Below are 72,089 nucleotides of genomic sequence, written 5' to 3' on the forward strand. Positions count from 1 at the left end.
ATCATTGCCATTATAGCCGATCAACATCGATCAACCGTTTGAGCAATGGGGACTAGATATAATAGGTGAGATCGTTCCTCACTCTTCTAAACAACATAAATACATCCTTACAGCTACCGACTACTTTACCAAGTGGGTAGAAGCAGTTTCGCTCAAGATAGCCAACTCTGAGACTATCATTGAATTTATAGATCAATTCATAATCACCAGGTTTGGCTTACCTTCTACTTTAATGTTTGATAATGCATCATATTTCTCAGGTAATGCTATGACTGAATTTTTGCTCAAAAGAGGTTTTAAGCTTAAATATTCTACTAATTATTATCCACAAGGAAATGGGTTGGCTGAATCAACAAACAAAAACCTTATTAGAATCATTAAACCGACTATTGATCAATATCATAGAAATTGGCATAAGTCTTTAATGTACACTCATTGGGTGGATCGAATAACTCAGAAAACTTCTATTGGCACTTCTCCTTTTAATTTAGTTTATGGGAGAGAAGTGGTCCTACCAACAAATCTAGTTATTCCTTCTTTAGCCTTAGTTCAGTTCATTGAAGAAACCCCTTCCTCATCCTTTCAATTAAGACAAATGCAGATCCTAAAGCTTGAAGAGGAACGAGAAAAGGCTAGAATTACCCACGCGCATCATCAACAATTAGTAAAATCTTCTTTTGATTCAAACCTAGTGTCTAGAAAAGATTTTCAACTTGGAGACTTAGTATTAAAATGGGATAAAACCCATGAAGAGAAAGGAAAGCATACTAAATTCCAACAGATGTGGTTTGGACTATTCCAGATTCTCGAACTCATCGGTCCATCAAATTTCATGTTACAAGATTTAGCAGGGAAAAGAGAGTCTTTACCTATTAATGGATAGATCCTAAAGAAATATTTCCCATAGAAGATGATCTCTTCTGTTGTCTATAGGTTATAGTTTTTAGTTAAGTTTTCTTTTAATAAAACAGGGTGAGAACATTTACTTTTGGTTTTCATGAAAAGAATAGTGTCTCATGTCAATTTTGTCTTTTTTTTTTTTTTTTGCTTGTATAAGTGGGAGTGGTTAGGAAAATTAATCTCCATTTTTGAAACATAGGTTCAAGTGCTATCATTCTAAAAATTTTACTTGTTCTTGTGTTTCAACTATACAAGTTTTGGTTAGAATCAACTTTAGGAAGAAGTTTTCCTCATATCAGTCATAAAAGGTACCAATAAAAAAATAAAGATTCTCTACAGAAAAAGCTATTTTTAAACTCTACAATTGTCGTCTAGAAGAATTCTTAAGGAACCAATGACTTCCTCCCCACTTTAGGGAATTATGAGATTCAAAGAGTAATCCAACTATGCACTTGAAACTTAAAGAATAAGAGGTCTCATCAAGAGCCGGCTTATCATGATCATAAAGATTATAACTAACTGACATTGCCATACTGCATATCAAAACAAGGTAATGGCTCGAGATTGTTTCAATCAGAAGACAAGGGCTCTCATCATGAGACAACTTTTTCAGTTAAGTTATAAATCAAGTGAATGGCACTGTCAATTTTGGCCACCAAACCAAGACATTGTTCTTTAAGAATTGAAAGAGAAATAAGAAAAAGTAATAAGTGTATATGAGGATTTATCTTTGAAAATTGCATGCTTCCCGAGTGGGACACTGGATCATTACTGGGTAACAGGTAACCCTGTCGAGGCTATGAATGCCTGCTGGCAGCGAAGGCTCTACCTACGAAAAATGAGTACACTTAAACTGATCCAAAGAGATGTCTTTTTTTTATCCTTACAACCAAGTAATGAATTATGTGAGTAAAATGACTAACTCTGGGAAGAAGATAATCAGAATAAAGATAGTTAGAACAAGATGTTTCTATTAATAAATAACATTATTTACCTTATATTTCTATAATGAAGTTTCATTTTCAAAATCATTTCTATTTTGGAAGTTTTAGAAAATTCAAAAAAATACATCAGAAATAACTGGTTCTTCCAAGTGAATTGCCAATTGTTGTGACTATCAACAACCCCCCTTTTTATTAGTGTTAGTAATAACATTAATAAATGGGGACCCTTCCAAAAAATCAAACCTTAGCATTTAATGTTTCCTTTTTTGTTTTTAGAATAAAACAAGATGTCAAAGTGGAACTTGCTAAAACATGGAAATTTACCTTTTCATATTCCAAGCGCATAAAACATCACAAACTATGAGTTTTCTTATAAAAAAAAGCTACATGACCATAAGACCTAAGAAAAAACTTTATAACGGAAAGTCTCGAACATTAAGGAAAACTTGAAAAACCCGCTTTAAAATGATTATTCTCGCATCGCTAAAGGTTATAGCGGGCATACCTTAGAAAAAGTCACTCCTTGAAAATGCGATCCATGAGAATGCAAGATCACAAAGCTTATAACCTTATCGCATCGCAAATTCCAATACCGCGGTGCCTCTTTATGTAACATAACCAAATATCGCGAAATACGATAGCGTCTCACAAATCGCATATCGCAACAACTCAACATAACGATGGTTTTTAACGAGAATAGGTTTTGTGATATAGCAATCTGCGATATTGTGAAGCAAATCGCAAAATCACTTTTATCGCAATTCGAAAGGCTCAGAGTTCTAGGACAATACTTTCTGGCGTTCAATACAAAGTTATGAAAATTAAAGTTTAGCATAATGGTCCATTAGTGGTCATTTATTAAAAATGATTTGGATCACGGTAAAGGACCATTTGACACAAGTTGATATCTTTTGATATGATTTAGAATTAAATATCTCTTGTCAACTTATTTTCTTCTTTCTATTGACTATTCCTGTATTCACTATCATGTTATCATATTTTTTCTCTCTGCTTGCAACTTTCAGGAAGAGCACACAGAGTGTAATACACAAAGAAACGAGGAAGAAAGGCAAGGTTCCTACGTCTGAGAAGACAGAAATGGCCCCATTATTCACAGACACTACCTGTAGTCGAGACGCAAGGATATCTACGTGGGAAGTTATGTATCAGTTGTTCGAGGATGAATGGCCAAGAATTATGGAAGTTAGAGTTACAATAGATGGACCCGGCTCTTCTAAGGCATCCCTAACTGAACTTGCATGCTCGTTTCTACACCGCATTGCTACAAGGCCGAAGACACTCCCCTACACTGACATGGTGAAATGGATTATATATCACACAGACATATCTGACAGACAGTTCAAGACAAAAAGCCCGAAAGTCATGAGGTCATTCACTCCAAACAATTTGAGGCATATGTACTACTTACTAGAACCCCAGGCTAGCTACAACAAGCAATTTGTAGAAAAATTTGCCAAGGAGAATGAATACTTGGCGGAATGCATAAAGCACTGGTCAAGCAATGAAGCAAGATTGAAGAAGGATAAAAACAGTATGTACGCCACTAGCTCTCTCTGTTCTCCTTACTGTTTTGCCGCTGCAATGTTATGTATACTGTTTGGGAAACCAGACATCAACGAGTTTTCATCAGAATGGTTACCTCTAGTGGATGCGGCCACCAATGCCACAATAATGGATTGGGCCTAAATTCTGTCAGACAATTTAGCCACTGCAATTTTAGGATACAGAACTAAAAGAAGCTTTGCTTCAAGGGTTTACCCCCCACTCTTTTTGAGCACCTATGTCATGGATGCTTTTTGTTTTGTTTCTGATTTTCCTATTATGGGATGGAAGTGGATGGTACAAAATCCACTTCCCATTCAGGTTTATCATAAAGTATTGAGGGAATCCAATTTCATCCCACATTTCTTCAAAATTTGTCATGGAGTTATGCTCTTGATTTATAAGATGTACTATAACCGAGATGCCCCAAGGTTTTCCCTAGAGGCTGAAGTGGATATTCTCACCGTGGAAAGGTGGTTTGGGGAAGATTTGTTCACGTATATCAGAGTGTTTGGTAGCATTGCTTCACCCCATGTGCTACCTATTTATGTCTCCGACAAACTAATGGCCAGGGAAATAGCCTATCAGACCTATGCTATGGGGGAAATGAGCAAGGTACTGAAAGACTCCAAGAAGGTCATTTGGCCCCAATTTCTTGTAGTATGCGAAGAATTTTCATTGCATGACTTAGGTCATGCTTTCAAAGAAGTTGATAATATGTTATGTTTACAACTACCAAAGTTCTCGGAGAGGCAATATGATCCCTTTGGTGTTGTAAGTAATTTTACTAAAATGGTTAAAATAAAAGTGTTTTCTAATGAAGAAGATCCATTTGACGATGTTTTTCTGTAGAAGAACACTTTCATAGAGGTTCGGCATATGGCACTAATTGTTTTTGACCAAGAAGATCTCCAAACGTTTGAAAATTACAAAAAATAGAGGTTATCAAAGGTCCCATTGGACCATTTGCTCATCGAACCAATAAGGGAGCTGACTCCCAGTGTTAGCATAAGTGAAGGATCAAAAGACAAGTCTAAAACAAGTTCTAAAAAGGAATCAACTAAAAAGTCTGGTGATCAATCCAAGAGTGAACACAACAGAAGTGAGGAATCAATAAAAGACATGGCTCAGTCTACATCGAGGTCTGATTAGCAGGTTTTGTCCCTAAAACAAGCTGAAGTTCCCACTCCTCTTACAAAGCCAACAAAGCCACTTGTAGTTGATCTCGAAGGCGAATGGGAGAATTTTCTTAAGTTAATTAACATAGAAGAACAGAGCGCAGAGCCACTGAAAAATCCAAAAGAGACAACCACAGAAATGGCGATAGAAAATGTTGTCAATACTCAGGAAACAGAACACATTCTTATTGCTCCCTCGTATGAAATTGTACTAAGGATAGAGGAAATTCCTCCTCTCGACACATTTTATAGCCCTCGACATAAGGTTGTCATCATAAGGCAAAAAGAAAATAAATTTGGATGCCATGCTCGCTCCCGAAGATGAACCTCTGGATGTTCTTTGGAAAGACCCCACTACAGACCCATCGGAAAATCTAACTAGGCTTTCTTAAATGGCAGGTGCGTACGCTTCGAAAACTATTGATATGGCAATAGAGGTTCAATCTCTACTTAAAGAGAAAGAGGATAGGTTTTTGTTTTTGGAACAACATTTATAGCAAGTCAGCATCAAGCAAAAAGCAGAAATACAATTGGCAAAACTCCAGCAAGACTTCCAACAAATGCAATTGGAACATCAAAGTAGTTTGGCTAATAAATAATAACAATTACAAGGTATGATAGAACTGCATAAAGATGTCCCAAAATTGGGGAGTTTATCATAGAAGCACTTGCTCTTAATTCCCAACTCTTGCAACAAAAAGAACTACTCTGCCAGAAGATATCACAATGGAATTCCCATTGCTAAATGAGCGATAATATTACAAATCAAGTCATAGATTTATGACTTGAATATGACTCAAATTTTAAGAAGGTCTCAGACTTCTTGAACTGGCAGAGATCTGAAGAGGGCAAAAAAGTAGACATGCCTAGAATTGACGAATCACACAAAGATATTTTATTTGCAAAATGGGATTCCCAGCATAAGGAAGTAGAACAGGCGATGGAAGAGGCAGCGGCAACAACGAACAGTGTCATTGAGTGCATAAATGAAAATCTTCACAAGGCCAATTAAATAGCAGAGACCACCCCGGGCTTCCTTCCAAAGGCACAACAACTTCAAATAGAGTGATAACAAACAGTAGAGAAAAGGGCAGAGGCGGTTAAATAGGTAAACAAGCTAAACTAGGAAACATACTCGCAGTACTTGGTAAAGCCACATAGCCAATGGACGACCTTGAAATGCCTCATAACCTCTACCAAGAAGATAGAGCTAGCTATTGCCAACGCCACATTTGCAGGACAGTTAAAAGCTGAAGTCAGCCAACCGACGCTCTTGAAATCGATGTTGAACATTTGTGATCTAAAAGAACAGATGCAAGATTTATCATAGATACAATTTGTTTTTGTTTTAGTTTATTTTTGCTTAAAATGAGGTAGGTCATTTAAATCTCCTCATCTATTTTTGTAATATTTATTTTTAGATTTCAAAGAGTAGTATTTAAACCCCTCTCATGCATTTAGAGAGGGGTCCAGAGTTTTATCAAAAACAATTCTTCAGAACGTGCATTTTGCCCCCCACTGAGGAGGTTTTGATACAATGAATGGAACGAGATTTATTTTCCATATGAGTTTAATATCTGCTACTGAAATGCACTTTTCTACTCTTAGTGGATGTTAAGTGATTTGAAGATAGATCTATAATGCTGCAACTCATGAGTAGAACTTATTACCAATGGTATTTTTATCTCCTAATACTTTTTACTTATGTGTTAAGCAATAAATCATTTTCAGTTATTTATATATGAAAGTTTGAATGTTTAGTTATCATTATTGCACTTCTGTATGGTGATAACTATTGAGATTTTCAAAGAAAGCCATCATGGAAACTAACCTGGAAGATAAAATAAAAAAGAAGCTGATTCCCTCTAGTGAGGTTATTCCTAGAATCTATGGATTACCAAAAATCCATAAGGAAGGGGTCCCTCTTAGACCAATTGTTAACACCATTGGTTACCCTACCTATGAATTAGCTAAGTATGTAGCTAAGATCCTAAAACCTCTAGTTGGTAACACGAACTCTTTCATAAAAGACTCAAATGATTTTGTAAGGCTTATTAAGAATAAAAGGGTGGATAAAGATGATATTCTAGTAAGTTTCGATGTGGTTTCTTTGTTTACAAAGATTCCTCTAGATGACGCGGTTCATGTTATAAAGATGGCCACCGATCCTGAAACAGCAAGGCTTGTAGAAATTTGTTTATGGTCCACCTTTTTCAGTTTTCAAGATCACTATTATGAACAAACATCTGGAGTCACCATGGGTTCCCCACTCTCACCTATTGTCACCAACTTATACATGGAGTACTTTGAAAGAAAAGCCCTTGAATCATACCCCTTGAAGCCAACTTGGTGGAAAATATTTGTTGATGACACTAACCTGAATTGGACTCATGGTAAGGCAGAACTGGAGAAGTTTTTCAATCATCTTAACTCTATATCTTCCGAAATCAAATTTACCATGGAGCTTGAAGAGAATGGTAAGATCCCCTTTCTAGATGTTCTGATCAGTAGAAAAGAGGATGGTACTTTGGGACACCAGGTCTATAGAAAGAAAACTCATACTGATAGCTATCTTCATGCTGACTCTTACCATCATCCTTCCCAAAAATATGGCGTCTTAAACACTCTAGTTGTTAGGGCTTTCAGGATCTCTGATCCTGATCACCTAAAACAAGAGATTAAACACTTAACCTCTGTCTTCAAAAACCTTGGATACAAAGGGTGGAGTATCAAGAAAGCTATAAGAAGAGCTCAGGATAAGGTCCTCTCTAACCGTCCTCCTGAAGACAAGAGAGAGAATTATGGAAAATTTTACCTTCCATTCATCTAAGGGATTACAGATAAGATTGCAAAATTTTTAAGGAAGAATAACATAAACACTCAATTTACAACATGTGGAACTATAAGGCAAATGATGAAGTCAGTAAAGGATAACATTGATCGTCAATAGGTAAAGGGTGTGTACAAGATTGATTGCTCTTGTGGCAAGAGTTATATTGGAGAAACAGGTCGATCTCTGAAAATAAGACTAAAAGAGCACACGGCTGATATAAAGAATGAGAGATCCCGTACATCAGCCCTTGTAGAACACTCGTCCAAAACCAAACATCATGTGTGTTTGGAGGACGCTAAGATAATTGCAAGAGAGGATAATTATCATAAAAGAAAAATCAGAGAGGCCATCGAAATTATGAAATTTCCTCAGAACCTCAACAGGGACAATGGGAGTGAAATCAGTGGAAAGTGGCTTCCCCTAATCAGACAAATAAACCCCTCCAGGCCTTTGGAAGCATAGTAGCAAGGGTTTTCATAATAATATTAATAAAATTTTAATAAAATTTTTTAAGCAAAAATGAATTTTTTAATTAAATTTAATTAGATTAATTAAATCAAAATTAATTAATTTAATTTAATTTAATTCAATTTAATTTTAATTTAATTAATTATATTAACTAAATTAATTTTAATTAATTCTTAATAAAAAATATAAAAATAAAATTACTCAAATAATTAATAATAACCAAAATTAACATTTCATTAATAAATAAAATAAATATTATAAATTAATTAATTAATTAATTGATTGATTAATTAGACAATTAGGGCTTAATAGGTTATTCAATGAAAAATGATAAATAACTATAATAAATTAAATAAAAGGAAAAGGAAAAGTTCCCAGTAAACCAACATCTTTAACTAGTCCTACTCCAACATCCTTATACGGGATAGTCGTTTTGCCGACATGCTGAATACTTTCAGAAGAGGCTGGGTCGGATGAAAAGTAAGTCAGATGGTCTATAGTTACGATCTTTCCATTATGAGGGAACTTTATAAGCTGAAAGACCGATGAAACGATAGCTGTCATAGCATAAGACCAACTACAACCCAAGAGAAGGTTGTAATCTAGAGGGGCATCAACCACCTCCACATCTAGATTAACAGTTTTGCCTTCTACCCGTATAGGTAAATCCTGTAGAATGCTAAAAGGATGAAACCCACGGCCATCAAAGGCCTTTAGAATTGTCGGGGATTTTTTTAGCGAAGGAGAACCAAACGATCTCCAACACTGTATCGACATAATACACGTTGAGGATCCCTCATCAATCATAGTCCTATAAATAGGTATGTTTTTTACTAACACTGGGATCTGGAAATCCATTTGATGAGGTAAGTGTGCTGTACTATTTTCTAGATCGAAAATTATAAGGTTTGAGTCCTGAACATCAACAACTCCTATAGCTGACAATAGTAATTTACGTTGTGCTCGACATGATTGTAGTACTTCCAAAGCCGACATTGCTGAAGGTGAAACAGCCAAATCTTCAACAATGTTATAGTTCTGAGCCGCTCTCGCATGTGGATTAAAAGCTGACTTTCGAAGTATACCCTTGGCGGGTGGTTTGATTACTAAATCTAGATTAGGTTTCTCGATCTGTAGCGGATTGGAACCGAGAGCTGAGGTTGATGGGTTAGAATGAGAAGATTCTGCTTCTTTACCATCAAAAGGACTTTTAATTCCATAATCATGCGATCGGGTCACAATCCTAACATGGGACATCATCAGTGTGGGTTCTTCGTTGGCATTTGAGGAAGAAACTATCATCTTACTATCTTGACTTGGAAAAGGATCCTTCAAAACAACAGGCATTTGGGAACCTTTGACAATTTTCGCAACCTCTGCACGATGAGGGCAATCTCTTGTAAAATGATCTTTGTCACAAATGATACAAGGATAACGAGGTTTGCGTTTCTCATCATTTGATTCCGCTTTTTCTGGTTTCTCTTTCGAATTTTTATCTGTTTTATTTTTCTTCTTCCCTTTCTTCTTACCACTGAATTTTGATTTGGCTGTAGATGACTCTACAACATGAATATCGGCGGAAATTTCCACGGAAGAATCTCCTCTCGGGGAATCTGGTAAGGTTATGATAGGAGAAGAATTCTTGGAAGAATTCTTACTTTTGGTATTAACTGTACCAATCATACCATCAACGGCATGAGACCTTGAAGGAGCTGCAGTGACTTGATTTTGCTTGGGAAGATTGGGGATTTTCTCGTGTAACGTACCTGACTGTGTATAAACTAAGTCAAGGTATTGTGCTTGAGCAATTACTTGCTCCTCAGTAATGACTCTGGCCTTAGCTACATCCTCGGTGATCTTTGGCAATAAATATTTTACAAAGCATTCGGCTAAGATCTGATCCGGAATAAAAACTTTCACTAAACGCTATCGACGTCTCCATTCATGAATGTGATTTGAAATGTAAGTGGACGTTGACTGCTTTAATGAAGTTAGTAATTCCGTGTCATTGTCATATCTGACAGGCAACTGAAAATGAGTTAAAAACAAAGTAGCTAGCTGACTGAAATTATAAAAAGTGGCTCGCGGTAACTCAATGTACCACTTGGCTGCAAGACCAATTAGAGTGCACTGGAAAAGCATTAAACAGATTGAATCATCTGAAATGGAATTAGAGGCACACAAGAGGTGATAAGTCATCACATGGTTCGACGGGTCCTCTGCTGATTTTCCTTCAAACTTAGGAATATCACTAGGCAACTTATTCGGCATTGGCGGCCAAAACGGAAGATAGTTAATGGGATCGTTCGTAAGGCGTGACAAGTCAGCCAAGTCCAAAGTTGCGATAAATGGTAAATGACGATTAGGGTCCCTAAAACTCTGGGTCATGAGACCAGCCCCAGGAGGAGGATATCCAGGACAACTAGGAATTGGAATTGCATTTGGGATATTGTATCCTCCCAGAAAACCAGGATTAACCGGACCATACTGGGGTTGTTGAGGCTGTTGATATGTATACCCAGGGTACGGATGATACTGATAGACTAGCTGTTGCACAACAGAACCGAATTGGTACTGTCCCTAGTACGGTTGATAAGTAAATTGAGGCTGACTTGTGACAACCGTACTTGAACCAGGTTGTCCTACAAGCATCTGAACCGAAGTTTGGATTGTGGATCCAGACTGAGGTAAAGATGTCTGAGGAGTTGATACAGGAACAGTAGAAACCGGAGCTGTCGATACTCCAGAAGTAGGTGGGGTAGATTGAACAGATGTTGCAGTAGTTGCAACAGCCATTTGAGGCAGAGTACGAGGTGTACTAGGCCCAGGCTGCTAAACTACAGAAGGGGCAGAAGTTCGAATAGTAGACTGGACAGGTTGCTGGGGTGAACCAGAAACCAAGGGTTGTCCAGTTTGAGATGACAACTGTACATTCAGTTGCAAGACCTGTTGAGTTTGAGATTGATCCCACACTAAGTTCATTCCGGGGTACAGACCCATAATAGGTTGAGAATATTGAGGACCATAACCGGGTTGAGGGTAGGGTTGATAATTCAAAGGTACATTTCCAGTTCCTTGGACATATGATTGACCGGAAGGTGGTTGGAAACCTTGGTTCGAGTACTGACCTTGAGGTTGATAACCTTGCGGCACATACTGATATTGGGGTTGACCTTGAGGTACATATTGATACTGGGGTTGACCTTGAGGTACATATTGAGTCTGGGGTTGACCTTTAGGAACGTACTGTTCCGTAGGTATGTACTGTCCTTGAGGTTGCCCCCCGGGCGCAACTTGGGTACCTTGACGTTGCCCCCCAGGCGATAATTGAGGACTTTGAGGCTGCACCCCAGGCGGTAACTGGCCACCTTGAGGTTGAGGATTAGGAATAGTACCTGACATCATGAGAATATCTTCTACACTCAACGACTTAGTTCCATTATTTCCAGTTAATAACCCTTGTTCAGTGGGTTGAGGAGATGCTCCCGAAAAAATACTAGTAAGTGACTGATACCTAGAGGGAACAGAAGGACCGCCGTACAAAAAGGTTTCTGGAGATTGAGAAAACATGGGCGACTGTCTTGACATATTTAACGGAGGATAGTAACCCCTAGGTGTTGGGTGATAAGGAATACGAGGTGGTGAAAAACTTGGTCCCGGGTTTTCCAAAAAAATGGTCAATGAAAGATACCAAGCACTGCTCCTACGTGGACTGTAAAAGATTGATTGATGCTCCCTAAGTTCTATAACCGCTTGATTTTCAGGGATAGGGATGCCTTCTTCTTCTTCCAGAGTAGCAAGTTCTTCAATAGCTATAAGTCCAGAAGGAAGATTTTGGGTAATTATTCTTTCTACCCTGGGTGAACCAGGACCACTAGAAGTTGGAGAGGTAAATCCCGATGTTGGCGTAGCAGCAAATTCAGTTTCAGGTTCAGATATTTCAGGTTCCTCACCTAAATCACTAGTAGATGAAAAACTACCAATAACTTCAGAAACAGACACAGACTATGGATTATAATATGCTACTAGAGCTTGATAATCAGGATGTACCACTAAAGAAGACTCTCCTTCTTCAGGTGACCCAACTCTACTGTCTCTAGGAGTTACAAGGGCTCGTAGCCCTTTAGGCTGGCTCGGTGAAAACTCAGGAGGTTGGCCCCGAAGTCTACGGGACTTCCTCGGTAATTCAGCCACGATTAAATATTTTAACTACTTCACACGAAAACAAAGTAAAATCTCAATGAAAACCACCTAAAGCCTCTAAAGAACCAAACAAATTTGAATCACACGCCTAAAGAATCTAGGAGATCAAACCACACACAAACATTAACTTTCCATAATGAAAACACTAGTTGGTGATGAAATCCAACGACACAGAGTTCAATGCAGAAATGGTGGTTGGAACAGTTACCCCGGCAACCTGCTTAATGAATAGACTGGCACAAGTTCCTCCACTAGACCATCTCGAGTGAAGAGAACCCCCTAGAAAATCCAAGTGAGTCTAGCTGACGTCTGCTCCAAGTATAGTGGGATCTTCCCGACACCATCACCTTAGGAAGAATCCTATAGAATATGGTCACTATGGTTACCAACGGAAACAAATATACTTGGGGGAACAGTCTACGATCCGATACGCACGCAAGGGCAGAGTAATCAGCTCAATCTCCTTGAAGGCTCCTTGACATAATCCAAGGTTTACCAAAAAGTGACCCCAGGCTCCTTGACAATGGTTAATCCAAGGTTTACCATTTTTAATACGTGAATATCTAGCGTCGTTCCCAATGAGGAAGGATTGATTCCCACACTGGTTCAGACACGATCTCATGCTTCTCCTTTAAGAGGAGCTTTCCCAGAGCATAGATGTAACAATTGGATTTTTCTCCTACCGCAAATACAACTACTTGTTGTTTTACTGTCTTGGAGAGTTAATTACTCCCTACTCCAAGACACTAGCCTAAGCCATGTTGGCGTAATAGAGCCCTAGAAATAAAAATATTACTAGATAGATTTTACTTTAAGCGTTATTTTTATTAGTTTTTGTTTAAGTCAAGAGGTGCCGAGATGAAACTTGTGGTGTGAAGACTCGACTCGAAATCACAAAAAAATGCACTTAAGATGATATGCAATCTTTTCCCTTCAATGAATTTCTAGCTAGGAAAGAGTTTGAGAATGCAAATGCTTGTAAACACAAATCTTTCTTAACAAACAAATCAAAGAAGAGCTTTTTGTCTTTTCCAATGCACTCAAAACGAGACAACTAGTTATGTTCAAAAAAATTTCCCTTTTCTTTCAAACACTCAAATACTACAAAAACAAACTTTTTCAAAAAGAGATTTTTTATTTTTTATAAAACACTCAAAACTATGGAAAATTCTAATCTTGAGATCTATAAACTATAAAAAACTATTTGAAGTAAAATCTTACAAGATGTCTTTTCAAGGATGTTTTACTTAGCTATAAGCAAACTAAGGACTAATTTGTCCAGAATCACAAATCAGTCAAAAAACAACCAAATTTTGTTTTCTTTTCTAAAAATGAAATCCAAATATTTAACACAAGACTTTTCGAAGTTTCGTAAAGAGAAAACACAAGATGGATTCCTCAACAAAGGTAGATTTTGCAAATGGTCAGACTCATAAGAAGGCCAGTAAAAACCAAGGTGATCTGAGGCTTCTAAGGCTTCTAAGCTCTGAGCTACTACAAGACCAAAATGAAAACCAAGCCCGACAACCAAAACTTCTAGGAGTTTCACCTAAAACCCTAACACCAATGGAATTAACCTAAGAAAAGTTCCTGACAAGTCACATGCAGGTCTGGGCAGGGGAAATGAACATCTAAAAAAAAACTAAGCTGACTAAAAGAGAAAATCTTAAGTTTTCCAAAATTTTGACAGGGTCTGTAGGCCTGCAGTTCACACAGGTGTGGTACTGCTCTGTGTGAAAAACAAAAGTGCAGATAGGTCCGCACTGTGTTGCAAGCCAAGGGTGCGATCCTCTCCCAAAGTTACGAAAAACAAAAAATAATCCAAGATCTACTAATTCTACCCAATTCCACACACAACAAGCCAAAAACAGAAACAAAAACACAGTTTCTCAAGTCAAAGTAAAGCAAATCAAGAAATCAAGTCCCCAGCAGAGTCGCCATTTTGTCACAGGGAATGAGTCGATCTTGCGGACAAGATTGACCTCCCTAGTATCTAACGATATCTAGTGATAAGCAAACCAATAAAAAACTATCTTTCTCTAAATATGCAATTTATAAACAAAGGCAAACAAGTGTTTTAGGCCTACCTTGGGTCCAATGCAAATTTGTGGAAGCCTCACTCCTTTGATCCAAATGAGCTCCCTTGTAGTGAATCTACAAACACAAACAAGCAAACAAATTAAATAGCACCTGAAAAGCCAATATCATAAAGCATACTTATCATGATGATCAAGGAATTCATGAAACAAATGACATAAGACAATTTGTTGAGAAAAATGAATCTGATTGTATTAATTCAAATCAAAGAAGAACTTTACAACCTATGCCTTGATGATGTACAAGCTCCTCCAAGGGTCCAACAAGAAGTCTCCTCTACTTTGACAAGTTTCACTCTCTTCCCAATGAAGCCAAAATGTATGTGATCTCTCCTTTCAAGCTTAACTAGGAAGTCTCAATTCCACCAGCATTTACCCTAAAAAATGTTCAGCTTCTAACCTCCCTAGCAACCAGCCCAATGCCTTAATTTATAGTGAAATGGAGGGAAGTTACTAGGTCCCCCTTCAAAGGGATAAAGCCCTCCTTCAAAGGGATAGCTCCTCTCATCAAGGGATTAGCTCCTTCTCTTTTGGGATGCATGAACCACCTAAGAGCGAACAATCCATGTCAAAATTCCTTCTAGAATCATCTAGAATTAACCCAAAGTGAGTTTTTTAGAATAAACTTGTGCCTTTTTGACTTTCACAGGGGTCCGCACCCACTCCTTTAGAGACAGAGTGGGCGGGTCCGCAGGTAATGTGAACAGGGGGTGCGGGACCGCAGGCAACAACGAGAGAAAGTGCAGAACCAGAGCTTTGTTGATTTTTAATGTCTTTCTCTCATTTTCAAAGCTTGACATGAAGAGCTGAGGTTTGAGACTTGCTTAGGAGGACTGTATAAGTGATGATAGACCCATACTGACTGCAAATAGTCATGGTGATGATATTTTTGTGTAACAACGGTAAAGGACAATTTGACGCAAGTTGATATCTTTTGATATGATTTAGAATTAAAGATCTCCTGTCACCTTATTTTCTTCTTTCTATTAACTATTCCTATATTCGCTATCATCTTATCATATTTTTGCTCTCTGCTTGCAAATTTCAGGAAGAGTACACAGATTATAATACATGAAGAAATGGGGAAGAAAGGCAAGCCTCCTACGTCTGAGAAGACAAAAATGGCCCCATTATTTATGGACACTACTTGTAGTCGAGACGCAGAGATATCTACATGGAATGCTATGTATCAGTTTTTTGAGGGCGAACGACCAAGAATTATGGAAGTTACAGTTATAGTAGATGGACGTGGTTTTTCTAAGGCATCCCTAACTGAATTTGCATGCTCGTTTCTACATCGCATTGCTGCAAGGCCGAAGATACTCCCCTACATTGACATGGTGAAATGGATTATAGATCACGCAGACATATCTGACAGAGAGTTCAAGATGAAAAGCCAGGAAGTCATGGGGTCATTCACTCCAAACAATTTGAGGTGTATGTACCACTTACCAAAACCCCAAGCTAGCTACAACAAGCAATTTGTAGAAAAATTCGCAAAGGAGAATGAAGACTTGGCGGAATGCACCAAGCACTGGTCAAGCAATGAAGAAAGATTGAAGAAGGATAAAAATGATATGTACGCCACTGGCTCTCTCTATTCTCCTTACTGTGTTTCTACTGCAATGTTATGTAGACTATTTGGGAAACCAAACATCAAAAACTTTTCATCTGAATGGTTACCTCTAGTGGATGTGGCCACCAATTCCACAATAATGGATTGGGCCCAAATTCTGTTGGACAATTTAGCCACTTCAATTTTGGGATATAGAACTAAAAGAAGCTTTGCTTCGAGGGTTTACCCCCCATTCTTTTTGAGTGCCTATGTCATGGATGCTATTTGTTTTTTTTTTCCGATTTTCCTATTATGGGATGGAAGTGGAGGGCACAAAATCCACTTCCCATTCAGGTTTATCATAAATTATTGTGGGAATGCAATTTCATGCCACATTTCTTCAAAATTTGTCATGTAGTTATGTTTCTGATTTATAAAATGCTCTATCACCGAGATGCCCCAAGGTTTTCCCTAGAGGTTGAAGTGGATATTCTCACAGTGGCAAGTTGGTTTGGGGAAGAGTTCTTCACGTATATCAGAGTGTTTGGTAGCATTGCTTTACCCCATGTGCTACCTCTTTATGTCCTGGACAAACTAATGGCCAGGGAAATAGCCTATCAAACCTGTGGTGTGGGGGGAATGAGCAAGGTACTGAAAGACTCCAAGAAGGTCATTTGGCCCCAATTTCCTGTAGTATACAAAACATTTGCATTGCATGACTTAGGTCATGCTTTCAAAGAAGTTGATAATATGTTATGTTTACAACTACCAAAGTTCCTGGGGAGGCAATATGATCCCTTTGGTGTTGTAAGTAATTTTACTACAATGGTTAAAATAAAAGTGTTTTCCAATGAATAAGATCTCTTTGACAATGTTTTTCTGCAGAAGAACACTTTCAGAGAGGTTCAACATATGGCACGAATTGTTTTTTACCAAGAATATCTCCAAACGTTTGATAATTATAGAAAACAAAGGTTATCAAAGGTCACATTGGACAAATTGCTCATCAAACCAATAAGGGAGCCGACTCCCAGTGTTAGCATAAGTGAAGGATCAAAAGACAAGTCTAAAACAAGTTCTGAAAAGGAATCAGCTGAAAATTCTGGTGATCAATCCAAGAGTGAACACAGCAAAAGTGAGGAATCAATAAACGACACAACTTAGTCTACAGCAAGGTTTGATTAGAAGGCTTTGTCCCCAAAACAAGCTGAAGTTCCCACTCCTCTTACAAAGCCAACAAAGCCACTTGTATTTGATCTAGAAGGGGAATGGGAGAATTTTAATAAGTTAATTAACACAGAAGAACAGAGCGCAAAGCCACTGACAAATCCAAAAGAGAAAACCACATAAATGGTGATAGAAAAGGCTATTAATACTCAGGAAATGGAGCACATTCCCGTTGCTCCCTCATCTGAAATTGTACTAAGGATACAGGAAATTCCTCCTCTAGACGTATTTTATAGCCCTCAACATAAGGTTGTTGTCAGAAAGCAAAGAAAGAAAAGAAAGCTGGATGTTGTGCTCACTCCCGAGGATGAACCTCTGGATGTTCTTTGGAAAGACCCCACTACAGACCCATTGGAAAATCTAACCAGGCTTTCTCAGATCACAGGTGTGTACGCTTCGGAAACTATTGATAAGGCAACAAAGGTTTAATCGCTACTTAAAGTGAAATAGGATAGGATTTTGTTTTTGGAACAATAATTACAACAAGTCAGCATCAATCAAGAAGCATAAATACAGTTGGCAAAACTCCAGCAAAACTTTCAGCAAATGCAATTGGAACATCAAAGCAGTTTTGGTAATAAAGAAGAACAATTACAAGGTATGATAGAACTGCATAAAGATGATCCCAAAATTGGGGGGTTTATCAGAAAAGCACTTGCTCTTAATTCCCAACTCTTGCAACAGAAAGAACTACTCTGCTAGAAGATATCGCAATGGAATTCCCATTGTGAAATGAACGATAATATTACAAATCAAGTCGTAGATTTACAAATTGAATATGACTCAAATTTTAAGAAGGTATCAAACTTCTTGAACTGGCAGAGATTTGAAGAGGGGAAAAGAGCAGACATGCCAAGAATTGACGAATCACACAAAGAGATTTTATTTGTGAAATGGGATTCCCGGCTTAAGGAAGCAGAACAGGCGATGGAAGAGGAAGTGGAAGCAACGAACAGTGTCAATGAGTGCATAAATAAAAATATGCACAAGGCAAATTTAATAGTAGAGACCACCCCAGGCTTCCTTCCAAAGGCACAACAGCTTCAAATAGAGTGGAAACAAACAATAGAGGAAAGGGCAGTGGCGATTAAACAGGTAAACAAGGTAAACTGGCAAACATACTGGTAGTATCTAGTAAAGCCACATAGCCAATGGATGACCCTGAAATGCCTCATAACCTCTACTGAGAAGATAGTGCCAGCTCTTTCCAACACTGTATTTGCAGGACAATTAAAATTTGAAGTCGGCTAACAGATGCTCTTGAAACCGATGCTGAACATTTGCGATCTAAAAGATCAGATGCATGATTTATCATAGATATAGTTTTAGTTTATTTTTGCTTAAAATGAGGGAGGTCATTTAAACCTCCTCATCTATTTTTGTAATATTTATTTTTAGATTTCATAGAGCAGTATTTAAACCCCTCTCATGCATTTAGAGAGGGGTCCAGAGTTTTATCAAAAACAATTCTTCAGAACGTTCATTTTGCCCCCCACTGAGGAGGTTTTGATAAAATGAATGGAACAAGATTTATTTTCCATATGATTTTAATATCTGCTACTGAAATGCACTTTTGTACTCTTAGTGGATGTTAAGTGATTTGAAGATAGATCTATATTGCTACAGCTCATGAGTAGAACTTATTACCAACGGTATTTTTATCTCCTACTACTTTTTACTTATGTGTTAAGCAATAAATCATTTTCAGTTATTTATATATGAAAGTTTGAATGTTTAGTTATCATTATTGCACTTCTGTATGGTGATAACTATTGAGATTTTCTGTTTAATTAATTTTGGAAAAAATCTCATGTATGTGACAACAATAGGATTAGGTGCTATATTAGCTCCAGTATTTTTTGAGGAGGAGTTAATGCATCCTATATTTGTTGTGAGGGAATTTATGATTCAGTTTTATACTCCAGCTATAAGAAATGTAATCCCGTAGAGGATTGTAAGAGTGTGTGTAGAGAAAATAGGGTGAGCTGAGAGTATTTGTGAAGAACTAAAATTGTTGTAATCTCCTGTTGAATAATAAGATTGCCAATGCCTCTATTCTGGTGGACGTAGCCCAGATTGGTTCGGTGACCACGTTAAAATCTTTGTGTTATGGTTTTTCAATTTGGTATGTGCTGTGTATATATGTTTATTTTTATTTCCGCTGCACATTGTTTGTTATAACAATTGGTATCAGAGTGGCGCAGTGGAAGCGTGGAGGGCCCATAACCTACAGGACTCTAGTTGTGGAGCTGGTACATGTGACAGAGACGCAGAAAGTGAAGCCTCGACAATGGTACAAGAAATTTGATTCTTTCATGTTGAGTCAAGATTATATAAGAAGTGAATATGATCATTGTGTTTACTTTAAGAAATTAACTAATGGCATGTTCATTATCTTAGTGTTATATGTTGACGATATGATTTTAGCAAGAAAAAGCATAATAGAGATCAACAGGTTAAAGGCTCAGATGGCTAGGACATTTGATATGAAAGATCTAGGAGCAGCAAGACAAATTTTGGGCATGGAGATTTTCAGAGACAGGAGCAATGGTAAGCTATGGCTATCACAATAGAAGTATATTGAGAAAATACTCTTGATGTTTGGTATGAACAATGTGAAGCCTGTTTCAATCCCTTTAGCTTCCCATTTTAAGCTTTCTTCAAGTTTATGTCCTAATACAAATGAAGAAAAGGAATATATGTCTCGAATTCCATATGCCAATGTAATAGGTTGTTTAATGTATGCGATGGTTTGTACTCGACCAGATATTTCACATGCAGTTGGGGTTGTCAGCAGGTATATGGAAAATCCAGGAAAAGAACACTGGTTAGCAGTGAAATGGGTGCTTCGGTATTTGATAGGCACAAGTGATTATTGTATCACTTATAATAGAAGTAGTGAATTTGTTTACAGATATGTTGATTCAGATTTTGCAGGTGATTTGGATAAGAGAAGGTCAACTTCAGGGTATGTCTTTACTCTTGCAGGTGGAGCTATTAGCTGGATGTCAAAGCTATAGAATATTGTTGCTTTATCCACTACTGAAGCAGAATACATAGCTGCTTCGCATGCTTGCAAAGAAGCGGTTTGGTTGAAAGGTTTGATTGGTGAGTTTGGTAGGTTACAGGACAACATCAAGTTATTTTGTGATAGTCAAAGTGCAATTCATTTGGCTAAGAATCCGGCCTATCATAGTAAATCTAAGCATATACCTATCAAGTACCATTTTGTAAGACAGGTTATCACTGAAAGGGGTGTTTCTCTTGAAAAAGTGCATACGAAGGAAAACTGTGCAGACATGTTAACGAAACCAGTTTTTTTATAGAAGCTACATTGGTGTCTGGCTTCTCTTGGCTTGTAGAAAAGATAAAAATAATAAATGAACGGGATATCAGGCTAATTGTTGTCAAGGTGGAGATTGTTGAGATTTTCTGTTTAATTAATTTTGGAAAAATCTCATGTATGTGACAACAATGGGATTAGTTGCTATATTAGCTCCAGTATTTTTTGAGGAGTTAATGCATCCTATATTTGTTGTGAGGGAATTTATGATTCATTTTTATACTCCAGCTATAAGAAAGTAATCCTGTAGAGGATTGTAAGAGTGTGTGTAGAGAAAATACGGTGAGCTGAGAGTATGTCTGAAGAATTAAAATTGTTGTAATCTCGTGTTGAATAATAAGATTGCAGATGCCTCTGTTCTGGTGGATGTAGCCCAGATTGGTTGGGTGAAACACATTAAAATCTTTGTGTTATGGTTTTGCAATTCGGTATGTGCTGTGTATATATGTTTATTTTTATTTCCGCTGCGAATTGTTTGGTCTAACAATAACTTACTTTTTATGCTGAATATGTGAATGACTCTTATGCGATATATTTCTCATAATTGTTTCGGCTAACTTTTTATACGAAACAATCATTTTTAAATGGATTCTATTCTCATTATGATTGAATGATTTTCATTATCAATTGCTTTTATAAATTATTTTAGATCACATAAGTGAATGTTACTCCCCGGATAGTTTAAAGTTAGATGTTTTCTTTGATTACAGTAGACTACATATAATAGTTTGAATATAGGTTAGATTTAGAATAAGCATTCACCCCATAAAACCCCAAAAAAGAAAAACGTCATCCCGCTAGCATACACATCATAAACAGATTTGGAAACTGGTCCCATCATCCCAAATCGGAGCCACTATTCCAAACGAAAAAGGAGTTGCATTAAGGTCCACACCGGGTGGTTATCCCCCTTGTTGGAGACCTGATTTTTCGAGCCTTCAAAATATTTGGCGCTAGAAGGAGGACCTGACTATGAATGGCAAGCAAATCGACATATTTACGCCATTCTAAGAGTAAAACTCCCACACCATCACCCTCAACTTCTCTTTCACATTCTAGATCTTCCATCTCTGAACCAGAAGTTGAAAAGAAAAATACAGAGCACATTATTGAAATCCCAAACAAGCTAGATCATTCTTCTTCAGATCCCCCTGAGTTACAAACTTTAATACATAAGTTATAAGGAATTTCTTTATCTCAAGAAGAATCTGAGTTTTCCCAAGGCAGTGTCACTTCTCATCTGACCCCGTCTCAACAACTGACTAGAGCACAAAGCGAAAAGCTAGGAATCCCACCAGTTGAGTTTCCTCTACCGAGTCATAAGAAAGCTAGGAAAGCACCAGTAGAATCTCAGAGTGAGGTTCGATCATCATCTTCATCTACCATCCCATCCATAGCATCACAAGTTTATTCATCCATCCCTCAACTTCAGATCGTGGTTCACACAAGTACATGAGCAACATCCTCCTTTACCCAACCACCTTCAACTACTGCCACACCTCCTCCTATTCATACCCCAATGATGGCAGAAAATCCTCCACCAAAGCCAATCCATGGACTGTGAGAATGCTTGCACCCTTATCGCAATTAGCAGCCCACCCTGAGAAATGGCTCGCCAATTTTAATCCTAATAGTGGCCTATCAGCCGAAGAGCACATAAATAATTTCATGTTGTCTATTAATTTAAATGGAGTAACAGAAGAGGATGCATTTGTACGATTATCCCCCTATACTTTACAAGGAGCAGTAGGATCATGGTATTTTTTGTTGCCATTAGGCTCCATTCATAATGGGGATACATTTCAACATCAGTTTTTAACAAAATTTGGAGATGATCAATCTACAACAACCTTAATAAATGACCTCTCCAATTTAAAAGCTAAACCATGAGAACCAATTAAGGATTTCAATTCTCGCTTCAATAAATTATTAAACAAAATACCAGCAATGTTGAAGCCTAACAACGAAGTCCAAAATGAATGGTATATTTCCACTTTGCCTTCAAATTCAACCATCTTTGTAGATAGAGCTGCCAAGCCAACGTTAGCTCAAAGCGTGAAAGAGATGATAGCTATAGAAAAACATATCCTAGCCGTAGAAAATAAAAATGCTGTAGATGAAAGAAAGTCGAAAAAAGTGTCTTTTAGAGATGATCCTAAGAAAAAACAGCCAAAGTACCCGTTTGACTTGGAAGGGTTACATAAATTCTTAAAGACCATGTCAAACAAAATGGTTGATTTAAAGAAGAAAGTAACATAAACCTCTTCCAAGAAACCTTTTAAACCATTTAGAAGAAATCCTTCAACTGATCCGAAACCTCCAAATGCTATAACAAACAGAGAATCAGAAGGAGAAGAGGAAGAAGTTTCAAATGAGGAGAAAACCGATGATGATGAAGTCATAGAACTGCAGGGAATGTGGGATTTTATTCTTCCAGATGAGGAAGATCAGGATATATTACTTGTTGCTACAAGAAGTAGAAATCAACTTGATCCTCCACAATCTAGTGTGAAATAGAAAAATCCAAGCCTGACTTCCAAGGATAAAATCGCAGGTAAGAAATCCTCACCAAAGTCTACTCAGACAAACCCAATCCCGTATGATTCAACAACTCCATCTAAAATGCTTATCATTTCTGATGAAATGGAGTATAACATTGTTGAAGATATGAAGAAAACTAGCGCAAATATCACTTTTCATGAGCTCAACAAATTAAAGCATCAACAGAAATTTCTCTTGAAAGAGCTGAACGTAGTACCTATTATGCCTCTCCCTGCCGCTGTGATTTCACAAGCCACTCATGAATTGGGAAGGCCTCTGACTGGCATGCCAAATAAAGTCAATCCAATTGACATTGCTTTGATTGGAGAAAGGTCAAAATCCCATACTCCGCCATTTCTCCTTACCTTTGAAGTGATCAATAAAAATTTGCATAAATGTCTGGTAGATTCTGGTGCCTCATCTAACATTTTTCCTAAGAAAGTTTGCGCAAAGCTAAATGTCCAACCTTAGAAATTTTTAGTACGAATAGTACAGTTGGATCGGTCTCAAGTCGAGGTCATCGATGAACTTAATCAAGTGACCACCAGGCTGTCATCAAACTTGAAAGTATGTCAAGTCAGTGATATACTTGTCACAGACTTTCTTGAATTTTATGAACTAATCCTTAGCAGGGATTGCTCAGAAAAGCTTCACGGTTACTTTGCGACTGACTGGTCTCATATGTGGCTCCCTTACAAGGGCAAACCAAATCAGATCAAGGTTGAACAAGAAAGACACCAAAAGTATATAGTGACAGATTTAGAAGGAGAAAACGAGCCTGTAGCATACAACAACAACATAATTAGAAACTATTCTGTTGATTCTTTCTTAGGGAATTTCAACGCTCATACTTCACCTTTTTTGGAGAATTCTATTTTATATCACATAGAAAATTTCTCTCAAATGGACACTTCTAGATGCATTAATTTTGTAGATAATCTTGTAAATAAAAATTTGTTTTGGAAATTATTTTTTGATGGTTCTAAGTCTAATGATGGAGCGGGAGTAGGTTGTGTATTAGTTAGTCCAAAAGGATAAAAGACCATGTTAACATGTAGACTCGAGTTCGATTGCACAAACAATAATGCTGAATATGAAGTGTTAGTTCAAGGGTTATATAAGACAATCAGGCTTAATATCAAATACCTGCAAGTATTTAGAGACTCTCATATTGTTATTAAACAGGTAAGAAATACTATACATTGTCTGTCAGGACACTTGAATCACTATTAATCATTAGTACAAGACCTGACCTCACACTTTATAGCATTTAACATTTCATCCATTCCCAGACTCCAAAATGCTAGTGCTGATCTCCTTCCTAATGTAGCTTCCAAGCTCATTCCATCAGAGGACTATAGCCCAGACAACTTTTTGATTGAATTAATATTTAGACCCTCTATTCCTGATAACATTACCAACTGGAGAGTTTTCAACAATGAACCTGATATTGTGAGTTTTTTGACTTCAGAAGGCTCTTACACTAATTAGATAATTGATGAGGACCAACATGACAAGTAGTTGGGAGAAGGAAATGGCAACAACGATATTCCCAAATCCATAGTCAAGTTGGAGGACCTATATGAATTAAAGGACAGATTCAAATAGTCCACCAATTCAAAACTTTAGAGTTCAACTCTGAGATATGAATTAGTGAATCTGGGGACTCATATAAAACCATAGAATATCAACTTTGCTCTTGGACTAACATCTAAGGAAAAATTAGCTTTCATTCGATTTTTGTAACTATTATCACTTAAGAAACAATTTCCAAATTGTTCACATCAGTTTGATTGTAAAGGTTAGGTGCTAGTCTAGGTTTAATTTTTTGTTTGCTTTAGTGTCTAAGTCCTAGGAGTCTTGGTGGGATGGTTAAATAAATGTCAACTATCCATTCTCATTCATCATTGGTCTCATAACTCACATAGTTTCCATGTATCAGCTTTGTTCGAAGGTTCTTATGTGTTATGAAACTGTTTAGGAGTTTTCGTAGCGCATAAACTCTATTTAGGCATTTTCGTAGCGCAAAACCTAGATTCTACATTGGTTGTGCTACGAAATCAGGGATTCGCTAGGATTCATAGCAAATCTCACCCAACTGTCATATCTATCAAAATTCGTTATGTTTACATCATCAGTTGTCAGCTTATACACTTCGTTGATCATATCCAACCACTTATCCTCATCATTAGGTCGTTAGGTGTCTTAGTATTGGCACATGTTTGTAGTTTTACTTTGCTCTACGGTTTTGGTCGTTCAACTAGGCTTTTCAAAATGGTATCAGAGCAATCAGGGAAATGTCCTTCTGGGTTTTGCATGTGTTCTTTGGATTTTGGGTAGTCTGAAACTATTCCTTGTAAACAATATTGAGCTCAGTTTTTAGGGATATTTTAATTATACTAGATATTCTGTTTTCTGATATTTTTCACCCAGCTAAAGGACACACTGGAGATCCGCGATTTTTATAAGAACAACCTCAAAATTACAGATTTGGAAATGCAAACTATCTCCTGGTCATCTGTGTTGGAAAAGACCGTTCAATTTCAAAGCATTCAGCGACTCTGTGTTGTCAAATATCTTTTAGCTCGTGATGTTGTAATGCGTAACATGCGCAAAGACAATTTCTTAATCGGGATGTTGAATAAGGGTGTGCTTGCCATGCCTATTCCTCGGTGGATTCCTAGTGCAGGCCCTGTGGTTCATAAAGCCAATGGCACTGAGAATCGCTTGATGTTGATAAAGACTCTAGAATGGACCCTAAATTGGTGTATATTGCAAAATATGTTTGACAGGAATTTTTCTATCCGAATGGATTTCATCTTAGTTTTCCAGTGGTCTTGATCTAGTGCATTTTCACGAGTATCTTGTATCGTGTTCCATTCTGCATACACATATTCTCAAGAGCGCCTGGTATGGGAATGCAAATTTTTGCAATCTTGGCAAAAGGTAGAAATAGTGAAGCGCCTTTTCTTCTTCCGTTACTTTTCATTGGTCACACAGTTGGGATTTTTATTGATTTGTTTTAGACCGAGAATGTGGATATAGCTTGTTCAATTCACTGTCCCAACTGCTCCTGAATGACGTAACTCAAAGAGGTCCAAATCTCATAAACATCTTATCAGAGCTCTTGGTGGTTTCGCTGGTGGATTTTGTGGTGTTTCTGGCCTGAAATCAAATCGGCCTCCTGTTATAAAAAAACACCACCAACAATTCGTCCAGAAAAATTGGATTCTCAGATAATTCATTTGCTGACTCTTGGCCATATAGTTTACTCATCCATTGCAAGCAAGGTAGTGACATAGATTGAGACGGTGCAGACTTCTTTAATATTCACGTTGCAGGAATTCCATGGAGGGGTGTACCGAAAGAAAGGGAAGGGTCAGGTCAAAGAAGGAATACGGGAAAAATCCACAGGAGAAGCAGTCCAAAGAAGAGTAACCAAACCAGCATGAAGAACATCTGTAGCTAAAAGATATCACACAAGCAAGTAAGGCTCAGTCCAAAGTTTTGATGAATTACCTCTTAAAGATTACCTTTGAATAATGGTGTTCATATATTAAGTTTGGACAGCTTCATAACAGTTGAAAAAGCCATTGCAGAAAAATGAAAGACTCAAGAAAGTAAAATTTTGATCCTAAGTTGTGTTTTTGAAATTACACAGCAGTTTCGTAGCGCGCTACGAAACTGCTGTAGCTGCACGTTATAATTCGGTTGATCAATTGCGAGTGACAAAGGGAAAATCTTTTTGAAAAGAGATTTATAAAGAGTTTCATTAACAAAGTATGAGCATCCAGCAAAGGCAGAACAAGCAGAGGAAGGACATATACGAGTTCTAAGGCTATGGGCTATAAAATGGTCATTATCCATAGCTAGATTGGTTCATGATGCTTCAGGAAGCATTAGACAAGTTTTGTATTAACACGTGTACATGAGCCAGGTCTATAGCACATCAAGAACGTGGCACTCCAATACACTTTTGTGTAATCAAAGAATAACAACATGGTTAATTGGTTTCAAATATCCTCAAGGAAACCAAAAGCGAAAAAACAGGGGCAACTTCCTACTTTTCAGGAGTAGTAAAGGAGATGAGACATTAAGGGCCAGCAAGGAGTTTTAAATATCCACCAAGCTAAACTGAAGGGAACCACTTGTCAAAGAACGAGTTTTTATTGTAATAAATGCTATTGTCAGCATGATGTGGGGTTAGACTCCTAATTGTCTTAGGTTTCTAAAACTTCCAGTTAGTAGTTATTGTATTTAATAGTTAGTTAAAGTTTGAATAGGTGTCATAACAAGCAGAATTCGTGTTCGCCTCATGTTGGAGGAGGAATCACAGCTTTGTAAAGAATTCTATATATAGGAGAAAGAGCAATGTACTTGGGGTTGGAAATTTATTGAAAGAAAGCTCTGATATTTGGCTTTATGTAAAAGACTATGTTTTCAGTAATACAGTACTGGCTTTGCCTCTCAAGGATCATGAAGAATTAAATGTGATGAATGTTCTGTGTTGTCTTTTCCTATTATCTACAGTGTTATGAATATGTGATTACTTAGAAATCACTAATAGTGCTCTAATTTCCTTCATATATTGTAAACTCTATTGGCCTTCTATGTGTTTGGTGTGTTCTACATATGTTGGATTCTGAATGCCTTGACTTCTATGCAGAGCTAATCTTACTTTTAATACTGAAGCATATTGGACTCCATAAGCCCAATGGATGCTTTCTAATTGTGTTTCCACCACTCTCATTTTTCTATCTTTGTTTCACAAAGAGTTAGCCATCTTAATCATAATCAAAAATCATTAATCCTTTGAGAGAGCCCTCTCAGGTTGGGGAGGCTAAGCCTCAGCCTAAAGTAGGTTTGAAATAGTTACTTAAGGTCTTCCTGGTCAGCAGCCTTCCAGGGTCTGATTTTGAGATAACATTTTGGTGCGTCTACCGGGAACCTGAAGATTATTCATTCCCAAAAACAAGAGACTGAACTTCTGAAGGTAGCAGGAGCTTAGAAGACTTTTAGAGGCTGCAAAACTACCTTGCCGACTCCATTGTTGAAGAATTTGAAATTCATAGATTCATGGTGATCCCACTGGAGTTATGAAGAACCCAAATGGTACCATTCTTATTTCAAGGTATGCATGCATAAATTTTTCAGGAATTCATGGTTTCCCAAATCATTTTCCCAAGGATACATATTTTCTAAGGAATCTCAGCTTTGTAAAGAATTCTATATATAGGAGAAAGAACAATGTACTTGGGGTTGGAAATTTATTGAAAAAAAGCTCTGATATTTGGCTTTATGTAAAATACTCTGTTTTCAGTAATATAGTACTGGCTTTGCCTCTCAAGGATCATGAAGAATTAAATGTGATGAATTTTCTGTGTTGTCTTTTCCTATTATCTACAGTGTTATGAATATGTGATTACTTAGAAATCACTAACAGTGCTCTAATTTCCTTCATATATTGTAAACCCTACTGGCCTTCTATGTGTTTGGTGTATTCTACATATGCTGGATTCTGAATGCCTTGACTTCTATGCAGAGCTAACCTTACTGTTAATACTAAAGCATATTTGACTCCATAAGCCCAATGGATACTTTCTAATTGTGTTTCCACCACTCTCATTTTTCTATCATTGTTTCACAAGGAGTTAGCCATCTTAATCATAATAAAAAATCATTAATCCTTTGAGAGAGCCCTCTGAGGTTGGGGAGGCTAAGCCTCAGCCTAAAGTAGGCTTGAAATAGTCACTTAAGGTCTTCCTGGTTAGCAGCCTTCCAGGGACTGATTTTGAGATAACATTTTGGTGCGTCCACCGAGAGCCTGAAGATTATTCATTCCCAAAAGCAAGAGACTGAACTTCTGAAGGTAGCAGGGGCTCAGAAGACTTTTCGAGGCTGCAAAACTACCTTGGTGACTCCATTGTTGAAGAATTCGAAATTCATAGTTTCATGGTGATTCCTCTGGAGTTATGAACAACCCAGATGCTACCATTCTTATTTCAAGGTATGCATGCATAAATTTTTCGAGAATTCATGGTTTCCCAAATCATTTTCCCAAGGACACATATTTTCTAAGGAATGGTCCAAAATTCAATGGAGAAGATTTGAGTTTAACTTTGAAGCATATATCAGATTTCTGTGATTTTACCGAGCTTCTTAGAGTCAAACATGAGGATGTTTGCATTATGTTGTTCTATGATTCATTTCAAGGGAAATGTAAATAGTGGATTGAAAGCTTTCTTGCTAAATCTATTAAGTCATTTGAAGACTTTTGGTTTATGTTTTTGGAGGAATGGATACATAGAACAGATTTGGTGGCAAACTCTCCTTCAATTCAAGGTTTTAAACAATGGAATGATGATCATATTAATGAAGAAATAGATGAGAATTTTTCTTTGTCCTTGTCCTTGTATCTAAAATCATTTGAGTGCAAGACAGAAGATAAGTTGAAATTTTTGGATGAAGTTGCTAAGGACATTGAGAAAGACATTAAAGGTTTACAAGGTCAAATTCAATCATATAGTATTCATGGTTATGATCATTCTTTTCAAACGATTTCTATGGTAGAACACAAGGAGAGGGTGTTGCTTCCTTTCTCTTTCGTGATTGAGGAATAGTACATTGTTATTGAAGATCAGTTTGTACAACCAGAAAGTTATGAGAATCATCAAGCTGATCATGTATTCTGGGATCATATAGCTAAATACATGGAAGAGTTTTACTCCCCAGTGTTTCAGTTTTTCTATGAAAATCAGAGGCAATTTCAGTGGTAGTGGTCATCACAATATCATAGTTTCTCTGAACTCCGATTCAGTCAAAAAATTCAAATATCAGATAAGACAAATGATTGGCTACATTGGAAATTTCACATTGATTGAGCTGAAAGAAGTTTGAAATTGATAGGGTAGGTAGGTAGGAAAATGAAAATAAGCTCAAGGTTGACTAAGAATTTTTCAGTAGATATAGATTTCTTTCTCCTACAATGATCATCAAGCTCAAGCCCGAGGTGAAGTCCCAAGAAGCTTGAAGGGGATGCTTGTCAAGCAAATGTCTGTTATCATAAAGGATGAAGCACTGGACGTGTGAGTTCTTAGTGTACTACAAGAGCAAACTATCCCAAGTGGAGCCACTATTATCACTTAAGAAACAATTTCCAAATTGTTCACATCAGTTTGATTGTAAAGGTTAGGTGCTAGTCTAGGTTTAATTTTTTGTTTGCTTTAGTCTCTAAGTCCTAGGAGTCTGGGTGGGATGGTTAAATAAAGGTCAACTATCCATTCTCATTCATCACTGGTCTCATAACTCACATAGTTTCCATGTATCAGCTTTGTTCGAAGGTTCTTATGTGTTACGAAACTGTTTAGGAGTTTTCATAGCGCATAAACTCTATTTAGGCATTTTCGTAGCGCAAAACCCAGATTTTACACTGGCTGCACTACGAAATCGGGGATTCGCTCGGATTCATAGAAAATCTCACCCAACTGTCATATCTATCAAAATTCGCTATGTTGACATCAATAGTTGTCAGCTTATACACTTCGTTTATCATATCCAACTGCTTATCCTCATCATTAGGTCGTTAGGTGTCTTGGTGCTGGCACATGTTCGCAGTTGTACTTTGCTCTACGGTTTTGGTTGTTCAACTAGGCTTTTCGAAATGGTATCAGAGCAATCGGGGAAATGTCCTTCTAGGTTTTGCATGTTTTCTTTGGATTTGGGGCAGTCTGAAAGTATTCCTTGTAAACACTCTTGAGCTTAGTTTTTAGGGATATTTTCATTATACTAGATATTCTGTTTTCTGAGATTTTTCGCCCAGCTGAAAGACACACTGGAGATCCGCGATTTTTATAAGAATAGCCTCAAAATTACAGATTGGTAAATGCAAACTATCTCCTGGTCATCTGTGTTGGAAAAGACCGTCTAATTTCAAAGCATTCAGCGACTTTGTGTTGTCAAAGATCTTTCAGCTCATGATGTTGTAATGCGTATCATGCGCAAAGACAATTTCTTAATCGGGATGATGAACAAGGGTGTGCTTGCCATGCCTATTCCTCGGTGGGTTCCTGGTGCAGGTCCTGTGGTTCATAAAGCCAATGGCACTGAGAATCGCCTGATGTTGATAAAGACTCTGGAATTGACCCTAAACTGGTGTATATTGCAAAACATGTTTGACAGGAATTTTTCTATCTGAATGGATTTCATCTTAGTTTTCCAGTGGTCTTGATCCAGTGCATTTTCACGAGTATCCTGTATCGTGTTCCATTCTACATACACATATTCTCAAGAGCGCCTGGTATGGGAATGCAAATTTTTGCCATCTTGGCAAAAGGTAGAAAGAGTGAAGCTCCTTTTCTTCTTCTGTTACTTTTCGTTGGTCACACAGTTGGTATGTTTATTGATTTTTTTTTAGACCGAGAATGTGGATATATCTTGTTCAATTCACTGTCCCAACTGCTCCTGAATGACGTAACTCAAAGTGGTCCAAATCTCAGAAACATCTTATCAGAGCTCTTGGTGGTTTCGCTGGTGGATTTTGTGGTGTTTTTGGCCTGAAATCAAATCGGCCTCCTGTTATAACAAACACCACCAACAATTCATCCAGAAAAATTGGATTCTCAGATACTTCATTTGCAGACTCTTGGCCATATATTTTACTCATCCATTGCAAGCAAGGCAGTGATAGAGATTGAGACGGTGCAGACTTCTTTAATAGTCACGTTGCAGGAATTCCATGGAGGGGTGTACCAAAAGAAAGGGAAGGGTCAGGTCAAAGAAGGAATATAGGAACAATCCACAGGAGAAGTAGTCCAAAGAAGAGTAACCAAGCCAGCATGAAGAACATCTGTAGCTAAAAGATATCACACAAGAAAGTAAGGATGAGTCCAAAGTTTTGATGAATTACCTATTAAAGATTACCTTTGAATAATGGTGTTCATATATTCATTTTGGATAGCTTCATAAAAGTTGAAAAATCCATTGCAGAAAAAAGAAAGACTCAAGAAATAAAATTTTGATCCTAAAGTTGTGTTTTTGAAATTACACAGCAGTTTCGTAGCGCGCTACGAAACTGCTATAGCTACACGTTATAATTCGGTTGATCAATTGTGAGTGACAAAAGGAAAATATTTTTGAAAAGAGATTTATAAAGAGTTTCATTAACAAAGTATGAGCATCCAGCAAAGGAAGAACAAGTAGAGGAAGGACATATACGAGTTCTAAAGCTATGGGTTATAAAATGGTCATTATTCATAGGTAGTTTGGTTCATGATGCTTCAGGCAGCATTAGACAAGTTTTGTATTAACACATGTACATGAGCCAGGTCTACAGCACATCAAGAACGTGGCACTCCAATATGCTTTTGTGTAATCAAAGAAAAACAACATGGTTAATTGGTTTCAAATATCCTCGAGGAAACCAAAGCAGAAAAACAGGGGCAACTTCCTACTTTTCAGGAGCAGTAAAGGAGATGAGACATTAAGGGCCAGCAAGGAGTTTTAAATATCCACCAAGCTAAACTGAAGGGAACCACTTGTCATAGGACGAGTTTTTATTGTAATAAATGCTATTATCAGCATGATGTGGAGTTAGACTCCTAATTGTCTTAGGTTTCTAAACTTCCAGTTAGCAGTTGTTGTATTTAATAGTTAGTTAAAGTTTGAATAGGTGTCATAGCAAGCAGAATTTGAGTTCCCCTCATGTTGGAGGAGGAATCTCAGCTTTGTAAAGAATTCTATATATAGGAGAAAGAGAAATGTACTTGGGGTTGTAAATTTATTGAAAAAAGCTCTGATATTTGGCTTTATGTAAAAGACTCTATTTTCAGTAATACAGTACCAGCTTTGCTTCTCAAAAATCATGAAGAATTAAATGTGATGAATGTTCTGTGTTTTCTTTTCCTGTTATCTACAGTGTTATGAATATGTGATTACTTAGAAATTACTAACAGTGCTCTAATTTCCTTCATATATTGTAAACTGTACTGACCTTCTATGTGTTTGGTGTGTTCTACATATGTTGGATTCTGAATGCCTTGACTTCTATGCAAAGCTAACCTTACTGTTAATACTAAAGCATATCTGACTCCATAAGCCCAATGGATACTTTCTAATTGTGTTTCCACCACTTTCATTTTTCTATCTTTGTTTCACAAAGAGTTAGCCATATTAATCATAATCAAATATCATTAATCCTTTGAGAGAGCCCTCTCAGGTTGGAGAGGCTAAGCCTCAGCCTAAAGTAGGTTTGAAATAGTTACTTAAGGTCTTCCTGGTCAGCAGCCTTCCAGGGTCTGATTTTGAGATAACAGAAACAATACAAGAGTGTCTTTTCCTGGAATTACGATGATCACAAAACATACAACACTTGAATTATACAACATACAATTCCGATGATCGCTGATCAAAAGTTTGCTCAGCAGAAATTGAGGAAAATGAATCCTAATCTGGAAAGCCAGATTAAATCTGAATTGAACAAATTATTAAGAGCCAAGATTATTTTTCCCATTAGGCATTCTGGATGGGTCTCCAACCTGGCCGTAGTCAGAAAGAAAAACGGTGATATACGTATTTGTATTGACTTTCGAAATCTCAATAAAGCTTGCCAAAAGGATAATTTTCCACTACCCCCTATGGAACAGATATTACAATCAGTCGCAGGGTCTGAATTAATGTCCTTTTTAGATGGCTTTTTGGGGTATAATCAAATCTTAGTCCACCTGGATGATAAATTGAAAACTACATTTAGAACGAAATGGAGCACTTACGCATATCAAATGATGCCATTTGGGCTGATCAATGTAAGTGCCACATTTTAAAGGGCCATGGACATTGTGTTTAAAGGATTAGTGAACAAGTCAGTGGTGATTTACTTAGATGACATAATAGTGTATTCTAAAAAATGCAGTAATCATTTCAGAGACTTAAAACAAATCTTCCAACGTTGTCAAAAATATGGAATCTCACTTAATCCCAAAAAATATTTTTTTTCTTTAAGTGAGGGAAAGCTTCTCGGATTTATAGTGTCTTGGAATTCATATTGACCCAAATAGGATTAAGGAAATTTCTGAGATATCTTTACCCGATAACAAAAAAGCAATGCAGTTTTTCCTTGGTTAGATCAATTTTGTTAAAAGATTTGTCCCTGACTTCTCAAGAATCGTGTCACCTCTCCAAGCCATGATAAAGAAAAATTTTTCTTCAAATGGGGTCATACAGAAGAGGAAGAATTTGGCTTGATAAAACAAGTGATTATAAATGCCCCATCTATATCGACTCCAAAATTTTCTGATCCTTTCACTTTGTATACACTCACCTCTAAGAAATCGTATGCTACAATACTCATGCAAGCGAATCAAGATAAAGTCAAAGCCCCAATTGCCTTCTTTAGTTCAAACTTGCAAGGAGCTGAATTAAATTACTCCGATGTTGAGAAACAGGCTTATGCTGTATTTAAAGCAATCAAACACTTTAGACCCCTCCTTCTCAAGACTCATACAAAAATAATACTACCATTTCCAGCAGTAAGAAATCTTTTGGTACAGAAAAATGTGGGTGAAAAGAGGGAAAATTGGGTCACAGTCCTGTAAGAATATGACGCTGAAATTAAACGAGAAAATATTGTAAAAGGTCAAGGTTTTTGCAGGATGTTGGTAGGAGCATCGCACATATTAGAAACCCAGTCTCTAGACAATGAAGTACAAGTGTATGAGGTAAGCCTAAATGACTCTGAATCAAAGTATGTCGATATCATCTTCTATTTAAAGAATGGATATGCTCCTCCACATTCGAATCATACAAATAAAAGAGCCCTAAGGTTAAAAGCTAGACAATATCAAATTGTAAATGATGTACTCTTTAGGATGAATTATGATTCTGTTCTCCTTAGATGCCTTGAGAAATCTGAAGCAGAAAAAAGTATTGCAGGAACTTCATGACGGACCAGCAGCCGGACACTACGCAGGAGATGCAACAACACACAAAATCTTGCGCGTGGGCTACTACTGGCCAACTTTATTTAATATGCACATAGCTATGTAAGAAATGTCAGATCTACTAGACTACTACTGGAAGATAGAGGAAACCATCATTGCCATTACAGCCGATCAACATCGATCAACCGTTTGAGCAATGGGGACTAGATATAATAGGTGAGACCGTTCCTCACTCTCTAAACAACATAAATACATCCTTACAGCTACCGACTACTTTACCAAGTGGGTAGAAGCAGTTTCGCTCAAGACAGCCAACTCTGAGAGTATCATTGAATTTATATATCAATTCATAATCACCAGGTTTGGCTTACCTTCTACTTTAATCTTTGATAATGCATCATATTTCTCAGGTAATGCTATGACTGAATTTTTGCTCAAAAGAGGTTTTAAGCTTAAATATTCTACTAATTATTATCCGCAAGGAAATGGGTTGGCTGAATCAACAAAAAAAAACCTTATTAGAATCATTAAACCGACTATTGATCAATATCATAGAAATTGGCATAAGTCTTTAATGTACACTCTTTGGGTGGATCGAATAACTCAGAAAACTTCTATTGTCACTTCTCCTTTTAATTTAGTTTATGGGAGAGAAGTGGTCATACCAACAAATCTAGTTATTCCTTCTTTAGCCTTAGTTCAGTTCATTGAAGAAACCCCTTCCTCATCCTTTCAATTAAGACAAATGCAGATCCTAAAGCTTGAAGAGGAACGAGAAAAGGCTAGAATTACCCACGCGCATCATCAACAATTAGTAAAATCTTCTTTTGATTCAAACCTAGTGTCTAGAAAATATTTTCAACTTAGAGACTTAGTATTAAAATGGGATAAAACCCATGAAGAGAAAGGAAAGCATACTAAATTCCAACAGATGTGGTTTGGACTATTCCAGATTCTCGAACTCATCGGTCCATCAAATTTCATGTTACAAGATTTAGCAGGGAAAAGAGAGTCTTTACCTATTAATGGACAGATCCTAAAGAAATATTTCCCATAGAAGATAATCTCTTCTGTTGTCTATAGGTTATAGTTTTTAGTTAAGTTTTCTTTTAATAAAACAGGTTGAGAACATTTACTTTTGGTTTTCATGAAAAGAATAGTGTCTCATGTCAATTTTGTTTTCTTTTTTTTTTCTTGTATAAGTGGGAGTGGTTAGGAAAATTAATCTCCATTTTTGAAACATAGGGTCAAGTGCTATCATTCTAAAAATTTTACTTGTTCTTGTGTTTCAACTATACAAGTTTTGGTTAGAATCAACTTTAGGAAGAAGTTTTCCTCATATCAGTCATAAAAGGTACCAATAACAAAACAAAGATTCTCTACAGAAAAAGCTATTTTTAAACTCTACAATTGTCGTCCAGAAGAATTCTTAAGGAACCAATGACTTCCTCCCCACTTTAGGAAATTGTGAGATTCAAAGAGTAATCCAACTATGCACTTTAAACTTAAAGAATAAGAGGTCTCATCAAGAGCCAACTTATCATGATCATAAAGATTATAACTAACTGACATTGCCATACTGCATATCAAAACAAGGTAATGGCTCGAGATTGTTTCAATCAGAAGACAAGGGGTCTCATCACGAGCCAACTTTTTCAGTTAAGTTATAAATCAAGTGAATGGCACTGTCAATTTTGGCCACCAAACCAAGACATTGTTCTTTAAGAATTGAAAGAGAAATAAGAAAAAGTAATAAGTGTATATGAGGATTTATCTTTGAAAATTGCATGCTTCCCGAGTGGGACACTGGATCATTGTTGGGTAACAGGTAACCCTGTCGAGGCTATGAATGCCTGCTGGCAGCAAAGGCTCTACCTATGAAAAATGAGTACACTTAAACTGATCCAAAGAGATGTCTTTGTTTTTATCCTTAAAACCAAGTAATGAATGATGTGAGTAAAATGACTAACTCTGGGAAGAAGATAATCAGAATAAAGATAGTTAGAACAAGATGTTGTTATTAGTAAATAACATTATTTACCTTATATTTCTACAATGAAGTTTCATTTTCAAAATCATTTCTATTTTGGAAGTTTTAGAAAATTCAAAAAAATACATCATAGATAACTGGTTCTTCCAAGTGAATTACCAATTGTTGTGACTATCAACAACCCCCCTTTTTATTAGTGTTAGTAATAACATTAATAAATGGGGACCCTTCCAAAAAATCAAACCTTAGCATTTAATGTTTCCTTTTTTGTTTTTAGAATAAAACAAGATGTCAAAGTGGAACTTGCTAAAACATGGAAATTTACCTTTTCATATTCCAAGCGCATAAAACATCACAAACTATGAGTTTTCTTATAAAAAAAAAGCTACATGACCATAAGACCTAAGAAAAAAATTTATAACTGAAAGTCTCGAACATTAAGGAAAACTTGAAAAACCCGCTTTAAAACGATTATTCTCGCATCGCTAAAGGTTATAGCGGGCATATCTTAGAAAAAGTCACTCCTTGAAAATGTGATCCACGAGAATGCAAGATCACAAAGCTTATAACCTTATCGCATGGCAAATTCCAATACCGCGGTGCCTCTTTATGTAACATAACCAAATATCGCGAAATGTGATAGCGTCTCACAAATCGCATATCGCAACAGCTCAACATAACAATGGTTTTTAACGAGAATAGGTTTTGTGATATAGCGATCTGCGATATTGCGAAGCAAATCGCAGAATCACTTTTATCACAATTCGAAAGGCTCAGAGTTCTAGGACAATACTTTCTGGCGTTCAATACAAAGTTATGAAAATTAAAGTTTAGCATAATGGTCCATTAGTGGTCATTTATTAAAAATGATTTGGATCACGGTAAAGGACCATTTTACATAAGTTGATATCTTTTGATATGATTTAGAATTAAATATCCTGTCAACTTATTTTCTTCTTTCTATTGACTATTCCTGTATTCACTATCATGTTATCATATTTTTTCTCTCTGCTTGCAACTTTCAGGAAGAGCACACAGAGCGTAATACACAAAGAAATGGGGAAGAAAGGCAAGGTTCCTACGTCTGAGAAGACAGAAATGGCCCCATTATTCATAGACACTACCTGTAGTCGAGACGCAAGGATATCTACGTGGGAAGCTATGTATCAGTTGTTCGAGGATGAACAGCCAAGAATTATGGAAGTTAGAGTTACAATAGATGGACGCGGCTCTTCTAAGGCATCCCTAACTGAACTTGCATGCTCATTTCTACACCACATTGCTACAAGGCCGAAGACACTCCCCTACACTGACATGGTGAAATGGATTACAGATCACACAGACATATCTGACAGACAGTTCAAGACAAAAAGCCCGGAAGTCATGAGGTCATTCACTCCAAACAATTTGAGGCGTATGTACTACTTACCAGAACCCCACGCTAGCTACAACAATCAATTTGTAGAAAAATTTGCCAAGGAGAATGAAGACTTGGCGGAATGCACAAAGCACTGGTCAAGCAATGAATCAAGATTGAAGAAGGATAAAAACAGTAGTACGCCACTAGCTCTCTCTGTTCTCCTTACTGTTTTGCCGCTGCAATGTTATGTATACTGTTTGGGAAACCAGACATCAACAAGTTTTCATTAGAATGATTACCTCTAGTGGATGCGGCCACCAATGCCACAATAATGGATTGGGCCTAAATTCTGTCAGACAATTTAGCCACTGCAATTTTAGGATACAGAACTAAAAGAAGCTTTGCTTCAAGGGTTTACCCCCCACTCTTTTTGAGCGCCTATGTCATGGATGCTATTTGTTTTGTTTCCGATTTTCCTATTATGGGATGGAAGTGGATGGTACAAAATCCACTTCCCATTCAGGTTTATCATAAAGTATTGTGGGAATCCAATTTCATCCCACATTTCTTCAAAATTTGTCATGGAGTTATGCTCTTGATTTATAAAATGCTCTATAACCGAGATGCCCCAAGGTTTTCCCTAGAGGCTGAAGTGGATATTCTCACCGTGGAAAGGTGGTTTGGGGAAGATTTGTTCATGTATATCAGAGTGTTTGGTAGCATTGCTTCACCCCATGTGCTACCTATTTATGTCTCCGACAAACTAATGGCCAGGGAAATAGCCTATCAGACCTATGCTATGGGGGAAATGAGCAAGGTACTGAAAGACTCCAAGAAGGTCATTTGGCCCCAATTTCTTGTAGTATGCAAAGAATTTTCATTACATGACTTAGGTCATGCTTTCAAAGAAGTTGATAATATGTTATGTTTACAACTACCAAAGTTCTCGGAGAGGCAATATGATCCCTTTGGTGTTGTAAGTAATTTTACTAAAATGGTTAAAATAAAAGTGTTTTCTAATGAAGAAGATCCATTTGACGATGTTTTTCTGTAGAAGAACACTTTCAGAGAGGTTCGGCATATGGCACTAATTGTTTTTGACCAAGAAGATCTCCAAACGTTTGACAATTACAAAAAATAGAGGTTATCAAACGTCCCATTGGACCATTTTCTCATCGAACCAATAAGGGAGCTGACTCCCAGTGTTAGCATAAGTGAAGGATCAAAAGACAAGTCTAAAACAAGTTCTAAAAAGGAATCAACTAAAAAGTCTGGTGATCAATCCAAGAGTGAACACAACAGAAGTGAGGAATCAATAAAAGACATGGCTCAGTCTACATCAAGGTCTGATTAGCAGGTTTTGTCCCTAAAACAAGCTGAAGTTCCCACTCCTCTTACAAAGCCAACAAAGCCACTTGTAGTTGATCTCGAAGGGGAATGGGAGAATTTTCTTAAGTTAATTAACATAGAAGAATAGAGCGTAGAGCCACTAAAAAATCCAAAAGAGACAACCACAGAAATGGCGATAGAAAATGTTGTCAATACTCAGGAAACAGAACACATTCTTGTTGCTCCCTCATATGAAATTGTACTAAGGATAGAGGAAATTCCTCCTCTAGACACATTTTATAGCCCTCAACATAAGGCTGTCATCATAAGGCAAAAAGAAAAGAAATTTGGATGCCATGCTTGCTCCCGAAGATGAACCTCTGGATGTTCTTTGGAAAGACGCCACTACAGACCCATCGGAAAATCTAACTAGGCTTTCTTAGATGGCAGGTGCGTACGCTTCAGAAACTATTGATAAGGCAACAGAGGTTCAATCTCTACTTAAAGAGAAAGAGGATAGGATTTTGTTTTTGGAACAACATTTATAGCAAGTCAGCATCAATCAAAAAGCAGAAATACAATTGGCAAAACTCCAGCAAGACTTCCAACAAATGCAATTGGAACATCAAAGTAGTTTGGCTAACAAGGTATGCTAGAACTGCATAAATATGATCCCAAAATTGGGGAGTTTATCATAGAAGCACTTGCTCTTAATTCCCAACTCTTGCAACAAAAAGAACTACTCTACCAGAAGATATCACAATGGAATTCCCATTGTTAAATGAGCGATAATACAAATCGTAGATTTATGACTTGAATATGACTCAAATTTTAAGAAGGTCTCAGACTTCTTGAACTGGCAGAGATCTGAAGAGGGGAAAAAAGCAGACATGCCCAGAATTGATGAATCACACAAAGATATTTTATTTACAAAATGGGATTCCCAGCATAAGGAAGCAGAACAGGCGATGGAAGAGGCAGCGACAACAATGAACAGTGTAATTGAGTGCATAAATGAAAATATTCACAAGGCCAATTTAATAGCAAAGACCACCCCAGGCTTCCTTCCAAAGGCAAAACAACTTCAAACAGAGTGATAAAAAACAGTAGAGAAAAGGGCAGAGGCGATTAAACAGGTAAACAAGCTAAACTAGGAAACATACTGGCAGTACCTGGTAAAGCCACATAGCCAATGGATCACCTTGAAATGCCTCATAACCTCTACCGAGAAGATAGAGCTAGCTCTTGCCAACGCCATATTTGCAGGACAGTTAAAAGTTGAAGTCAGCCAACCGACGCTCTTGAAATCAATGTTGAACATTTGCGATCTAAAAGATCAGATGCAAGATTTATCATAGATACAATTTGTTTTTGTTTTAGTTTATTTTTGCTTAAAATGAGGTAGGTCATTTAAATCTCCTCATCTATTTTTGTAATATTTATTTTTAGATTTCAAAGAGTAGCATTTAAACCCCTCTCATGCATTTAGAGAGGGGTCCAGAGTTTTATCAAAAACAATTCTTCAGAACGTGCATTTTGCCCCCCACTGAGGAGGTTTTGATACAATGAATGGAACGGGATTTATTTTCCATATGAGTTTAATATCTGCTACTGAAATGCACTTTTGTACTCTTAGTGGATGTTAAGTGATTTGAAGATAGATCTATAATGCTGCAACTCATGAGTAGAACTTATTACCAATGGTATTTTTATCTCCTAATGAAAGTTTGAATGTTTAGTTATCATTATTGCACTTCTGTATGGTGATAACTATTGAGATTTTCAAGAAAGCCATCATGGAAACTAACCTGGAAGATAAAATAAAAAAGAAGTTGATTCCCCCTAGTGAGGTTATTCCTAGAATCTATGGATTACCAAAAATCCATAAGGAAGGGGTCCCTCTTAGACCAATTGTTAACACCATTGGTTCCCCTACCTATGAATTAGCTAAGTATGTAGCTAAGATCCTAAAACCTCTAGTTGGTAACACGGACTCTTTCATAAAAGACTCAAATGATTTTGTAAGGCTTATTAAGAATAAAATGGTGGATAAAGATGATATTCTAGTAAGTTTCGATGTGGTTTCTTTGTTTACAAAGATTCCTCTAGATGACGTTGTTCATGTTATAAAGATGGCCACCGATCCTGAAACAACAAAGCTTGCAGAAATTTGTTTACGGTCCACCTTTTTAAGTTTTCAAGATCACTATTATGAACAAACATCTGGAGTCGCCATGGGTTCCCCACTCTCACCTATTGTAGCCAATTTATACATGGAGTACTTTGAAAGAAAAGCCCTTGACTCATACCCCTTGAAGCCATCTTGGTGGAAAATATTTGTTGATGACACTAACCTGAATTGGACTCATGGTAAGGAAGAACTGGAGAAGTTTTTCAATCATCTTAACTCTATATCTTCCGAAATCAAATTTACCATGGAGCTTGAAGAGAACGGTAAGATCCCCTTTCTAGATGTTCTGATCAGTAGAAAAGAGGATGGTACTTTGGGACACCAGGTCTATAGAAAGAAAACTCATACTGTTAGCTATCTTCATGCTGACTCTTACCATCATCCTTCCCAAAAATCTGGCGTCTTAAACACTCTAGTTGTTAGGGCTTTCAGGATCTCTGATCCTGATCACCTAAAAGAAGAGATTAAACACTTAACCTCTGTCTTCAAAAACCTTGGATACAAAGAGTGGAGTATCAAGAAAGCTATAAGAAGAGCTCAGGATAAGGTCCTCTCTAAGCGTCCTCCTAAAGACAAGAGAGAGAATTATGGAAAAGTTTACCTTCCATTCATCCAAGGGATTACAGATAAGATTGCAAAATTTTTAAGGAAGAATAACATAAACACTCAATTTACAACATGTGGAACCATAAGGCAAATGATGAGGTCAGTAAAGGATAACATTGATCGTCAACAGGTAAAGGGTGTGTACAAGATTGATTGCTCTTGTGGCAAGAGTTATATTGGAGAAACAGGTCGGTCTCTGAAAATAAGACTAAAAGAGCACACGACTGATATAAAGAATGAGAGATCCCGTACACCAACCCTTGTAGAACACTCGTCCAAAACCAAACATCATGTGTGTTTGGAGGACGCTAAGATAATTTCAAGAGAGGATAATTATCATAAAAGAAAAATCAGAGAGGCCATCGAAATTATGAAATTTCCTCAGAACCTCAACAGGGACAATGGGAATGAAATCAGTGGAAAGTGGCTTCCCCTAATCAGACAAATAAACCCCTCCAGGCCTTTGGAAGCATAGTAGCAAGGGTTTTCATATTAATATTAATAAAATATTAATAAAATTTTTTAAATTTTTAATTAAATTAAATTAGATTAATTAAATCAAAATTAATTAATTTAATTTAATTTAATTCAATTTAATTTAAATTTAATTAATTATATTAATTAAATTAATTTTAATTAATTCTTAATAAAAAATATAAAATAAAATTACTCAAATAATTAATAATAACCAAAATTAACATTTCATTAATAAATAAAATAAATATTATAAATTAATTAATTAATTAATTGATTGATTAATTAGACAATTAGGGCTTAATAGGTTATTCAATGAAAAATGATAAATAACAATAATAAATTAAATAAAAATTAATTAATTAAATAAAAATATATAGAAATAGAGAGTATTATAAATTAATTACTTGATTAATTTTAATTAAATTTAATTAGATTAATTAAATCAAGATTAATTTAATTTAATTATTTAATTATATCAATTAAAAATAAAAAATAACTAAAATAATTAATAATAACCAAAGATTAACATTTGATTAATAAATAAATAAATAAAATAAAGGTTAAAAATTAATTAATTAATTGACTAATTAGAAAGTTGGGGCTAAATAGGATTAACAATGAAAAATGGTAAATAACAATAAATAAAATAAAATAGAATTATAGAATTAATTAATCAAATAAAATTTAAATTAATTAATTAAATAAAAACAATAGAAAGAACTATAAATTAAAATTATTTATGACTTAAGTATATCAATTAAAATACATTTTTAGGTTCTAGGTAAAACCATGGGAATAATTAAAACTAAATAAATAATTAATTACATTTTTTATAAAACTATTATAAAAATAAAATAATAATAAATTAAAAAATCATATATATAAATGTTGGCTTCTTTATAAGAATTAGGGTTCTAGGTTTATTTATACCCAGGTCAAAAGACTCTTCTCTCAATTAGCTTTCATTCATATTCTATCTAATTGTCCTAATGATGGACCCACTTTGGGGTTTGAAACGTCGACAGAATGAACACGAAACTGTGGATAATCCAGATCATGCCACTGCAAAAAGCTACCACAGAAGCTTAAATCTAACATAACTTCCCTGTACGGAGGGGAAACATGGAAGGAGACCTGTCTTCTAGAAATCTTGAGGATAAAAATTGAGAGAAGAACTGTAGACCTGTAATTTCTGAAACAATGTAGAAACAAGAAAATCATTCCTCCCTTTGCTAAGGTAAATCATAGACTATTTAATCATTATAATAATAAATCGTTTTTGAAATTAAGTTTGGCCCTAATCTGTAGTGAAATCAGAAGAACCAGGGCAGCGTTAGACAGGCTCAATCGCTTAGCCTTTTCCACTCATCTAAAACTAACTATGATAATCAGCTTCGATCTTTGGAAAATAATTGGTGCAAAAGCTGCATTGAAGGCCCAGACATAGGGTAGAATTGCCCGGGAAAGACAATCCAGGAAGCTGGCCAAGTTAGAAGAAGGCGTGGGTTTATAGCTAAGCACTGATGTTGACTATAAATCTATGGTGGAAGGAAATCTGGCCTTAAAGGAAGGCAGCGTAGTAACAACAATTGCTGAGAATAATGCATGTAATTACAGCAGTAACGCAGAAACAACGAATGATGAGAATAAAGCATGTAATAAAAGTAGTAACGTAGGTAATAACATCAATAATGCATGTAATAACAACGTAGTTGAGGATGGCGCTTGTAATGACAGCGTAGCTGAGAATTACGCATGTAATAACAACAATAACGCATGTAGTAATCACAAAAATAACAGCATTAACGTGGTGAGCAGCATGGTCTCCTGCGCTGTATCATGCATTGGTTCCAGCAATGATGATAAGAAGCGCAGCAAGGCCTGCACAAACAGCGCTATCACATCAGGTTACAACAATAATTTTAATAAAACAGGTGTAAGCATAAATAAGGATGGAATTGAATCTGTTATTAGCAGTGTTGAAACTATTAAGGATGTTGAAATCAAGAACATTGATGTTGGAAGAATCATGGAGAATGGAAATTCTACAGCACATTATAATATATATAAGGACAGAAGCAGCATAGAAGGTAAGAATTTAGATGCTGAAACTAATGCAGGTTGTAGAATTATTGAAAATGATAACGCTACAGGTGAGATCAGATCTGAGCTGTATTGTTTGTAGCATGTGGAGATAGTACTGAGTACTTGTCAGGAGTATTGTACTATGTATTGTTACATGATTCAATCAATATAATATACAGATAGTGTGGGGTTTTTAGCGAGATGCTTTCCCCGGGAAAATAATGTGTTGATATGTGTGATTGATGCTTCTATGTACGCCTGTGAATGTTTCTGCTTCTGTAAATTGATGATCAACGTAGAGGAGGTTATGTATTATGCATGTTCCGCTTATAAGTGTATAATCAGGATAATCTTTGTGAATATGTGTCATATTATTCAAAATTTCTACAGAAGCCAGCTTGGTGGAAAAGATTTGTTGATGACACTAACCTGAATTGGACTCATGGTAAGGCAGAACTGGAGAAGTTTTTCAATCATCTTAACTCTATATCTTCCGAAATCAAATTTACCATGGAGCTTGAAGAGAACGGTAAGATCCCCTTTCTAAATGTTCTAATCAATATAAAAGAGGATGGTACTTTGGGACACCAGGTCTATAGAAAGAAAACTCATACTAATAGCTATCTTCATGCTGACTCTTACCATCATCCTTCCCAAAAATCTGGCGTCTTAAACACTCTAGTTGTTAGGGCTTTTAGGATCTCTGATCCTGATCACCTAAAAGAAGAGATTGAACACTTAACCTCTATCTTCAAAAACCTTGGATACAAAGAGTGGAGTATCAAGAAAGCTATAAGAAGAGCTCACGATAAGGTCCTCTCTAAGCGTCCTCCTAAAGACAAGAGAGAGAATTATGGAAAAGTTTACCTCCATTCATCCAAGGGATTACATAGAAGATTGCAAAATTTTTAAGGAAGAATAACGTAAACACTCAATTTACAACATGTGGAACTATAAGGCAAATGATGAGGTCAGTAAAGGATAGCATTGATCGTCAACAGGTCAAGGATGTGTACAAGATTGACTGCTCTTGTGGCAAAAGTTATATTGGAGAAATAGGTCGGTCTCTGAAAATAAGACTAAAAGAGCATGTGGCTGATATAAAAAATGAGAGATCCCGTACATCAGCCCTTGCAGAACACTCGTCCAAAACCAAACATCATGTGTGTTTGGAGGAGGCTAAGATAATTGCAAGAGAGGATAATTATCATAAAAGAAAAATCAGAGAGGCCATCGAAATTATTAAATTTCCTCAGAACCTCAACAGGGACAATGGGAGTGAAATCAGTGGAAAGTGGCTTCCCCTAATCAGACAAATAAACCCCTCCAGGCCTTTGGAAGCATAGTAGCAAGGGTTTTCATATTAATATTAATAAAATTAATTAATAAAAAATTTTAAACAAAAATAAAAATTTTAATTAAATTTCATTAGATTAATTAAATAAAAATTAATTAATTTAATTTAATTTAATTCAATTTATTTCAATTTAATTTTAATTTAATTAATTATATTAATTAAATTAATTTTAATTAATTCTTAATAAAAAAATATAAAAAATAAAATTACTCAAATAATTAATAATAGCCAAAATTAACATTTCATTAATAAATAAAATAAAGATTATAAATTAATTAATTAATTAATTGATTGATTGATTAGACAATTAGGGCTTAATAGGTTATTCAATGAAAAATGATAAATGACAATAATTAATTAAATAAAAATAATTAAATAAATAAAAATAATTAATTAAATAAAAATATATAGCAATACAGAGTATTATAAATTAATTACTTGATTAATTTTAATTAAATTAAATTAGATTAATTAAATCAAAATTAATTAATTTAATTATTTAATTATATCAATTAAAAATAAAAATTAACTAAAATAATTAATAATAACCAAAGATTAACATTTGATTAATAAATAACTAAATAAAATAAAGGTTAAAAATTAATTAATTAATTAATTGATTGATTAATTAGAAAATTGGGGCTAAATAGGATTAACAATGAAAAATGGTAAATAACAATAAATAAAATAAAATAGAATTATAGAATTAACTAATCAAATAAAATTTAAATTAATTAAATAAAAACAATAGAAAGAACTATAAATTAATATTATTTATGAATTAAGTATATCAATTAAAATATATTTTTAGGTTCTAGGTAAAACAATGGGAATAATTAAAACTAAATAAATAATTAATTAATTTTTTTTATAAAACTATTATAAAAATTAAATAATAATAAATAAAAATAAATTAAAAAATCATATATATAAATGTCGGCTTCTTTATAAGAATTAGCGTTCTAGGTTTATTTATACCTAGGTCAAAAGACTCTTCTCTCAATTACCTTTCATTCATATTCTATCTAATTGTCCTGATGATGGACCCACTTTGGGGTTTGAAACGTCGACAGAATGAACCCGAAACTGTGGATAATCCGGATCATGCCACTGCAGAAAACTACCACAGAAGCTTAAAATCTAAGATAAATTACTTTTTATGCTCAATATGTGAATGACTCTTGTGCGATATATTTCTCATAATTGTTTTGGCTAACTTTTTATACGAAACAATCATTTTTAAATGGATTCTACTCTCATTGTGATTGAATTATTTTCATTATCAATTGCTTTTAGAAATTATTTTAGATCACATAAGTGAATGTTACTCCTAGGATAGTTTAAAGTTAGATGTTTTCGTTAATTACAATAGATTACATATAATAGTTAGAAGATAGGTTAGATTTAGAATAAGCATTCACCCCATAAAACCCCAAAAAACAAAAACATCATCCCGCTAGCACACACATCATAAACAAATTGGGTAACTGGTCCCATCATCCCTAGTCAGAGCCACTATTCCAAATGGTAAAGGAGTTGCATCAAGGCCCAGACCGGGTGGTTATCCCCCTTGTTGGAGACCTGATTTTTCAAGCCTTCAACAGGTTCCTGAGATAACACTCTCCTTTCTACCCTTTCTATAGCTTTTCTAATGTCTTTTCCTCTATAGCCTATACCCTTAAATATGGAAAATAAATGCTTTTTCTCTTCCTCAAGATGCTCAGAGTTAGAAATTCTAACGGCTCTAATGGCAAGAGTGTTAAGGACACCAAGTTTCTGAGCTGGTTGATGGTAGGATTCAGTGTGGAGGTAGCTTTCTGTGTGAGTTGATTTCCTAAAAACTTTATGTCCTAAAGAGTCATCCTCCTTCCTGATGATAAGAACGTCTAGGAATGGGATACTATTGTTTTCTTCTAGCTCCATAATAAATTTTATTTGGGGAGAGATAGAGTTATGTTTCATAAAGAACATATCAAGTTCTGTCCTTCCACGAGTCAGTTTTAGGTTGGTATCATCAAAAAATCGCTTCCACCATGCTGGCTTGAGAGGGTATGTTTCAAGGGCTTTCTTTTCAAAGTATTCCATGTATAAGTTGGCCATAATCGGTAACAGGGGTGATCCCATTGCCACCCCAGATGTCTGCTCATAATAATCTCCTTGAAATGTGACAATCTTTGAACACAAAAAAATCTCAACAAGTTTTGCGGTTTTTGGGTCAGTAACCTCATTTATAACTTGAATAGCTTCATCCAATGACATCTTGTTGAATAATGATACCACGTCAAAACTTACCAGGATGTCATCCTGGTCTACCCTTTCATTTCTGATAAGCTTCACTAAATCATGGGAGTCTTTGATAAAAGAATCAGTATTCCCAACAAGAGGCCTAAGGATCTTTGCAACATACCTAGTGATCTCATAGGTTAGGGAACCAATGGTGTTAACTATTGGTCTAAGAGGAACCCCTTCCTTATGGATTTTGGGCAACCCATAAATTCTTGGGAAGGTTTCACACGAAGGAGTTAGTCTCTTTTTTATTTTTATTTTTCATCAAGTTTGGAGTCTGAGATTGCCTTCTTGACTTCTCTCATATTTCTAGGAATGGGGTTAGTTTTAAGCTTCTTATAACTACCACAACTGAGGTGTTCATTCATTTTACGATTGTAGTCTTCTTTATCAAGGATCATGGCTGCCCCTCCCTTATCTGCTTTAAGAACCACAATCTTGTCATTATTCCAAAGAGACCTAAAGGCAATTTACTCCTCCTTACTTAAACTACTCTTGGGAGTTTTAGCCTTTCTCATTATGAGGGAAAATTCTTGTCATATTGCCTCCTTGTCTTCTAGAGAGAGGTTACTCATCCCATTCTCTAGGCTACAAATGATACTATCAACAGGGATGTTTCTAGGTGTAACTGCAAACCCTAAACCTTTGTTGAGAACACTAATAATTTCTGGGTCTAATTCTTGAGAAGATAAATTAACCACCTTTCTTCTAGGAATTATTCTGGAGGATAAGATGTAACCTAGATTATTGAATGGTGATGTGTTCACAGAATTTAGGGAGTTGCAGTCTAAACAACTACTCCTAATGGATTCACAAGTGCTGCTCTGAACAATTTGACTGGGGCCTACCCTGCTACTAATGGTCCTTCCTACCTCATGGTTCCTATTCGGTTTATTGTTATTAAGATCAACGCTAGTGTCATCATCATTTACTTTAAGTCTATTTTCAAACCTATTCGATTTTATCTTCATTAATTGTGGTTTATTACTTCCCATACCAGCTCAAGCACAACTATCTAAAGACAACCCTAAATTTCTTAGATCATCAGTGACGATGGGAACCAATTTATCATAACAGAGGTCATTGCCAATGTTGGAATTTAGAGTCTCCCTTCTCATCTCATCTGACAGAGAATTAATCTAGGAGGTTTTTAATTCATCCACAACAATGGGGACAGTGATCTCATCCCATTCATTAGTGCTGAAGTTAATGTCTTTCATTAAAAATGGTTCGAAAACCTTGCTTGGGCTGTTGATGGTGTCACTAGTCATTACTATGTCTGCGGATATGTTTAATAACTGTGAAGCCTAGATCAGGTTGTTGACGGTGTCAACGGCCTTTACTGCTTCCTCTATCCCATCCGTCTTGTTGCTGACTTGTTTGTCGACGTCTTCAAAACCTTTTCCTTCTTTTGATCTGCGTTCTATCTTTCTGAGGTCGGTTTTCTTATTTTATGTTCCTGAAGTTGTTGATTTCACCGTGATTCTTGTTCTAGAACCTGAATTTATTTTGTAGCTGCTCACATTGGAGGGTAATAACCAGTTTGAAACCATTGAACGGTTCTCGATGTTGTGGGAACCTAGCTTGTTGTTGGTGTCATACTTGGTTACATTGGTCCTTATGGAGTCTTTAAACCTCCATGAACTAGAATATTTCGAACATGAACCTACGTTGTTGAATGGAATCGGTTGATCACTTCCTTTAATCACGTTATTGTTAATAATCATGGATCTATTTAATAATTAGGAGAGTTTCTTGTGTTGTCTTGCTTGAGCAATATGGCCTTCATTTTTCCCTTTCAGAGCCACCTTGGCATCAACTACAGACTAGAGATCTTTGTTAATACCGTTGGCCAGTTTTAGATGGGAAGAAAATGCTAATCTTCCAAGACTATCCAGAGAAGTCTTGATTTTTCTAATTTCTGCATGCACCAGAGATCTGCTTAGTTTAAGAAGTGCATTATCATTATGTCTGTTATGTAATCTATGATTAATCTGGGCAAAAGAGGGAATTAGGTTATTGTCTCGGCAATTTTTAGGAAATTGAAGATCTACAGCTCTTCTTGCTATCTTTATTCTGAAATTTTCAAGTAAAATGGTCTCATTCCATGTATTTCGTTCGTACAATGATATAATTTTGGATTTCATGCATGTGTGGTTCATTTCTTTTAAGTTGAATCTTTGAGTATCCACAGTGATATTCATACTTGTCAATGTTTCAAATCCCAACGGGGATCCATCATCAGGACGTTTGCTAAATGATGATAGAAGAAGAGCTTAGTGAGGAGATAAATAGTGTTAAGATATATTGTATTCAAGGAGATGAGCTCCGTATTTATTTATTTATTTATTTTTTATTTTTTATATATAACCATGTTTTAAATTTTTATTATTGTATTTTATTATTAATTAGTTTAACTAATTAATAGATTGTAAATGTTTTTTAAAAATAATTTTATTGTAAATTAATAGCTTATGTATAATTTCAATTGATTAAATAGTTTATTATTAATATGTAATAATTCTAATTAAGTAATTGATTAATTAGTTAATAATTATGATAACTAATTTTTATTTTAATAAAAGATAGGGTGAATTTATTTTAATGTAATCACTAAATTTATTAGGTTTAATTAATTAAATGATTAATAGATAATGATTACAAGTAGATGCTACTTATTATTGTAGATGCTAATAATTAATGTTGATATTAATTATTATTATTGTATTCTCATTCTAGATTATAGTAATTAATTGTTGTTTAAAAATATTAATTGATACTAATTATTGTTATAAATGAAATATTATTATTATTATTGTAACTAACCTATAATTACTTATTATAATGTAAATATTATTAAGAATCATAATAATAATTTATTCTTAACTATTTTTATTTTTATTTTATTTTTTATTTGTATTTGTATTTTTATTATGAGATTAGAAGTATTCATAAAATATAATAGGAGGGAAGTCGTTACCTGATTACCTAAGATGCACTGGTGGTCCTAATCCCTTTGATTAAAGGAAGGCATCCTCCACTAATCTCGATACTGCTGTCCCTGTTAAGATTCTGTGGATGTTTAATAATTTCAAGAGCCTCCCTAATCTTCCATTTTTGGTATTGTTCTTCTCTAGCGATAATTGAGGCGCTCTCCAAACAAACCTGGTGTTTTGTTTTTGAGTAATGTTCTACAACGGCTAATGTACGAGACCTTCCATTCTTAATATCTGCTCCATGTTCTTTTAGTCTTTTCTGTAGAGAACGCCCTATTTCACCAATGTAACTTTTTTCACAAGAACAATCAATTTTATAAACCCCTTTGAGTTTTTGTTTATCAATATCATCTTTGACTAATCTCATTCCTTGTTTAATTGTTCCAGGAGCTGAGAATTGAGTGACTATGTTTTTCTTTCTCAATATTTTGGCAATCCTATCTGTCAACGCTTAAATATATGGTAGGAAAACTCTACCACACTGAGGTAGGTCTTGGGCTTTAGGTTCCTGACATAACACTCTCCTTTCTGCTCTTTCTATAGCTTTTCTGATGTCTTTTCCTTTATATCCTATACCCTTAAATATGGAATATAAATGCTTTTTCTCTTCCTCAAGGTGCTCAGAGTCAGAAGTTCGAAGAGCTCCAATGGCAAGAGTGTCAAGGACACCAAGTTTCTGAGCCGGTTGATGGTAGGATTCAGCGTGGAGGTAGCTTTTGGTGTGAGTTGATTTCCTAAAAAATTTATGTCCTAAAGAGGCATCCTCCTTCCTGATGATAAGAATGTATAGGAATGGGATACTATTGTTTTCTTCCAACTCCATAGTAAATTTTATTTCGGGAGAGACAGAGTTAAGGTGCATAAAGAAATTATCAAGTTCTGTCCTTCCATGAGTCCATTTTAGGTTGGTATCATCGACAAACCGCTTCCACCATGCTGGCTTGAGAGGGTATGCTTCAAGGGATTTCTTTTCAATGTATTCCATGTATACGTTGGCCACAATCGGCGATAAGGGTGATCCCATTGCCACCCAAGATGTCTGCTCATAATAAACACATTGAAATGTGAAAACCGTTAACAGCAAAGAAATCTCAGCAAGTTTTGCGATTTTTGGGTCAGTAACCTCATTTATAACTTGAATAGCTTCATCCAAGGGGATCTTGGTGAATAACAATACCATGTCAAAACTTACCAGGATGTCATCCTGGTCTACCCTTTCATTTATGATACGCTTCACAAAATCATGGGAGTCTTTGATACAAGAGTCGGTATTCCCAACGAGAGGCCTAAGGATCTTTGCAACATACCTAGCGAGCTCACAGGTGGGGAACCAATGGTATTAACTATTGGTCTAGGAGGAACCCCTTCCTTGTGGATTTTGGGCAAGCCATAAATTCTTGGGAAGGTTTCACACGAAGGAGTTAGTCTCATTTTTAATTTTTCATCAAGTTTGGACTCTGAGATTGCCTTCTTGTCTTCTCTCATAATCCTAGGAATGGGGTCTGTTTTAAGCTTCTTATAACTGCCACAACTAAGGTATTCATTCATTTTATGATTGTAGTCTTCTTTATCAAGGATCATGACTGCCCCTCCCTTATCTGCTTTAAGAACCACAATCCTATCATTATTCTGAAGGGACATAAAGGAAATTTTCTCCTCCTTACTTAAATTACTCTTGGGAGTTTTAGTCTTTCTCATTATGAGGGAAAATTCTTGTCTTAGTGCCTCCTTGTCTTCCAGAGAGAGGTTACTCATCTCGTCCTCTAGGCTACAAATGATACTCTCAATAGGGATGTTCCTAGGGGCAACTACAAATCCTAACCTTTGTTGAGAACACTAGTAATTTCTAGGTCTAATCCTTGAGAAGATAAATTAACCACCTTTCTTCTAGGAATTATTCTGGAGGATAAGATGGAACCTAGGTTATTGAATGGTGACGTGTTCATAGAATTCAGGAAGTTGTAGTCTAAAGAACTACTACTAATGGATTCACAAGTGCTACTCTAAAAAATTTGACTGGGGCCTACACTGCTGCTAATGGTCCTTCCTACCTCATGGTTCCTATTTGGTTTATTGTTATTAAGATCAAAGCTAGTGTCATCATCATTTACTTCAAGTATATTTTCAAACCTATTCGATTTTCTCTTCATTAATTGCAGTTTATTACTTCCCTTACTGGCTGAAACACAACTGTCTAAAGAAAACCATGAATTTCTTAGATCATCAACGGCGATGGGAATCAATTTATCATAACAGAGGTCATTGCTGGTGTTGGAATTTACAGTCTCTATTCTCATCTCATTTGACAGAGAATTAATCTCGAAGGCTTTTAATTCATCTACGACAATGGGGACAATCATCTCATCCCATTCATTAGTGCTGAAGTTTATGTCTTTCATTAATATTGATTCTAAAACCTTGCTCGGGTTGTTGACGGCGTCACTGGTCATTACTGTGTCCACGGATATGTTTCATAACTATGAAGCTTGGCTCAGGTTGTCGACGGTGTCAATGGCCTTTACTGCTTCCTCTATCCCATCCGTCTTGCTGCTGACTTGTTTGTCAGCGTCTTCAAAACCTTTTCCCTCTTTTGATCTGCGTTCTATCTTTCTGAGGTTAGTTTTCTTATTTTTTGTTCCTGAAGTTGTTGATTTCACCATGATTCTTGTTCTAGAACCTGAATTTATCGTGTCACTGCTCATGTTGGAGGGTAATAACCGGTTTGAAACCGTTGAACGGTTCTCGATGCTATGGGAACCTAGCTTGTTGTTGGTGTCAAACTTGGTTACATTGGTTCTTATGGAGTCTTCAGACCTCCATGAACCAGAATATTTCGAACATGAACTTGCGTTGTTGAATGGAATCGGTTCGTCACTTCCTCTAATCACGTTATTGTTAATAATCATGGATCTGTTTAATAATTTGGAGAGTTTTCAGTGTTGTATTGCTTGAGAAATATGGCCTTCATTCTGCTCTTTCAGAGCCACCTTGGCATCAACTACGGACCAGAGATCTTTGTTAATACTGCTGGCCAGTTTTAGATGGGAAGAAAATGCTAATCTTCCAAGACTATCTAGAGAAGCCCTGATTTTTCTAATTTCTTCATGCACCAGAGATCTGCTTAGTTTAAAAAATGCTTTATCATTATGTTTGTTATGTAATATATGATTAATCTGGGCAAAACTGGGAATTAGGTTATTGTCTCGGTAATTTTTAAGAAATTGAAGATCTGCAGCTCTTCTTGCTATCTTTATTCTGAAATTTTCGAGTAAAATGGTCTCATTCCATGTATCCCCTCTATACATGGATATAATTTTGGATTTCAAGTATCTACGGTTCATTTCTTTTAAGTTGAATCTTAGAGTATCCATAGTAATATTCATACTTGTCAACATTTCAAATTCCAATGAGGATCCATCATCAAGACATTTGCTGAATGATGATAGAAGAGGAGCTCAGTGAGGAGATAAATAGTACTAAGATATATTGTTTTCAAGGAGATGAGGTCGATTTTTTTTTCTTTTTTTCTTTTTAAACCATGTTTTAAAGTTTTATTATTGTATTTTATTATTTTTATTTTATTATTAATTAGTTTAACTTATTAATAGATTGTAAATGTTTTTTAAAAATAATTTTATTGTAACTTAATAGATTATGTATAATGTTAATTGATTAAATAGTTTATTATTAATATGTCTTAACTCTAATTAAGTAATTGATTAATTAGTTAATAATTATGATAACTAATTTTTATTCTAATAAAAGACAGATTGAATTTATTTTAATGTAATCACTAAATTTATTAGATTTAATTAATTAAATGGTTAATAGATATTATGATTATAATTAGATGCTACTTATTATTGTAAATGCTAATAATTAATGTTGATATTAATTATTTTTATTTATTTATATTGTCTTACTATAGGATCTGAAATTATTTTATTTTATTATAAATTAATTGATTAAATAATAAATAAATATTATAATGACTAAATGTTATTATTGTATTTTCATTCTAGAGTATAGTAATTAATTGTTGTTTAAAATTATTAATTGATACTAATTATTATTATAAATGAAATATTATTATTGTTATGGTAACTAACATATAATTAATTATTATAATGGAAATATTATTAAGAATCATAATAATAATTTATTCTTAACTATTTTTATTTTTCTTTTTATTTATATTTTATTTTTTATTTATATTTGTATTTTTATTATGAGATCAAAAGTATTAATAAAATATAATAGGAGGGAAGCCATTTCCTGATTACTTGAGATGCATAGGTGGTCCTAATCCCTTTGATTAAAGGAAGCCAGCTTCCACTAATCTTGATATTGTTGTCCCTATTAAGATTCTGTGGATGTTTAATAATTTCAAGAGCCTCCGTAATCTTCCATCTTTGGTATTGTTCTTCTCTAGCAATAATTGAGGCGCTCTCCAAACAAACCTGGTGTTTTGTTTTTGAGGAATGTTCCGCAAGGTCCAATGTACGAGACCTTCCATTCTTAATATATGCTTCATGTTCTTTTAGTATTTTCTATAGAGAATGCTTGTTTCACCAATGTAACTTTTTCCACAAGAAAAATCAATTTTATAAACCCCTTTGAGTTGTTGTTTATCAATATCATCTTTGACTGATCTCATTCCTTGTTTAATTGTTCCAGAAGCTGAGAATTGAGTGACTATGTTTTTCTTTTTCAATATTTTGGCAATCCTATCTGTCACCCCTTGAATATATGGTAGGAAAAATCTACCACATTGAGGTAGGTCTTCGGCTTTAGGTTCTTGAGATAACACTCTCCTTTCTGCTCTTTCTATAGATTTTCTGATGTCTTTTCTTTTATTGCCTATACCCTTAAATATGGAATATAAATGCTTTTTCTCTTCCTCAAGATGCTCAGAGTCAGAAATTCGAAGGGCTCTAATGGAAAGAGTGTTAAGGACACCAAGTTTCTGAGCCAGGTGGTGGTAGGATTTAGCGTGGAGGTAGCTTTCGGTGTGAGTCGATTTCCTAAAAACTTTATGTCCTAAAGATCCATCCTCCTTCTTGATGATAAGAACGTCTAGGAATGAGATACTATTGTTTTCTTCTAGCTCCATAGTAAATTTTATTTCGGGAGAGATAGAGTTAAGGTGCATAAAGAACTTATCAAGTTCTGTCCTTCCATGAGTCCATTTTGGGTTGGTATCATCAACAAATTGCTTCAACCATGCTGGCTAGAGAGGGTATGTTTCAAGGGCTTTCTTTTCAAATTTTTCCATGTATAATTTGGCCACAATCGGCAACAGGGGTGATCCCATTGCCACCATAGATGTCTGCTCATAATAGTCTCCTTGAAATGTTAAAACCGTTGACCGGAAACAAATCTCAGCAAGTTTTGTGGTTTCTGGGTCAGTAACCTCATTTATAAATTGAATAGCTTCATCCAAGGGGATCTTGATGAATAACGATACCACGTCAAAACTTACCAAGATGTTATCTTGGTCTACCCTTTCATTTATGATAAGCTTCACAAAATCAAGGGAGTCTTTGATAAAATAATCAGTATTCCCAATGAGAGGCCTAAGGATCTTTGCAACATACCTAGGGAGCTCATAGGTTGGGGAACCAATGGTATTAACTATTGGTCTAAGAGGAACCCCTTCCTTGGGGATTTTGGGCAACCCATAAATTCTTGGGAAGGTTTCACACGAAGGAGTTAGTCTCTTTTTTAAATTTTCATCAAGTTTGGAGTCTGAGATTGCCTTCTTGACTTCTCTCATATTTCTAGGAATGGGGTTAGTTTTAAGCTTCTTATAACTACCACAACTGAGGTGTTCATTCATTTTATGATTGTAGTCTTCTTTATCAAGGATCATGGCTGCCCCTCCCTTAACTGCTTTAAGAACCACAATCCTGTCATTATTCCAAAGAGACCTAAAGGCAATTTACTCCTCCTTAATTAAATTACTCTTGGGAGTTTTAGCCTTTCTCATTATGAGGGAAAATTATTGTCTTAGTGCCTCCTTGTCTTCCAGAGAGAGGTTACTCATCCCATTCTCTAGGCTACAAATGATACTCTCAACAGGGATGTTTCTAGCCGTAACTACAAACCCTAAACCTTTGTTGAGAACACTAATAATTTCTGGGTCTAATTCTTGAGAAGATAAATTAACCACCTTTCTTCTAGGAATTATTCTGGAGGATAAGATAGAACCTAGGTTATTGAATGGTGACGTGTTCATAAAATTTAGGGAGTTGCAGTCTAAAGAACTACTCCTAATGGATTCACAAGTGCTACTTTGAACAATTTGACTGGGGCCTACGTTGTTGCTAATGGTCCTTCCTACCTCATGGTTCCTATTCAATTGATTGTTATTAAGATCAACACTAGTGTCATCATCATTTACTTTAAGTCTATTTTCAAACCTATTCGATTTTCTCTTCATTAATTCTGGTTTATTACTTCCTTTACCAGTTGAAACACAACTGTCTAAAGACAACCTTGAATTTCTTAGATCATCAGCGGCGATGGGAATCGATTTATCATAACAGTGGTCATTGCGAGTGTTGGAATTTACAGTCTTCATTCTCATCTCATCTGATAGAGAATTAATCTCGGAGGTTTTTAATTCATCCGTGGCAATGGGGACAATCATCTCATCCCATTCATTAGTGCTAAAGTTCATGCCTTTCATTAATACTAATTCTAAAACCTTGCTTGGGTTGTTGACTGTGTCATTGGTCATTACTACGTCCCCGGATATGTTTAATAATTGTGAAGCCTGGCTCTGGTTGTCGACGGTGTCAATGGCCTTTACTGCTTCCTCTATCCCATCTGTCTTGCTGCTGACTTTTTTGTCGGTGTCTTCAAAACCTTTTCCTTCTTTTGATCTGCGTTGTATCTCTTTGAGGTCAGTTTTCTTATTTTCAGTTCCTGAAGTTGCTGATTTCATCGTGATTCTTGTTCTAGAACCTGAATTTATCGTGTTGCTACTCATGTTGGAGGGTAATAACCAGTTTGAAACCATTGAACGGTTCTTGATGCTATGGGAACCTAGTTTGTTGTTGGTGTCGGAATTGGTTACATTGGTTCTTATGGAGTCTACAAACCTCCATGAACCAGAATATTTCGAACATGAACCTGTGTTGTTGGATGGAATCAATTCGTCATTTCCTTTAATCACATTATTGTTAATAATCATGGATCTGTTGAATAATTTAGAGAGTTTTCAGTGTTGTCTTGTTTGAGCAATATGGCCTTCATTCTGTGCTTTCAAAGTCACCTTGGCATCGATTATGGACCAGAGATATTTGTTAATATTGTTGGTTAGTTTTAGATGGGAAGAAAATGCTAATCTTCCAAGACTATCCAGAGAAGCCCTAATTTTTCTAATTTCTGCATGCACCAGAGATCTACTTAGTTTAAAAAATGCTTTATCATTATGTTTGTTATGTAATCTATGATTAATCTACATAAAAGAGGGAATTAGGTTATTGTATCGGTAATTTTTAAGAAATTGAAGATTTGTAGCTCTTCTTGCTATCTTTATTCTGAAATTTTTGAGTAAAATTGTCTCATTCCATGTATCCCCTTCGTATTGGGATATAATTTTGTATTTCATGCATATGTGGTTCATTTCTTTTATGTTGAATCTCGGAGTATCCATAGTAATATTCATACTTGTCAACGTTTCAAATCCCAACGGGGATCCATCATCAGGACGTTTGCTAAATGATGAGAGAAGAAGAGCTCAGTGAGGAGATAAATAGTGTTAAGATATATTGTTTTCAAGGAGATGAGGTCGGTTTTTCTTTTAAGTTTTATTATTGTATTTTATTATTTGTATTTTATTACTAATTAGTTTAACTAATTAATACATTGTAATTTTGTTTTGAATAATTTTATTGTAAATTAATAGATTATGTATAATGTTAATTGATTAAATAGTTTATTATTAATATGTCTTAATTCTAATTAAGTAATTGATTAATTAGTTAATAATTATGATAACTAATTTTTATTTTAATAAAAGATATATTGAATTGATTTTAATGTAATCACTAAATTTATTAGATTTAATTAATTAAATGGTAAATAGATCTTATTATTATAATTAGATGCTACTTATTATTGTAGATGCTAATATTTAATGTTGACATTAATTATTTTTATTTATTTATATTGTCTTACTATAGGATCTGAAATTATTTTATTTTATTATAAATTAATTGATTAATTAATAAATAAATATTATAATGACTAATTATTATTATTGTATTTTCATTCTAGATTATAGCAATTAATTGTTGTTTAAAAATATTAATTGAAACTAATTATTATTATAAATGAAATATTATTATTATTGTAACTAACCTATAATTAATTATTATAATGGAAATATTATTAAGAATCATAATAATAGTTTATTCTTAACTACTTTTATTTTTATTTTTTATTTTTTATTTTATTTTTATTTGTATTTTTATTATGAGATCAGAAGTATTAATAATATATAATAGGATGGAAGTCATTACCTGATTACCTGAGATGCGATGGTGGTCTTAATCCCTTTGATTAAAGGAAGCCAGCCTCCACTAATCTCAATACCGGTGTCCCTGTTAAGATTATGTGGAGGTTTAATAATTTCAAGAGCCTCCCTAATCTTCTGTCTTTGGTATTGTTCTTCTTTAGCGATAATTGAGGCGCTCTCCAAACAAACCTTGTGTTTTGTTTTTGAGGAATGTTCCGCAAGGGCCGATGTACAAGACCTTCCATTCTTAATATCTGCTCCATGTTCTTTTAGTCTTTTCTGTAGAGAATGCCCTGCTTCATCAATGTAACTTTTCCACAAAAACAATGAATTTTATAAACCCCTTTGAGTTGTTGTTTATCAATATCATCTCTGACTAATCTCATTCCTTGTTTAATTGTTCCAGGAGTTGAGAATTGAGTGACTATGTTTTTCTTTTTCAATATTTTGGCAGTCCTATCTGTCACCCCTTGAATATATGGTAGGAAAACTCTAGGACACTGAGGTAGGTCTTGGGTTTTAGGTTCCTGAGATAACACTCTCCTTTCTGCTCTTTCTATAGCTTTACTGATGTCTTTTCCTTTATAGCCTATACCCTTAAATATGGAATATAAAGGCTTTTTTCTCTTCCTCAAGATGCTCAGAGTCAAAAATTCGAAGGGCTCTAATGGCAAGAGTGTTAAGGACACCAAGTTTCTAAGTCAAGTGATGGTAGGATTCAGCGTGGAGGTAGCTTTCCGTGTGATTTGATTTCCTATTATCATATTATTTTCTATTCTTGCATGGGCATAATTGAGGATGAAGAAAATTTAACTAATTTTATTTTTTCTACCCATGCATAGTACTCAATTTACTTGTTTTTCCATATCATTATTGAAAATACAAGGTATATACATCAAATTCGATAAAGATTACTGTTGTTTTAACCAATATATGAAACCATAATTTCTTTAACATAGTTATTCATTAGATTTTATAGCACATATGCTAGAATTTCCAAAAACACGAGTAAAGACGACTTACCTATGGCGATAATATTTCTTACTTTTGATTATAGAGTTGAACGCTATTTGAATTCCTCTCACTGTAACCAAATTTTGAGGACGACTCTCCACCCAACTGTAGGCTCAACTGCAGATAATATTTCTACAGTTTCCCACCCCCAACACCTCAATCCATGTACTACTGCCAAAGAATCCTTTGTCTCACAAAACTTTTCTCCCAAGATAATGGATGAAGGAATGATGTCTCACATCTTCCTCGTCATCCATTAAATAGATCAAACAATGGAAAGGGTATGCATGCACACATTCCATGTGTCAACATGCAACTTTTATTTCTTTATTTTAAGTTTTATGTAATTTAATGTTTCTCTTAATTTAACTCTTTCTTATTTTATTTTATTTTTTGTTAATTTTACTTACTTTTACTATTATTATAGTCTAATTTTATATAAGTTTATTTAAAACTTCAGTGTTATTATTTACTATTTTATTTATTTATTATTTTATATTCTCTTCGTTATTTTATATTTATTTACTATTATTATCTTTTCTTTAATTTTTACTATTTATTTACCATTATTATCTTTTCTTTATTGTTTATCATTATTATTATTATTATTATTATTATTATTATTATTATTATTTGGGGACATTAGAGTGGAATTAAATTCCACATCCAACGAGTACCCATTATGCATACTTATGAGAATACCCGCATTGATAGAAAAAAAATGAAGATACATTAAAAAATGGGTTCAACACACTTTTTAAATGTATCTTCAATTTTTATCAATGTGGATCTTCTCAGAAGTACGCATGTTGGTTATTTGTTGGATGTGGAATTTAATTTTGCATCTATTGAGTGTCTACACTTGAAATTTGAGTAATCCTATAAGGAGATCAACCAAAAATGAAATAAAAAAAAATAGTTTTCTTCTTTTCCCTCAAAATATGTACATGTATCTCTTTCTAAATTTAAAGGATTTTGATTGGTTGACATGAAAATTATGTGAAAATTTTATGGGCACTTTTATGATGAAATTCATTCTAATGGAAGTAAAATTTATATTGTTGAAAATCTCTCAATGAGCTAAATGTGCTCTTGTTATCTAAATTTATTTTTGTTAATTTTGGGAGGGAAGGAAATTTTGTAACCCCATTTCCATAAACAAACCTTGGACTTGGGTTAGTTGAATGTAACATCTCCCATTAGCCTGGAAAAGTCCATAGGGATGGGAGGGAGTGTTAAAGAGTGGTATTAAAGCCAATTTTTTACACTGGACCTTTGGAGATAAGATGTGGAGTTCTGTTACAATGCAGTAATAGAGTGCTCAGGTTCAACACTCAGATTGAATGGGCATATGAGGATGAAATTAACACTCTGTTATGGAGTGTGATTTTTAAAAGGGTTGATTGTTTGTTATGTGCAAATGTATATTAATTACATATTGTGTGATGAAATCATAATTTAGACCTAATGGATGATTGGTAGGATAAATTGTTGATCTATTATTTTGTTTCCTAACATGCATACTGACTTGAAAATCGGTGTTTCAGATGGCCTCACATCCACATGCTTATTGTAAATAAACCATGATATATATATATATATATATATATATATATATATATATATATATATATATATATGGGTTCAATAACAATTATATGTGTGTAACAACATATAAGAAGACACCACATAAGAAAAAAGGAATAAAGGGATGAGAAGTAGAATAGTGTGGTACAACAACAATATATCCCAACATGGTCAAGAAGAAGAGTTACTACAGAAAAGGAGAGAGAAAGTCTTTCTTGACTGGATGGACAGCCTCAGAAGTTTAAGGGATAAGCTTCGGAAGCTACAAGGATGACAATGAGAATATTGTAAGGGATCAATGAAAGTAAGTAGAAGTAAATGCAATCATAGTGCAAAGACTGTATGATTTGCAAAGAAAAAAGCAAATGAGCTAGGTGACATCTACCTAGGGAAGTATAATTGTAGGCAGTGTCCATCTAGACATGGAAATCATGAATTAAGGATTGATGGTGTAGAGGGAAACAGATCTAAGGAAATACATAGACAAAAAAGTCAAGATATGGTGAGTGGTGGAACTCCACTAAGTACTCCAGAAAGAAGAACAAGTAGTCATGATCAATTGTCTAGTGTTGCAACCAAGAGACATTATCACTAGAAAATGAAAGAGACATTGTATGCTATAATAATTATGAAATAAAAACCTCCTATATTTTATGGAGAGGTGAAGAAGGATAAGGAAGTAGAGGCATGGTTACTAGGAATTAAGAAGTATTTTAGGGTTCATAATTACTCAAAGAGCATGAAGGATAAAGTAACCATTTTCAACTTAAAGGGAAAAGTTGATATCTGGTAAGAAGACCTAACAAATTTCAAGAACATCAGAGAGAAAGAGTTATCCTTGAGGATATCTGAGAGATATTTATGGGAGAATTACCTATCCAAAAGGTATTATGACAACAAGGTTAAGGAGTTATATGAGCACAAATAGGGGAAATTAAATGCTAAGGAATACACTAGTAGAGTTTTGGAGTTGTTGAGGTATGTGCCTTACATCAAGGATGAGAAGGTGAAGATATAGAGGTGTCACAGTGGATTCACATAGGAATTCAGGGAAAAAATAGTGTTTGATGAACTGAAAACCCTAGAGGATACCATTTGTAAAATGAGGTATTGTTATGAATAGTTTATTCATAAGATTGAGTTATGGGTTCACTAGAAGGAGAAAGGGAAGCCCAAATTTAAAGGAATGGGGTAGAAAGTTGCATGACCTAAATCAATGTGGAGGAATGTGAAGTTTACCACTCTCTTCAAGGGTGAGCACCCCCAAAAAAACTGCCATTGATGATAGAGAACTGGTAAAGTATTGGACTTATGGAGAAAACTACAAGCAAAGCAACTATCCACAATGACTGTGGAGCAACTAAAAGTTGTATAATATGCAACAATAAGAGAATATGAATGATGTGGCTAGGAGTGTACCTCAAATTTACTCCACGCTGGATAACAAGACAATTTATCACCAAGCATCAGTGATTAACATGGAGGGTATGGTCAATAACTAACCTGTTTCAATTTAGATTGAACTGATATCTAATTTTAGATATATAGGTCCATGAATTGTAGAGGTGTGCACTATAAAAGAAAGCACATGGAAAGTAATGGTTAGTATAACTAGACATGTTAACCAAGGGGCAAGTTGAATATGTGGTGAAGTTGTGCCCAATAGTGATAAACGACATGCTCACATTTGTAGACTTAGAAATTTTACCACAGGGGTCATACTATGTTTTAATCGGCATGGAATGGATAGCAAGCCATAGGGAAAAAATTGCTTAATAAACCAATTCAATTGAATTCCGTAGCAAAGAAGGGGAAAGAGTGACACTACAATGGAAGAGAAAACTTGTGATGATTTAGAAAATATCGACATTGCGAATGAAGAGATGTAGTAAGAAGGGGTGTGAGTTCATTGTCCAAGTAATCAAAGAATTAGAAGTTGACAAAGATAAGATTGAAGAGCATCCAATTTTAAAGAAGTTCAGTGATTTGTTCCTTGAGAAAATCCCAAGGTTGCCTCCAAGAAGAGAAATTGATTTCTTAATTGAATATTTTCCAGGATCGACACCAATAATAAATGCTCCACATCGCATGAGGACACCATAGCTGGTGGAATTAAGATTACAATCAAAAGAAATGTTAGACATGGGATACATTACATCCATTGTATTACCTTGGGGAGATCTACTATTATTTTTGAAGAAGGACAACATATTGAGATTTTGCATCGAATACAAGAAGTTAAATAAAGCCATAGTAAAGAACACATATCCTTTTCCTAGGATTGATGACTTTTTCGATCAGTTAAGAGGAGTGGTTGTATTTTTGAAAATAAATTTGAGGTTTGGGTAACATTAGGTACAAATCAAAGAAGAATATTACATTTACAAGAAAACTTTCAAAACAAGGTATGGTCATTATGAATTTGTGGTGGTGCCATTCGGACAAGCCAATGCTCCAACAATGTTTATTTATTTAATGAACAATGTTTTTAGTCCAAATTTGGAAAAGTTTGTATTGGTATTTGTAGAAGACATCTTGGTTTATTATAAAACCAAGAATGAACATAGAAAACCTTTGGTAGTAGCTTTTCAATTGTTGAGAGAGCATAAGCTATATACCAACCTTAGCAATTGTGATTTATTTTAATCAACAGTTCAGTACTTGGGACACATTGTTTCTTAGGAAGGAATAGTAGTAGATCCTAAGAAGATCAAAGCCATCATGGAGTGCCCACTCCTAAAAAATTGACCGAATTTAAATTCTTTATGGGACTTGCTAGGTAATACTAGAGGTTCATTTGGAATTTATAAAAAATTGGGCATCTTATCATAACATTACAGAGAAAAGGAGTTAATTACCAATGGACCCGAGAGTGTGAAACCAGTTTTTAGCAATTAAATCATCTTCTCGTGCATGAACTAATATTGAGAGTAAATGACCTAGAAAAGGACTATGGTGTGCATATATTCCTGCAATGAAGGGCTCGATGGAATCCTAATGCCAGAAAGATAGGTGGTTTGTTATGAATCAAGGAAACTAAATGAGTATGAGATAAATTATTTCACTCATGACTTGGAGTTGGTAGTGATAGTGGATGCATTGAAAATGTGGAGGCATTACCTCCTTGGAAGGAAGATTGTTTTGATGTCATATCATGGAGGTTTGATGCATCTATTTTACCAACCCAATATGAATGCAATATAGGAAAGGTGGCTTGTCTTGATTAGTGAATTTTATTTTGAGATACAATATATTAAAGGAAAGGAAAACAATGTAGTAAATGCACTTAGCAAAAGAATGCAAATGGCTCATGCGACATCCATCAATACATGTGAAGTTGACATTGAGGAAAGGATTAAAGAGGCAATGCACTAGGATGAGCATCACTAACAAGTAAAAGAACACTTACATTAGGATCTAAAGGGAGCCTTGAGTAACAATTCCTCTCTAATAGAGGATGGAATGTTGAAGTTCAAAGGTAGGTGGGCTATGCATGGATGACTTGAAGAAGCTCATATCTAACAAGTTTCACAAAATAAATTATTTAGTTCATCCTGGTTATCAAAAAATTATAACATCCATGAAAAGGATGTACTATTGACCAAGAATGAAAAAGGGTTTTCTCTAGTATATTGCAAAATACTTCGAGTGTTAGCAAGTGAAAGTGGAATGTAAACACCCATCAATATTGTTAAAACCAATTCTTATTCCTAAATGGAAGCGGGAAGTCATTTCTATGGACTTCATCATACAACTACCAGATACACCCAGACAACATGATGGCATAATAGTAGTGGTAGACAAGCTAAGTAAAGTAGCTCATATTGTAGTTGTGAAGTATACCCACAGAGAAATTGATATTTCTCATATTTTCATGACCGAAATATTTAGATTGCATGGTGTATAGAGGAATATCATCTCATCTAGGGATTTCATGTTCACTTCAATGTTTTGGAAATCATTATTTATTATTTTTGGAAGTGATTTCGAATTAAGTACAATGGAAGTCAGTTCGAATTCAGTACAAAGTATCATCCTTAAATAGATGGAAATATTGAAAGTGTAAATAGGGTACTAGAGGACATGTTGAGAATACATGACATGCACTAGCCTAAGAGGTGGGAAGATTTTTTACATTTGGCATAATTTTCCTAAAACAATATGTGTCAAGAATCATTAAAAATGAGTCCTTTTGAGGCTATGTATGTCAAGAAATGTAATACAACTATCAACTAGAATGATCCAGTGAATAGGATGCTTCTTCGACCTGATATTTTGAAAGCAATGGAATGGGAAGTGATTGAGATTAGGAAAATTTAAAAAAAGAACTTAGGATAGGAAAAAGAGCTATGAAAGCCAATAGAGACTGCATAATGAATTTCAAGTGGGGAATATCTTTACCTCCACAAGGAAAATCTCATTGAGAATTAGATCTTATGCTCTGTTAGAACTGACATTGTGTTGACCATTTCATATCTTACAAAGAGTGGTACCAATGGTTTATAGATTACCCTTTCCAACCATAGTGAAGGCACATGATGATTTCCATATTTCTTTCCTTGAAAAGTACATACATGATGATAATAATGTTGTGTTGGTTAGTGATTGGAATAGGGAGAATAATTCCAACTAGAACCACAATGCATTCTAGATCAAAGGAAAATCACTCTTTGGAATTGAGTAGTCGAGCAAGTCAAGGTGCAGTGGAATCACTTTGGACTTGATGAGGCCAATTGTGAGATGGTTGATCAAATGAGGATATCAAACCTATTTGTGTTTGTTGTAAAAGAAATGGTAAAGATTTTTGCTTGTATGTAAAGTTTTATGTTGAATTTTGTGTTCAAGAATAGAACATTGTTGAATTTTTGTGTTTAGATATAGAACACTGAGGACAATGTCCCTCTAAGGGGGTGGGGTCTGTGATAACCCTTTTTTTATATCCCTCTTGTAAATGTCACTATGAAGTGTAATTCATGTAAATATTGTGGAAACATAAATAATGATTGGGTTGAGGAATGGACATGAATTTAACGTCTAAGGAGGAGGAGTTGTTGGAGTTAAGTGTAAACCCAATCCATTGCATTATTTCACCATCGATCTCCATGATGAATTAATGGTAGTGTTGGTGAAATAATTGAAGAAAAGTATGGGATGTATACATAAAGGATAGAAAAACCATACAGTTCCTAAGAGCTCAGGGGTTGTGTTGTGAAAGTAAACATGTAAAGGAAAAGAGGGGGAGGGAATTGGTGGAGGTAGAGTAGAGAATAATGCTTAGAGACATAGACACATCAAAAATAGTTATGTAGAAACACACAAAGAGAATGTACACTCTCAGAAGAATGCTCAGAGACACAAACACATCAAACATAGTTATGTAGAAGCACACAAAGGGAGTGGACACTCTCAGTTGCACAGGGGAGAATTGTGGAAGAATGTGTTGGAAAAAGGTTGGAATAACAGTGAATGCATGGGCTCAGAAGTAGTGAGGAGCGTGGTGTGCAAACAATTTTTTTTGTGTTGAGAAGGTGGAATATGGATTCCTACTTAGAAGGTGGAGATCTTGTCCACTTTATGACTTCTCATGGTGTTTTCACAAGTGGACACCTTAAAGGTGGGATTTGGATTCCCATGGAACCTATCAAGTGGAGGCATGGTGTGCTTTGTATTCCTATCAGGTTGTAGGTGGAGGAACTATGGGATCTAGATTCTTTTAGAGTGAATCGGGTGGAGACGTCATGGGCCATAGAATCCTGTAATGATTATTGGGTGGAGTACTATGTGCTATGGATTCCATGAAGTGTTTGATTAGGTGAAGACACTATGTTCTTTGGACTCCTGTATGTCACTTGGAGGCATTTTGTGCTGTAGATTCCCATGTGGGTTGGTTAACTAAACTAGTGTGAATATCCCTTGAGCACTTAACTCCTTAGACTTTGAATCCATCTCGGGGGTTTTCATTTTCAATAAATATTGTAGTGAATTTGGCCTATGGATTGGTGGAGAGTTGAAGTCCCTCCCTTAGTTTCTAGTCATTTAAGCTACACAAATAAGTGTATGTACTTACATTCCATTGTGACTAATAAATTACGTTATTGTGTGTGATAACAATGGCTGTATCAACACTATTATTGGAGGAATATATTACTCAAAGTTATTTACAATGAGATGATTGTGTGAAGGTTCTCATGGTTTTGAAGGGTTTGGAGAGCTTGTGTTGTTAATATTTTCCTGATCTGCAAATCTATTTACATGGTCTTTTATGAATGTTGGATATGTTCAATTATTTATTATAATGCATGCATTTCGTTATATGCCATGGACATGTATGCTTTTCTCATTAAGCTTTTTTCTTATATTTATGCTACAATCTATGATCTGTTAGTAGTCTTGATAGAAATGTCAAATGCCTAGTTGGGGTAGGAAATGTTGCTATTGTTGTATTTGAATTGTAGAGTAGTGTAGCCATGAATTGGCTTGTTACTATGTTGGTTAGTGGGAACATTGATATTTGCAACGATGTATTATGGTCAGGATTAATGCTTGGAATCTCAACATTGGAATGAAGGATTCTTTCTTATGAATAATAGTGTTTTGAGAAACACTACACTTCAAGGAAGGCCAGGGTAAAGTACTTGAATTCCTCATAGTTCCAAGTCTAAGTATTGCAAAGCATCGAACTTATATATGGTACTGGATAAATCTTCGGTAGGAATTATATATGACCTAAATATGTTTTCAAGGTTGGAAGATGAACATCATAGTATAGACATTGAGGCCATTTTATTGTGAACCGAATTTTGATATTGCCTCGATAACTTGTGGAGAAGTAAGTGAAATTATGAAATTTGGGGTGGGGTCGATTTGGGTCTTCATGGACGTGAAGCTGAATGCAACTGCAAGTCAAAAATTGTTTAGGTGTCTAGGGTGGGGCTCATTGGTGATTTCTTAATGTGAGGTTGGACCATTATGCGAAGGGGTTGATGTGTCTATAAATACATGACATATGAGGTTAAGGGCAAGGAACAAAGGAATGTAGCCGCAGGTGCGGGATAGGGTTGGATGTCGGCTATATTCAAGAATTTATTATGGATTCACAGTGATCCAGATATATCTGGGGGTTTGCGAGGTTTTCCAAGCATAAAGTCTATGTATGCTTAGATATCCTTTATAGTTGGATACACTGAGGGACCTAAGGATTTACATGAAGAAGTTGGGAATAATGGGACCTATGAGTAACACTGACATAGAAAGTGTTGCAGGTGCACTAGGAAGCTATGTAGTTGCAACAAAAGTGTCGTGGTTAATGTGGTAAGGCCATATGGGTATCAAGTGGGTGCCACCTAGTAGCCTGTCGTTGATGTGGCTAGAGTTAACTAAGTAATATTTGAAAGGGCATAACTTTCAATCTAGGAGTCCGATTGAAGTAAAATTTAATACATCGGAAAGCTCTTGAAGATAAATGCGATGGTGTTGAAAAAAGTTAATTATGCTAACATTGGGAAGGAAGGAAAAATTTTAACCCCATTCCCATAACTATAGCTTGGAGGTTAGGTTAGTTGAAAGTAACAACTCCCATCAACCTAGAAAATTCTAATGGGGTGGGAGGGCATATTACAACTGAACAAAATGACTATGAAAAATAAATATCCCTTACTTTGAATTAATGGTTTATTTTATAAAGTATAAGAAAAAAGATATTGTCAAAAATTGACATGAGATCAAGATATCATCATGTCAAAATCAATGAATAATAAGTTTTTAAAATATATTTTAGAACAAGATATGGTCATTATGAATTTACAAAGGTTCCATTTGGTATTATCAGTGCACTAGCTACATTTATGTGTCTCATGATTAATGGCATTTTCATGGAATACCTAGATAAGTTTGTATTATTATTTATAGATGATATTATCATCTATTCTAAGTCAAAATAAAAAACATGAAGAACATATTAGATTGGTTCTACAAGTATTGAGAAAAAAACAATCGTATGTTAGGTTTAGAATTTATTTATTTTTTTATGAAAGATAGATACAATACTTGGGGCACGTTATTTCTAACCAAGGAATCTCAATTGATTCAAAAAATTCCAAGGTTATTATGGATTGGCCTTCTCTAAACAATTTATTATACATAAGGTCATTTATGAGACTTGTAGGATACTACTTAATGTTTCTTGAAGTATTTTCAAAAATTGGCCATACAATAACTTATTTAAATAGAAAAGGAGTAAAATTTATGTGCTCTACTAAATGTGAAGACAAAATTAACTAGTGCTTAAGTTGATTTGTAGGATACTACTTAAGGTTTCTTGAAGGATTTTAAAAAATTGGCCATACTATAATTTATTCAAAGAGAAAAGGAGTAAAATTTACGTGCTCTAATAAATGTGAAGACAAATTTAACTAGTGCTTAAGTTCTAAAAACTACATACCCAAAAAAATATTTAAAAACATGTACAAATTCTTATAGGGAAGCAATGGGTGGAGTGCTTCTACAAGATAATCATGTAATATGTTAAGGAAAATTGAAGTGGCATAAATAGAATTATGTTATTCATGATCTAGAACTCACATCCATTATACATCTATTGTAGTTGTGGTGTCATTATTTGATGGTTGGGAAATTTTATTTAAAGATAGACCACATTGGGCTAAGACACCTATTTGATCAACCTCATCTAGAGTGGCTAGGAAAGATATATTTTTAGCTTTTATTAGTTAATATGATTTCCAAATCAAACATATAATAGGTAAAGATAACAAGGTAACATATGCAGTTACCTGAAGCATACAAGTTATACTTATTTGTTATCAACACTTGTGAATCTAATTTGAAGACCAAAATAAAGAAGCTTGGAATGAGGATGAATATTGTCAATAAATAAAGAAAGGGTTAAAGAAAGAATCATCACAATGGAATGTGATGGTTATTAGATTACTGTAGAAGGATTGATGACCTGTAAGAATATATTGTATATTCCTTATTCAGATGATTTACATAAAGTCATTTTGGATGAATTGCACAAGAAACATTACTTAGTATAACTACATTACCAAAAAATTATGACTGCAATAGGGAAAGAATACTTCTAGCATGGAATGAAAAAGGAAATTGCAAAATATATAGCAATATGCATTGAATGTAAACATGTTAAAGTTGAATATAAATATCCAACAGGTTTGTCGCAATATCTACCAATTCCTAAATGGAAATGGGAGGTTATCACCATGGAATTTGTTAGTGCCTAGATTTACCTCAGGCTGAAACGGTAAGATCCAGGACCAACATCAAACCACACTCAGCCTCGTAGCTAGCCCTATGAGGACAGGAGAGGGCTCTCTCCGGGTCAATCTCAACAAATGATGATGATCTACGGGGCTCGAGATGACTGAAATATATTCTAATGTTAGGCTAGGTGAAGTGCAAGGATTTGATTTGGTTTTTTGGGAGTTTTGTTGGAATCAAGGGAAAGGCAAATTTGGGTCTGGGGA

At 35.2% G+C, this 72,089-nt stretch overlaps 2 pseudogenes; both read left to right on the forward strand.

Annotated features, from left to right (window-relative positions):
- The first annotated feature begins 17,816 nt into the window (after window positions 1–17,816).
- On the forward strand, window positions 17,817–26,158 carry LOC149262764 (uncharacterized; annotated as a pseudogene).
- Window positions 26,159–29,901: 3,743 nt separating this feature from the next.
- Window positions 29,902–31,544, forward strand: LOC149262765 (uncharacterized; annotated as a pseudogene).
- Window positions 31,545–72,089: the final 40,545 nt, after the last annotated feature.

The sequence above is a fragment of the Pinus tabuliformis genome, chromosome 6, assembly GCF_031772625.1.
Source record: "Pinus tabuliformis cultivar Carrire ecotype Pingquan chromosome 6, CPIR1, whole genome shotgun sequence".
Taxonomy (NCBI): domain Eukaryota; kingdom Viridiplantae; phylum Streptophyta; class Pinopsida; order Pinales; family Pinaceae; genus Pinus; species Pinus tabuliformis.